Genomic DNA, 69,971 nt, shown 5'->3' with positions numbered 1-69,971 from the left:
GGAATGACTGCTATCTGTGTGATAGAAGGCCTAGTAGGATACCAACTATTATTTTAATTGCTTGTCAAGTACTAAAGGCTGGCCACCTTCTGTACTAACTATGCGAGATAACAAGTGTTCATGATCATAGTGATCTCTCAACAAATTCCTTTACTTCTATATGATTGATCAAACTTTGGGAAATAGAAACAGCTGAAAAAGGAGTAATAAAATTGTGATAGTATTCGGGATGGAAACACATTCGTGATACTAAGGTTGACGTGGTTATTAAAAGGTTATAGAACGCTAACGAGCAAAAGTATAACCAGTATAATATTAGGAACGGAAGGTAGTAGCGATTACGAACTGGAAAAGAATGGGTATTGAGAAGCAAAAGTTCTAATGCTAAAAGCTATAATGAGAGTCTGTGCAATAGACTTGAAAGAATTTGGAATGATCATTTAACGCGGATTAAGTTATCTTACGATAACAGATCCTATGTCAGTATTGAGGTATCGCCTTATGAGATCCTTGAGGGAAGACAATGTCGATCTCCCTTATGTTAGGATGGAGTTGTAGAGCGCAAGATGCTCGGACCCGCAGTAGTCCAAAGGACCAAGGATATGATAGATCTAATCAGAGGACGGCTGGTAGTAGCCCAAGATGGACATGATAAGTATGTTGATTTGACACGAAAGGATAAAGGGTATGAAATAGGGGACCTAGTAATGTTATAGGTATCCCTTGGAAAGGATTGATGAGATTCGGAAAGAAAGGAAAGCTAAGTCTACAATTTGTTGGACCCTTGGATATATTGAGACGTTTGGGAAGTTAGCATATGAGCTAGCCCTAACCCCGAACATGTAGCAGGCCGTAACGTGTTCCACGTATTAATGTTAAGGAAGTGTAATTCAGATGCCAGACAAATAGGGGCATATGAGCGCATAGACATGCAACCAGACGTAACCTATATGGAGCAACCAGGAAGGGTTATAGAGTGAAAAGGAACGAGTTCTTAGGAGAAGGGTTATCAAACTAGTAAGAGTTTGATGGTAGAACCACAATGTGGGAAAATTGACTTGAGAGTTAGAAAGTGCAATACTAAGAAAGTATCCCTATTTATTTCTATCTGATTCCGGGACGGAATCCTTTTAAGGAGGGGAGACTGTAATAACCCCAATTTTTGGAAATTTCTGAAACCCTTATGAATAGTGTTTTTGCTGAATGAGAAAACTGTTCATGCCAAGCTATGTAGGGGTTCTGTTATTGATCTTATGGGATATTATTATTACTCTATGTAGTATATAAGTGTATGTAAAGATCGTCAGAATCCAATTCCGAACACTTTGATTTTTCCCGGAAATCCAATAGATACGGAAAGAATTGAGTATAAGGTAACAGGATAAAAGGATTTAAATTAAAGGATTATAATAGAGGATCATAAAAAGGAATATAGTGTATTGAGAAAGGTTAAGGGAACCTAAGTAATAAGATCCCGGGTATGATCCCTCAAACGATAAACGAAAACGAAAGTTAAGCGAACAGTATAACAGATCAGCGGTCATTAGGCAAACAATTAGGAAGTTAATCAAAGGGATTAGAGAGGATGATGTCACCCAACCAATGAGAAGAGGACAAGGAGGGGAGGATGACATCATGAGGATGACACAAGCATGGCATGGGAAGGAAGGAGATGTGGTGGCTTTTTAACCACACAAAATCAAGGGCAACTAGGTAATTTACTAAAACAAACACAAAAATCAAACCAACCAAGCCAAGCAAATCATTTTTCATCAAAATCAAAAAGAAACCAAGGCATTGTTCTTCATGCTCTCGGCCAAAACAGAACCAGCACACTAAAACTGCTGTATCTCCTTCATTTCTCACTCAAATATTGTGTTCTATAGCTCATTAGAAAGGTATTGAGATGACCTACAACTCTTGTTCACAAGTCTCGTCCAAATAATCATGGTAAGACCCTCATTTTTACAGTTCTTTAAATCGGACTTTTAGAAACTTAAAAAGCCTAACTTTGTGTTCTTGATTTCTTTGGAAAGATCAAGCTTGTAGGAGGCTCCCTAAGGCTTCCTAGCAACTTAACACCTCCCAAGGAAGGTATAAACTTCAAACCCTAGCCTTTACTTTATTTGTTAGTAAGTTTAATGGTTGGTTTTGTGAAATGAGAAGCATGGATTGTGATTATTAGTAGTTTGGTTTGATTTGAAAGTGTTTTGGTAATTGAAGCTTGATTATAGTTCATAGGTCTTGATTGTGGTTGTTTGAGTTGAAAACCTTGGAGATTATGGACTGATGTGGTATGGTTTCGGTGAAGTTTTGTTGTATTGATGGTTATGAGTTGGTTGGTGGTTAATTGGAGTAGTTTAAACATTGGTAATCGCGTAAACATAGCCGTCGTAATGTCCGATTTACTTTCGACTGCTTTTGTTCATAACATTTGGACCCGAGAACTCCCTGCTAGATTATGACCATTGTCATGTTTAGATAGTTCATGTTACGAGCTTCTTTTTGATATGTAGTTCGTTTGATTCCGATGTACGGTTTAGGAGAAACGACCGTTTCAAGTAACGGTGTTTCGCAAACGAATCATTTCCCCTCGCCTTACTTTGAAACATAGGTTAAAGACCAAAAAGGGTTAATTAATGTATGAAACAATTATGGTAAGAGTGTTAGGCAGTTGGTAAGACACTCGCGAAGGAATCGCTTTAAAACTCGTAATGGTTAATTTATTAAAAATGGTGGAGCCGAGGGTACTCGAGTGACTTAAGAGAATCAATAAGCGCAAAACAAGCGTTAGAGTCTAAGTTAGTTAAAGTATAGATTTACAAGTGACTTTGGTTTAATTCCAACTTACTTATTGTTTATAGGTTACCAGACTCGTCCCGAGCCTTTTATCACCCCAAGTTGCTCAGGCAAGTTTTCTACCCGTTATAACTGTTGTTGTGATGAATATATGTATTTGCATTATCTTGCGATAGATGCATGTTGGTTAATTAGCAAATGATGCAATATATTGAAGCATGCTGCTATGGTATATATATATGCATGCCTGTTTCGCATTCTTTCCATATATATCTGTTGATTCAGTTGATAATACCTATGCTAGAGGATAGCGGTAATTTGCATATACCCTTAGTACAGGGACCCAAAGGTGAAAATATTTTCTAAAACCGGGAGTCGAGGATCCCGAGTAGATTTTGTATATATGGATATAAATATATATATATATATACTTATATATATATATATGGTCATAGTTTTCAAAACTATTAATCGAATAAGGTTTATTCGATAACTTTAACTTTATTTTATTATTGAATATTATTTTGAATATTATTCGAAGGCGTATGACTCCTTTATATTAAATAAATATTATTTTGAATATTCATTCGAGGACTTATGACTCCTTTTATTTTATTAATGAATATTATTTTGAATATTCATTCGGGGACTTATGACTCCTTTTATTTATTTATCTGAATATTATTTGAATATTCATTCGAGGGCTTATGACTCTTTTATATTATTTATTGAATATTATTTTGAATATTCATTCGGGGATTTATGACTCCTTTTATTTATTTATCTGAATATTATTTGAATATTCATTCGAGGGCTTATGACCCTTTTATTTATTTATCTGAATATTATTTGAATATTCATTCGAGGGCTTATGTCTCTTTTATATTATTTATTGAATATTATTTGAATATTCATTCGAGGGCTTATGACTCAGTTTATATTATTTAATAAATATTATTTGAATATTCATTTGAGGATCTATGACTCCGATTATTTGCTGAGATATATTCTTTATTTTATTAAAGAATAAGGTGTCGATAATCAAACTCACTTTTGATTATTCAAATAAAGATAGTACTTTCGTATAGGTATATCTTTGGATATTTAATATTCATTTCAAGTATAAGTTTCAAAACTTCTACTTCAATTATTTTTATAAAGATTATTCTTTATGGAAATATTATTTAAATAATAATATTCATATATTTTCTAATATATTGGGACTGATTTATTTTGTTAAATCAGCATCACTCCAAACATTCTTAAAAATATTTTGCGAGTCTTCAAAATGATTTTTAAAAGTTAGAGCGGATCCCAAAACTCATTTTTATATTTAAGATCCTCCTTTCGAAGGGGATTTAAATACTCGCTCAAAACCTGAGGGATCCGGCTCTATGGTGTGTTTTATATTCGCAACAAGGTTGCTGTTTTGTTAAATGAATCGATTACTTACCCAACACTCGGGAAGTAAAATTCTTGGAACAAGTTAATCCATTAACAGGCATCGCCTGGGAAATATCGGTGAGTTCTCCTTTCCAACTAGATACGACTTCTTGGTGGAGCCGTATCAACAAGTTTCTACTTGGGGAAAGGGGGAAACGAGCTTTACGTTTCAGAGTCATGGATTTCATCTGAACTAGGAGTGGCGTAAGTGGTCGAGTAGCGCCGGCCCAGCCTTATTATATTGGCCCAAATGGCCTGGAAGTTCCGCTAAGGCGGTCCATTCCTTAGGAGTTCAGTGTTCGGTTGACAAGTAAATCCGACAGGTTCTCCTCTACATGTAGAAAATGGTGGGGTTGTACTACTACGACTGATCATCGTAAGTGGTCTTCCTGGCGCGGTAAACTCCCGTAATGAGTTCATCATCCATTTGGATAATTCTGCAACACTACCCGTAGCATTTTGATTGAAAGGCTACTAATGGGTGGTTGCCGAAGCATTGACAGGGTCAAACATTTTTACTGGTGTATCCATTGAATGAAGTATCTCGTAACTTCATCTCTTTTCAAAATATTTCAAAGATCAAATATTTTCAAGTTTTATTTGTGGTCTCATCTATGGGATGACCTCGTGAATCTTATTATACTTTGAACAGTGGTAGTTCAAGTAGCTTTATAAATGATATAAGTATAGTGAAGTATTTGGTAACTTCATCCCTTGTTTCTACTTATATCTAGTAAGTAATTATCTTACTCGTGATAAAAGATTCTAGTAAGTATCCATTTAGATACTTATATTATTGTTATCACTACATATTATCTTGCGAGCTGTAAGGCTCACTCTTGCTTTATTTCTTCATCACACAACAACAGTTAGGAAAGATGGCCAGATTCCAGCAGACCCAGCGCAAGCGCGTGGGAAGCATCCCGCGTCTTCCCGATGATGTTGTGGCTTCTATAGCTGCAGAGGTAGATCTATTGGTAGATCAGGCATTCTATTTTTGAGAATCAAATTATGTATAATTATAACTTGTGGCAGATAATGGCAATTAACTGTAAATTTATCAAGTAATCATTTTGGGTTATAATAACTTTTAAATTGTGGATTCAAAGACTCGTACTTATTTAAATTTCATCTCTGAGACTATAACGGGTTGTGGTGTGTGTTAGTGTGGGGTCACAGCATAAGGTTATTATTATTAATTAAGTGAAGTGATATTGTGGAAAGAAAGACCGTGACGACCCGGATCCCCGACCCCGGATCTGGGGGTGTTACAGTGTTTGGATCTTTAACTGTATGTGTGTTAACAGAGTAGCTCTGATACCAATTGTTAGGTCACACACACACTGTAGAGGGGGTGAATACAGTGTATAGTACACTCAAATCGAACTTTAAGAACTTAAGTAACAGAAAACAAACTTTATTGAAACAATAAACTCTGTTACAGTATGGAACTGTTACCTCTCAGTGATGAACAAATATCACGAGAGCTGCTAGGGTTACAATGAATAATCTTCTCTAATAATGATAACACTTATAGTGTAAACCCTATGTCTGTGTTTATATACTACACAGTTACAAGATAATCGCTAATTGATATAGAATATAATTCTGCTTCCTAAAATATATCAATCAGATATCTTTTCTTCCAAGTATTCCATTCTTCACGGAATTCCTTCTTCATGCATATCTCTTCTTATGTTTATCTCAATCTTCTTTCCTTTAATCAGCTACTGTCCTTATCTGATCATCCTTCAGCACTTAAGCTCTGATATCTATCTTCTGATGATTATCTCCTGATAACATACGTACTGATATCCTTAAGTCCTGACTTCCAGTATAAGTACTGATCAATAATTAAGTACTGATTTATCCTGTTCAGTAAGATCTGAAAGCTAAACATAAAACATATTAGCCATGACATTATCAAATATATCTAACATCATACATGCACAATTAGAAAATAAATTCACTTAATTTATCATGCATAAAATAAAATACATCATATATTCCTGGCTTAATATCTAAAAACACGACATTTAGGACATATCAAGATTTGATCAATATACATCAGGATTTGATCAAAAATAAATTTAAAGAAATTTATTTGTCCCAACTAACCATACCAAGTTCATTTACAAGCTTTGTAAATATTGCTTCAGGTAATGGCTTTGTGAAGATATCGGCCAGCTGCTGATCAGTAGGAACAAAATAAAGTTCTATGGTTCATTCCATGACATGCTCTCTTATGAAGTGATATCTGATACTGATGTGTTTTGTAAGAGAGTGTTGCACCGGATTTTCTGTCATAGCAATAGCACTTTGATTTCCATAGTCCATGAGCTGATTTCTCATCCATAACAACTGAGCACAGCAACTTCCAGCTGCAATATATTCAGCCTCGGCGGTTGAAGTAGAAATAGATTTCTGCTTCTTGCTGAACCATGAGACTAATCTGCCTCCCAAAAACTGATAGCTTCCTGATGTACTCTTCCGGTCTATTTTGCATCCAGCAAAATTAGCATCTGAATAATCACATAGTGCAAAATCAGCTTCCCTTGCATACCAAAGTCCAAGTGAAATGGTACCCTTGAGGTATCTGAAAATTCTCTTTACTGCAATTAGATGTGGCTCCCTTGGATTTTCCTGAAATCTTGCACAGAAACAAGTGGCAAACATAATGTCTGGCCTACTAGCAATTAGGTATAAAAAAGAACCAATTATACCTCTGTAGCTTGTGACATCAACTGTTGTACCTTCATGAGGATCAATTTTGTAGCAGTTGCCATAGGAGTACTTGCAGTTGCATTTTCTTGCATATTAAACCTCTTCAGTAGACTCCTTGTGTACTTGGACTGATTAATATAGATGACATTATCAGTCTGTTTAATTTGCAAGCCTAAGAAATAGCTCATCTCTCCCATCATACTCATTTGATATCTTGATTGCATCAACTTTGAAAACTTATCATACGGTGTTTGATTAGTTGATCCAAAAATGATATAATTCACATAAATTTAAACTAAAAGAAAATATTTACCTTTATTCAGATAAAATAAGGTTTTATCTATTGTACCTCTTTTGAATCCACTTTCAAGTAGAAACTGAGCAAGGGTTTCATACCATGCTCTAGGTGCTTGCTTCAGTCCATAGAGTGCTTTATCAAGTCTGTAAACATAGTCAGGATGTTTAGGATCCACAAATACTGGTGGTTGTTCAACATAGACTTCCTCTTCAAGTTCTCCATTGAGAAATGCACTCTTGACATCCATCTGGAAGACCTTGAACTTCTTGTGAGCAGCATATGCCAAGAAGATTATGATTGCTTCCAGCCTAGCAACAGGAGAAAATGTCTCATCATAGTCAATAAATTCCTGTTGGGAATAACCTTTAGCCACCAATCTTGCCTTGTTCCTGATGATTGTTCCATCAGAATCAGTCTTATTTCTAAAGACCCACTTTGTCCCTACAATTGACCTGTAGGTCTAGGCACCAGCTTCCATACTTCATTTCTTTCAAACTCATTCAATTTTTCTTGCATAGCCATGACCCAATCTGCATCCTTAAATGTATCTTCTACTTTCTTTGGCTCTTCTTTTGAAAGTAGATTATGATATAAACATTCATTCTGAGTTGCACTTCTTTTCTTTACACCATCATCAAGATTTCCAATGATCAGATCAAGAGTATGGTCTTTAGTCCATTTTTTGGCAATGGGAAGTGTCTTTCTGGAGCTGGATGTTCCCCCTAAATTGTATGCCTCATCAAATGCATTTGAGGCTCCCCCTGAATCTGTTGTGTTATCTCCTGATGAGATATTGGGATTTGATTCATGTTCATCTGATGTTGAATCAGCATTGGATTCTGGGAGATTAGATTGAGAAGAACCTTGAGATGATTCTTCAGTGTTAGTACCATCAGCTGACCCTTGCAGTTGCTCCCCCTCAACATGTGCAGGATTATTAGTATAATGATTATCTTTAGAATCTGAAGGAGTGTCAGGATTTGGATCATCAGGATTTGTCAGTTCATTAGAGTTTGATCCAGATTCCAACAATGCATTTTCACTTTCAAAGATTAGACTTTCATGAGTGTCTTCTACAAAGCCAGAAATCTTCTTATCATCAAAAGATACATTGATGGAGACAACTACAGTGTTTGTCCTCAGATTGAAAACTCTATATGCTCTTGATGGTGAGTATCCAACAAAGACTCATTCATCAGCTTTTGATTCAAACTTTCCAAGCTGATCTGTATGAGTTCTCAAAATAAAGCACTTACATCCAAATACATGAAGATGTTTGAGACTGGGATTCTTTTCCTTCAGCATCTGATAAGGAGTAACACCATGTCTATTTATCAGAGTGATATTCTGAGTATAACATGATGTGTTTACTGCATCAGCCCAAAAGCGGGTAGTTTTGCTTCTTCTAGCAGAGTTCTGCCAGCTTCAATCAAGGTTCTGTTCTTCCTCTCAACAACACCATTTTGTTGAGGTGTACCAGGAGCTGAGAATTATTGTTCTATGCCCTTGTACTTGCAGAATTCCTCCATTTTTGAATTCTTGAATTCAGTGCCATTATCACTTCTCAGAATTTTCACTTTATGAGTAGATCTATTTTCAATTTTCCTTATGTGGTCCAAAAGAATTTTTGGAGTTTCATCCTTCCTGTGTAGAAAATAAACCCTAGTATATCTAATGAAGTCATCAACAATTACGAGTGTGTACCTTTTCTTGTTGATGGACATTATGTTCACCGGTCCAAAAAGGTCCAGGTGTAGCATGTGATATGGCTCAGAAATAGAAAATTCTGTTTTACTTTTGAAAGATACTCTTCTTTGTTTAGACTTTTGGCAAAAATCACAAAGACCATCACTTGAGTATAGCATATTTGGTAATCCTCTTACAAGCTCCTTCTTGGCAAGTTCATTGATTGAAATGAAGTTGAGATGTGAGAGCTTCTTATGCCAGTTACAGCTCTCATCTACTGAAGCCTTAGAGATAAGGCAAGTAGCTTCCTTTTCAAGACTTTCATGTAGCCTTGCTTTATATATGTTACCATGTCTGTATCCTATAAAGACAATTTTCTTTGACTTGTTATGAACAACTTTACAGTGCGATTCATAGAATACCACATGATAACCTATGTTAGTGATTTGACTGATGCTCAAAAGATTGTGCTTCAGTCCATCCACCAGAGCTACATTCTCTATTGCTACCTTTCCAATTATCAAGTTGCCATATCCCAGAGTGTGTCCTACATTTCCATCTCCATAAGATATATTTGGGCCAGCCTTCTTCACAAATTCTGACAGCAGGTATTTATTTCCAGTCATGTGTCCTGAACATTCACTATCCAAGACAAGTGTATTTTTCTTGTTACCCTACGATCAGAAGAATAATTAATTAAAAGGATTTTTAAGGACCCACACTTGTTGGGCCCTCTGTTTGGACAACTTAAGCCTTTGTGTGTCAGGAGTACTTTTGACAGTTTTTCCTTTGTCATAATTTGTCTTGTCAGAAGCAGATTTAGTAAAACCAATAGAATTAAGCACACAAGTAACTTTATTAAATTTAGGCAAAGGTTCATAATAATTATGATACAACTTGTGATAAGAACTACAAGTATAAATCGAATGCCAACTACTACCACAATGAAAACAAAGATTTTGTGGTTTATAAAATACTGATCTACCCCTAACATCAGACTCAGGATAGCATTTTTCATTTTCTTACTCCTCCTGCAATCAATAGCAAGATGATTAGTATTTCCACAGTTAAAACAAGTTTTTCTAGGAGCATTAGGAACAACCTTGTAATTTGAATCCTTAGAAATACCTTGCTTACCATTCCTATTTCTTTTAGGACTTTTTATTTGAGGTTTGTCAGTAACCTCAGATATTTTCTTTTTCAATTGTCTTGCTGACAAAGTCCTATGTTATTTTCTCTCTTAACAGTTTTAATGGTTTCCTTGCTTTCCTTTCTTTGAGATTTATTACTTATCAATTTTTCTTGTAATACTGATGTTGAGCCCTTTTAAAAGGTGGATTTGGGTTCATCAGCTTCTGAAGGAATAAACTTAACAAGAGTTTTAAGGGAAATTTTATTTTCAATGTCCACATCCTGAACTCCATCTTTATAGCCAAGGCATTCTTTCCAGTTTTTCTTTGAGATCATTTCATGAACCTTTTTGCCTGAATCAGTCTAGGCCTTAATGGTTTTTCTTTCATTTTCTAAATCTATCTCTAACATATTGTATCTAGCCTCAATAATCTTTACTATATGTTTAGCTATCTCATATTCTTTCTTCAAATCTATCTGATTTATTAAGTCAGACTCTAACTGTTCATTCCTAGATTTCAAGATCTCAATTTTAGTTACAAGTCTATCATATTCTAGAGTCTTATTCTTAAAATTACCATGCAGAGATTTAAGAATAGATTTCAACTCAGATATATCTTCAGTATTAAAAGAGAAAAAGGAAGTTAGTACCTTAGACTCGGAAGAAGCAGGATCATCAAGACTAGCCATCAGTGCATAGCATGTGTCTTCATTATCAGAATTAAAGGAGTCCATCCAATTCTTGCTTGATGTGATCAGGGCTTTGTTATTCCCTTTATCATGCTTTGATTTCTTGCACTCTGTGGAAAACTGACCAGGTTCATCACAGTTGTAGCACTTGATCTTTGTCTTGTCTACCTTTCCAGCTTTAGAGTCCTTTCCATCTTTTCTCCCAATAGATTTCCTTTCACTTCCAGTAAACTTCTTCCTCAAGCTTCTGTTGTTCTTAGACTTCCTGAATTTCATCCTCCTGAAGCCCTTAACCAGCAATGCGGCCATTTACATGACATCAGAATCTGTCATGTTCTCATCAACTTCAGAATTAGTATCATCATCGGGATTTGATGATGAATCATCAGTATCTGATTCTGGAAAATTGTTCTTCTTTCTTATAACTCCAACAAACTTTTCTTCTGAAGCTTTATCATTTACTTTCAAAGCAACAGATTTCCCTTTGCTGCTTTTCCTCTCCTTCCTTTGCTGGACTTCCAAATCATGAGTTCTCAACATGCCATAGACTTTATCCAGAGTAATTATTTCCAAATCATATTGATGTCGTATGATTGAAGTCCCATTCTTCACTTAAGGCTCTCAGAAACTTGGTGTATGAATCCTCTCGATCATACACCTTTCCCACCAAAGACAGTTTGTTAAGAAGGGTCAGAAATCTGTCATATATATCAGTGAGACTTTCATCAGGCTTGGCCTCAAAGTGTTCATATTCTTGAATCAGAACAGCCCTTTTGTTCTTCTTGATGGCCATGGTTCCTTGACATTGAGTTTCAAGAGCATCCCAGATCTCTTTGGCAGTCTTGTAGGCTATCACCCTGTTTGACATCACAGAATCAAGACTATTATGCAAAATGTTTCTTACCTTTGCATCTTTCAGCACAGCTACTTTCTCTTCTGGTGTCCACTCACTCTTCTCCTTTAGCTGATAGTGTTCAGCAACAGAAGGAGTTGCAGGCACCAGTTTTGTTGGCATGTATGGTCCATCATTAATCACGTCGAGATAATATGGATATGTAGCTTCGAGGTGCATGAGCATCTTTACCTTCCATGTAGGATATTCAGTCTTTTTCAGAATGGGAATTTTAATACTTTCATACTTGTTCAGAGACATGTTTAGATCGTTTCTGATTGTAAGTTTATCAGTGAGCTCTGATACCAATTGTTGCCCAGTGAAGATACAATTGTTTAAGGGGGGTTGGATACAATTGTATAAATATTTCGAACAAGTAATAAAATATAACAACTTTTTATATATCTGATAAAAATTGTTACAAAACTCTCTCAAGAAATACTGATGTTCTTGAGAGCTGCTAGGTCAAATGATACTCGAGATCGATACACTACGTGATGACCTAAACTGTATTTATATACTACACAGCTACAACAAATCAATCTAAGATATGCATTATCAAAAGCTAACTGAAACTGATACATATCTTCAACTGAATAGATAAAGTCCTATAACTCAGACGTAAAAGATATCTGCTCCACAATACAAGGAACTGAACAAATCTTCTAGGCTGACTGTCTTCAAATACTGATGACATCCAAATGCTGATGATATGTCAAATCCTGACGACACATCAGATACTGATGACACCCGAACAGCCAGATCCTGAGCTTCTTCTGATCATTGAGAATTCAATATGTAACAAAATGTTATAAGTTATTTTGAGTTTAGCTTTTATTCTATTTATAACCTTGCGATTGCTTTGATGAGTAGTGAGTCATGATTATTGATCTAGTTGTGATAGTATATCTGTAAGCATTTGTACACACGCACGTCTCTGGCTTGTAAGTTGATTTGTGGGGCTAGATTGATCCTTATGTGAATAACTGTATTGGTTGAGATGTTGCTTGTTGGTTGGTTTAGTTATTCTATGGGGATCGTTGCATTCATATAGTATCATTCATGTATTTTTATTTCTTGTTCTTTGAGTCTGTTTATGCTTGAGGACAAGCATCGGTTCAAGTTTGGGGTTATGTTGAGTGACATTTATGACACTTTATAACGCTCCATAAAACTTTGAATTGGTGTTTTGTACTCGAGTTGTTAGTGTTTTTAACATATTTTTGTAGTGTTTTTGCATTTTAAGCATTTATCAGGAATACAGGTGAATTAGCATTATTTTGATGCTAATATGGTGTTAGGATGATGTCCAGAATAAAAGCTCGTGAAAAGACCAACTCAAATCAGCAAGAAAAGAAGAATTCAGTGATTTTTCCAGAGAGTCAGCACGCCAGCGCTGTAGAAGCGTGTGCCCGCGCCCAAAGAACAGAAGCTCAGCGCGCCCGCGCTAGTCAATCGCACGGTCGTGCCAGGTCGAGATAAAAGAATTTTGTTTCTACTCTAATTTTGATCCAAAAGACTTCTAATCTGCATGGGTTGCTATATATACATAACTTATGCTCATTTTTCATAACAAGACGTATCAGAGCTTAAGGAGAAGGCGTAAGAAGACCGTAGAGCACAATTCAACCAAAACGAGGAGGATCTAGTTTATTCTTGTGATTCTTTGTTTTAAGTTGTAACTTTGGATGCTTTCATCGGAACCCACATTGATGATGAGTCCGATTATGGGCTAATCGTTATCGTGGGGTTCTAATGGATTTATTTATGGATTTCTTTAGTTAATTCGTTTTGATGCCTTAGTGTGTGGTGATTTTATGATAACCTAGTATTGGTTGTGCTTATTCGTCTTATGAGCATCGTGAACTTATAAGATAGTGTGTTAATCTTTAATAAAGTGAAAGTGAATTTAAGGGTTTAGAACTTGCCATGCTAGCATAGGTTCATGTATTTGTTATGCATGATTCGTAGGTAATTTTAAGCATCTTACTTGCCCTATGTAACCACGATAGATAACTTGTGCATTAAACCGTTATGTTGTCAAATTCTATAGATATATAGGGTCTCAATATAATTGATGTCTATTCAACTTCTATCTCTTTTGTGGATGTCTGATAGTATGATATTTGTATAAAAAAAGTTGGCGTTTATCAGTTTCGTGTTATCTGATTAGTGTCATCATCATTACATTCTAAGGGTAAAAATGAAAAGGCTATTGAATGAAGTATTTAATGAAGTTAGAATCTCATATTTGTGTTATATAGTATTCAACTCTCTTTAATCTCGTAGTTTATGTTCTTAGTATAATCTCTTAGTTAATTGTAGTATAAACAACCTTAATTTGTTATTCGTCTTAGCATTGGATAATAACCATACCATTGTTACATAGATACTTTGATTAAAATTAACCTAAACCAATCCCTGTGGGAACGAACTAGAATTTATTCTATATTACTTGCTATCGCGTATACTTGCATAAATATTAGCGCGTGTTTTAGCCCTAACAGTTACACTTTTAAAATATAAAAAAATAGGCAAACCTACCTTGGTGTCTGACTGTGCCTTCAATTAAGAAGTTAAAGAAATGACTTTATATTGAGAATGCTTAAAGATCTTTATATACTACCATATATATGGATTACCAAGTGATTTTTTAATTACTTCTTAAAATTATAGTCAGCTAGAGTAAATTCATCTTCAAGTTGTCTGTCTGACAAAAAGTGCGTGTGAAAAAATACCCACATTTTTCAAATTTTACTTCCGATACTATTAACAGTTTTTTACTTCTATATTTATCGTCATTTTAGTAAGGGTTTTCAAAGATAAGATTCGAGAGAAGGAATGATTACCCTTGACCAACAAAGGCTAATCTTTGGTGGCAAATAGTTTCCAGAATGGCTGTAAGTTGGCTGAATATATAATTTATAAGGAATAAATTTTTCTACCATAAAAGTGATCATCTTTCTGGTAATAGTTTTCACATAAAATTAGATTTGTCATTAGAAAAAACATAAAAATAAAATCAAGTTATTTTACAAAAAAATAATCATTCTACAACTATAGTAAGTACCATGTAGACCATAAGGGGTTGAATGCATGATATCGATCAATAGCATAGTAACCAACATAAAGTGTTGAAAATTTGCAACACCTGTGCGGTTCATTGAACTGCAAACAAGATAATTATATTAGTCATTAAAATTTTATGTAAACAAATGGAATATGGTGTGCAGTGCATACATTCAGCACCAAAAACTGTAACATAAAATTACAATGACACATATAATCATGTACATAGGTCACAATGGCCACTCCTTATTTTTATAATGTAAAAACTAAAAAATGAAATGCCAAAGACAAACAGTTCATGTTGATCCTCACACACTATGTAGTATAAGATTTTTTTTTAACTTAGTGATAGGTTGCAAGAAGCTCAATTAACATAAGAATTAAGATATTTTAAGGTTTTTAGGACACTTGCTTGTTATATTTTGAAATCAGGCATATTGCAGGAATTTAAAAAGACATACCGGTTAGTGTACTTTACTTGATAAAGACTCGAAAATGGATGTTTACAGGGCTTGGCGAAATATGTTTTTTACTCAGAAGATCTAACATCATAGTTCCAAAAAAACTATACTTTTTGGCATCACCCTTTTTGAAAAACACAAGCATCAATATACTCTTAATAGGTTTGGGCGTCTAGCTTAGTAAAATAATTGAGGGAAAAAAACTCTATCTCTTTGACCAATAGAAAATCACATAACACATCAAATCCATCATAACATTGCTTTGAACTTCTGGCTTAATTTTAACAGGATATATGCAGTTATTTTACCTGTTCTTATATATTCTAGATATTTTGGAGGGGTGAAGGCTAAATTTGTACTATAACTTTTGGCATCTTTGCTATTCGTCATCAAGCCTAAGCAAGAAAGCCTTAGATTGCTATCCTATGAACAGGTGATGTGGAATTAAGTCGCCACTTAAACATATAAATGGACTTGTAACATAGTTTTTTTACCTGACTGAACAAAACTCTATAAACATTTGGATCATAAAAAAGTGAGCGACATTTACAGTTGTAGTACTCTAAATCTTGAGCTATGTAAAGAGCGACTCTCAATCTCATTGCCCAGTTCATTGGTTGGCTCTCCCCTAAGGCAAATCAATGTAATCGTTATCAGGAAGTATTGAAAAAACACAAGCGCAAAGTAGCAAGCTCGTATGATTAGTTTAATAGATAACATACTGAGTACCTAAAATAGACATAGACCAAGTACTTGTATGTTCAATAATAAGCTATGGTAGAAAACTTACTTTATCTTGGAGATTTACTTGCCCTTGTAGTCTGGATGCACAAGATGGTTGTCTTACACAAGATTCCTCGATACAATATACAAAGTTCTTAGGCTCTGATTCAAAATTGAGGACCTGACAACACTCGGCTTATAGCACATCCAAGCGATAAATCAAATTCTAAAAGTAGAATGTGTTTTTTTTCCGTAACAGTACATTTTATGTTTTAAGGTCTGTGTATGGATTAGTTTATCTATACCTCAAAACACGAAATGATCCAGATATGAAAGATAAACACCTAGTATTATTTAGGACATCCAACTTATCAGCCAAACACAGTCTACGGTTCAATCAACCACAAATGCTAGCACCAAGAAGCTTCTGCAAGCACATCTTGCTTCTCTCCAACTACAGGAAATCTCAAGCTACCAACAAAGTCAAAATGTCTCCCTCATCAAAAATGAAGTTAATCAACTTAAGAAAGACATCTCTGACAAGTTGGAAGCTAGACTTCCAGAGACAACAATGACAGACATCAAAAGACAGCTCAGGAAAAACTCTAATCTTGCAACCAAGGTGGATTCCTTGGACAAAAGAATGGTTGTTATGGAAGTTTCTCTTACAGCAATCCATCTACACCAAGCTCAACAAACAGACTTGCTTCAGAAACTGGTGGCTGCACAGACCTCCTCCTCTACTCAACTTGTTGATAACAAAAAGGGGGAGAAAAAGAGTTCTAGGAGTGAGGGGGAGCAAAAAGTGCTTAACATTCAAGTGAGTAAAGCAATTGTACCGACAATTGCTTTCACAAAGCCACCAGCTAAAGATAGCATTGATCTGATAAATGAAGCAGTAACCACTTTGAGAGCAGCTGAGAAGAAGCAGTTGAGTCCAATCAACTGGGAGAAAATTGATAAGGATATTCAAAAGAAATTTGGTCTAGCAAAGAAGTCAGAAAAATCAGGTATTCATCACTCTTGAGTCAGGCAAATTTCTGTGAATGATATGAGCATGAACTATCTGGAGAGAGGCCAGGCGTCCTGCATCAAATCCCCAAAGGCAGATCTAATCATGAAGCCAAAGGTGAACTACCCAAAGTCTTCACTCAAGAACCTTTTGGACACAGTGTATGAAACACTAAAGCCTGATGAGAAGAAGCTATTGGCCACGTCTATAGCATTCTACAAAGATCCTGCAGATTCAACTCTAAAAAGGAGAATTGCCAAGGTTTTTAGAAATGGTAAGGAAATTTGTGTGGTGGCTGGACACCCTCAATTTGTTGAAGCAAAAAGGGAAGAAAAGGCAAGATTGAAGCAAGAAAAGAAGCAAGTTTCTCTAGATGCTAAAAAGCTCAAACAAAAGAAGGAGCAAGCTGCTATCTTGGCCAAGTTGCAAGCTGTGAAACCCACACAACAAATTCCTGAACAACCATCTGAAACCACTGAATCTAAAGATCAGAAAATGCAAGAAGCACCTCAAAAGAAAAGAAAATTCAGATTCAAGCTTCCTTCTAAGAGAAAATTGGATTTCAGTGATGAGGAGATAGAAAACTACTTTCCCAAAGAGTCTACTTCTACAACAACTCAAACATCCATGCCCTATGTGGCACATGAAGAATTCAAGATAGACCCATCCAAGAATTTTCATGGTGAATCTATCATTTCAAAGGATGAGCCAATAGACTGGGAGAGTCTACCAATTCCTGAACTCAATTTACCTCATTTCATGAAGCCAAAGAAAATAAAGACCAGAGCAGTCAAGAAAGTGAAGCCCTCAACTCTCAGATCCAAGTCCCTAACCAAAGCTTAAACCAAGGTCAACAAGGGAGATATCATGTACATCTGTGACATCAAGGAATTCTCTAATCTAAACCTCTATCTAGATGAACTGGAAGAAGTTAGAGGGATTGATACTTACAGGAATCTACCTGAAAGGCTAGTATTCAAGTACAAGGGAGGAAAAGAAATGACATGGCCACTTCACAGGATTCTTCAAGAGAGCCAATCTATACTGATAAAAGTATATTCAACTTTCAAGAAGAACTTTGGATTCAATGTGACAGCTAGAAGACTAGTTCTAAAGAAGATTGAAGAACTGAGGAGTATTAGAGCCAAAGATGCACTCCCAAAGACTTTAACTATTTCTTACACAGGAAGTAGAGTGCATCTAAGGCCCTACTAGCTGATGGAATTCATGGATGATAAGGGAGTTAGAAGATTATTCAGACTAGAGGACCAGCTGAGCATCTCTAGCAATGAGACTCTACTGGAAATGCAAGAAATGTTAGATCTGTCAGAAGCTGATGAACTTGAATTCCACAAACAGCTCCAAAATCAGATAGAAGAAAACAACAGGAAGCTTGGAAAGAAATTCAGACCATCAAGGAAATAGATCAATCTGCTCAGACTAGAGGAGCGCCTTGAAAATGACTGTGAGCAAATCTTTGTACACTTTGCCTTGTGAATTCTTCAGTAAATATTCCAGTACTTTTTAGTTTTATCTACTACCTTTTAAATTTATATTTTTAGGGTATTTTGTTATCATCAAGTTTCTCTTAATTTATGGCTACAATTCTAGTAGACATAAATTGGGGAGATTGTTGGGAATATGTTGTGAACTTGATGATTACATTAACAAAACACCTTAGTAGATTTAACTTAGTGAAAAATATAGCACTCGACGGATGATCAAATATAGTCCCGACGGATGACCCAATTATAGTCCCGACGGATGATGATTTGTCATCCATCGAGTGAGTAGCTTATGTAATAATAAGTATTGTAACTCATTTCTGCAAATAACTTTATATAGATTCTGTAGTAGCATATGAGTCATGTTGACTTTTATTAGATATGCAGAATAGGTTGATTAATTCTAAATATAAGATGTCTTGTAATTCTGCATAAGTGAAATGAAGTCAAGTGTCAAATAGCTACCCGACAGATGATCAACAAAGTTACCCGACGGATGACAAGCATGTACCCGACGGATCATCAATTCAAATGTTTGTTGACACTGACAACACAGTCACATGCGTTGGGTGTTTGCAAAAGGAATGTGGCGGCCTGTTTAATCAGAAATGAAGAACAAATGAGCATTACCATTTCCATGCTAGTTAAGAAGATTTTCAAAGATGCTGGAATAGAGTAGTGAAGCAGCATGGAGTTTGACTTGATAGTTTTGTTTTATTATCCTGTCTTATTACCATGTAAACTTGGTGGTATATAAACCAAGTGTAGCTAGTAGAACAAACAACTAAGCAAACACTTTTAGAAGAGAAATAGAAAAAGCTGTAACTGTTAAGAATTTCTCTGTAGTTTATTTGTTCACTTGTAAAGCAGCTGTGAGACAATTTGTTTTTCACAGAGTTCTTAATTCGATATATATATTTATATATATATATATATATATATATATATATATATATCTGGTGGATACTTTCAAATCCACCAGAAAGTTTTAAATACTTGTGTTTTTATTACTTTGTGTTTTTGATTTATTTAACTTGTGATTCCGCACTTTGCAAATCGAAACACTTATATATATAGTTTGAGTTAGAACATTTTATAGTTCAAGAAAAAGTTTACTAGAATTACATTCAACCCCCGTTCTATAATTCTTGCTGCATTGTTAGGGACTAACAAAAACAGATATTAATATTTATTAAATATTATAAATATCTAGATCTATATAGTCAAACTATATTTATTGGCTCGAGATAAAACAAAATAATTAGTATTTTTCGTTCGGGTTAAAATAAAATTATATTGTTAATCCAGAATATAATATAAATTTAGACCAAACTAAATATAATTAGTTGTATTTGATTACTATTAATATGTATCGGGGTAAGACAATATAATATATACTACTGATTCAGCTAAAAAATATAGTGAACAGAGTTTAAACAAAATAACATAAACTAGTCATCTAGGCTAAAAAAGTATTATACAATTGATCAAAACTTAAAAAATCAAAATCAAAATATATTCAAACCAACTAAACAACATCATATATACTATTTATCGGGTTAAAATAAAATTATCCTATTAATTAAAGATTAAAAAATATAATCAAACTAAAAATAATTAGTTGAATTTGGTCGGTGTTGGGTTAAAACTCAAAACACAATAATATAAATTATTGATTAGGGACTTTCGTTAAAACACATTGATGTGAACTTAGAACACATTAATGTAAACTATTGATCCGGGATAAAACACGATAATGTAAATTTTTGATTTGAGGTAAAACAAAATTAATATAAGACTAACCATAATTTGTATACTATTGATCTAAATCAAACTTAACTTTCAATTAAAATTGATCATTCAGTTATATTATCTTTTTAAAATATTTTCAATTAAAAAAATCATGAATATATACATATGTTAATATATTTATCATGATATTATATTATTTGAAAATTTTAAGCGAACAAATTTAAGTATTCCATTCAAATTAACTTTTTACAAAAAAATATCTAATAAAATTATATAAATGCACGGGTTTTAAGTTTGTTAAATATTCCCGGGCTATCATACTAATTTTAAGACTTTAAAATATAGTTCCGTAAATAGTTTTAAAAAAAAAATTATTCTGAATAAAAGTTTGTTGTTTAAAGTTTAATATAAAAAAAGGAAAAATTTCAAAATTAAGTTAGATAAATGTACTTTATATTTAACTTTAAATACGTGTGGGAAAAAATTGTATACAACTATCGAGTATAAAATAGATAGATATATTTTATATGACACGCATAACAAAACGGGGTTCGCCAAAGGAGATGCACTGCTCTCCTGCGTGGGCTCTGTTTGGCGTCATCTATCAAGTCTTGACATTGCATCCTCGACTAATTGAGCTGGAGGATAAGTTGATGGGCCGACTCAAAAGTCCAAACATTTCTCAAAACCCAATCTTCCAAATCCAAAACTTCATTTTCTTCCATCATCCACAATCCTCTATCTATCTGTATCTATCTCCTCCATTTTTTCATTGTTCTTAAAATGGAAACATTAGTTTCTCTAAACCAAGTCATCTTTCCAGTTACAACTCGACCTTTAAGTAGCAAATTTGTTAATGGGTCAACGTCAGCTCTTGTTTTATGTATGCCCAGAAGCTTCAAAGCTTCCTCAAACAATAATAATAAAGTCATAACAAGAGCTTTTTCAGTAGCTGTTGAACAAAACCCACAAACTAAAGTTGCTCTTATTAGAATTGGCACTAGAGGGAGGTACTCAATTTTACTTACTTTTGTTATTCTTGATTTGTTGTGCTCTAGCTTTTAATTGTGGATATTTATACTGATTACTGAGTTTTCGGGTTCTTGTTTTGCATTGTGATGATGGGTTTTTTGTCTTTTATTTGGAGCATTAGAGATGTAATTTTTGTGACAGAGATATCTAAATTTTTTGAATTAAAGTTAAAAACTTTGAATTGTAGGAAAGTTGCTTTTTTTATCTATTTTGCTTAGCAGAAAGTCGCAGTTTTTAGTAGTGTTAAAGGCGTATTCCCCGTATCATGTGATGTATGTTTTACTTGAGGGTTAGAATGGAGGTGAATTTCATAAAGCAGGAAAGTTTGGATTTCGAAACTATTTAAAGTAATTTCGATTTATTGTGCACATTGCTATATTGAGGCATTTTATAGTTTATATCACAATTGAAAGTTCAGAACTTTGTTAACATGCTAGGATTGAAAGGAAAAGTATCTCTAATCTTGGAGCTAAGATATACTTGATATGGAGTTGTCTACTAGGAAGTCTAAAGGTTTATAAAGTTGATCTAGATCTCTCTGGAACTGATTTAAATTTTCACACGGTCGCACCACTAAGCTCTGACAAACTCGTGATTGCAAACCCATGAGTGTAGTGCAGTTGATGTATTAGTGATGATCTTACATTGTTACTGCCAATGAATCTTTTTGTATATATGGAATTGCATGATAAAAATGCTGTTGCTCTATCTTAATATCTCCATTAACTTCAATTTTATAACAATGATTTGTAGGCATGTTAAGCTAAAAGCAAATGTTTCGCAAATAAACAGATGACGTTAGGATTTTATGATAAGTCGACAATTTTTCTTCTCCTTATGTGATGAACCTCAAGTCCGAGCTGTAACATTTGGTTAGAGATGCAGCTTTCCTTTGTGTGGAAACATTACAAGATTTCCTAAAATAAGCAGTTGTAGTTACAACTGCTTATATTGTATGACACTAACCATAAAAGTACTCTATATATATGTATACATTACAAATTTTTTCCCAGAGACGAATTAGAATATTGGAGTAATTTAAGGGTCGATTCATATTATAGAACAGTTTTTGTTATCAAATTACCGGAGTAACCTGCCGGGCACTCATTTTTGTTCATGTAATGAGCTTTTTGAAGCAATATGTTTGTGAGTCATATCCTTAAGATGTTTACTTACATTTATATTAATTTTTAACAGTCCACTAGCCCTTGCACAAGCTTATGAAACACGAGAAAAACTTATGGCAAAGCATGCGGAGTTGGCTGAAGATGGAGCAATCCAAATTGTTGTAATAAAGACAACAGGCGATAAAATTTTGAGTCAGCCTCTTGCAGATATTGGTGGAAAAGGACTATTTACCAAGGAGATCGATGAGGCTCTATTAAATTCGGAGATTGACATTGCCGTACATTCCATGAAAGACGTACCAACTTATTTGCCGGAGAAGACGATATTGCCTTGCAATATGCAACGCGAGGACGTCAGAGATGCATTTATCTCTGTATCCGCTGCTTCTTTAGCAGATCTTCCAGCTGGAAGTACTATCGGTACTGCTTCACTAAGAAGAAAATCCCAAATTCTACATAGATATCCATCACTGAACGTGAGTATTTTGTTAGTGTAAATCATAATATATATTTTTTTGAATCGTTGTATTTGGATATATGATGTTTGACATGAAGGGAAGGAACTAATAATACGTTATCAATTTTGTTCTTGTAAACAGTGAAAAAAAATGAAAAAATTAAGCAACATTTGTATCATATGCCTTGTTATATTTAACATCAATACCTGTACAATATTTGCCTTTAAAGCTTTCTTTAAATTATATTTACCTATTTCCTACAATTACTAGGTGAAAGTACTTGCCTTGCTGATATGATAAAAGCGCGATGTGCTGACTTTTGAGTGAAATAAAATTTTGAGATTTCTACAAACGGAGGCTGAGATGAGGAACTTGACATAGGAATGGGTGATTAAAATTTCTATGCAATTTTATCTAGTGCTGTAGGTTCTCTATATGGTGATACATTTTAAAAATCTGTGACCTATTTGTGTTAAAACTTTGGTGATAATTTACATTGAGCTTGTTGAGCTGCCACATGTTCATAGATGCTGTAAATCGATTGTTCCACCTCGCAAGACACATGTTTAACTCTGTTATGTCATGTCTTCACTATTTAAGTGCAAGATCTGTACATAGTAAGTTCGTACCGGTGTTGATTGACTTAAATAACATCTATGTTATCTTGAAAATTTTTGAAGGTCCTGGAGAACTTTCGGGGAAATGTCCAGACAAGGTTAAAAAAGCTAAATGAAGGCGTTGTCCAAGCAACATTACTGGCATTAGCAGGACTCAAACGCCTGAACATGACTGAAAATGTGGCCGCCATTCTCTCTATTGATGAAATGCTTCCAGCTGTAGCCCAGGGGGCAATTGGAATTGCATGCCGAAGTAATGATGATACAATGGTATGCCTCGTGTTAATGCAGTTCATTTTTTGTGCTTTGAAAAGTTCGTTGTGGTCTGTCATCTTGATGATAGTCCTGTTGTGTTAACTTAGGCTAGTTACTTGGCCTCGTTAAACCATGAGGAGACTAGATTAGCAGTAGCTTGTGAGCGATCTTTCCTGCTTACTTTGGATGGGTCTTGCCGGACTCCCATTGCTGGGTATGCCTCCAGAGACGAAGATGGGAACTGCATATTTAAAGGTCTGGTGGCCTCTCCAGATGGAACTCGTGGTATGATACTTGCTGTTTCCTGCCTTTATAACTTTGAATTTATAATATCCTTCCTAAAGTCAATCGAAATCTTTTCTTTAATCCTCTTTCTCTTTCTATTTTTAGTACTCGAAACTTCTAGAAAAGGCCCATATTCCTATGATGATATGATTGCAATGGGGAAGGATGCTGGTCAAGAACTTCTCTCAATGGGTGGTGCGAATTTTTTTGATAGTTAGGTTAATTGCACCGGAGGTTAGGGAGTACGTTCCATCTAAGTTTTTCTACGTATGTTTAATTCCAAGGTTCCAGATAGTTATTCTTCTTATTTCGTTGTTGTAATCGAGTAGTCCATATAGGCTGTTACTGTTAGCTTGTAACCTAGAAAGTATTTTTTTACAATTCCCCAAGGCACGCTGTTGTTGTATCTATCTTGTAAAAATATCCAAATTATTTGCCTCCCCCCCCCCCCCGACTGGCATGCCTGTCCTTGCACCTTGTGGATCTTGTGAAACAGAGCACTCCGGTTAGGGGAGGGGATCCCTTTCTTGTCTTTTTGTTTGGGTGGCAATGACATTTCTGATATCATAACAGCCAAGGCTTTCACAAGATAATAACAGTTTCTCTTTCTGTTTGCAATTATGGGTGGTTAAGAAAAGACGGTTTAATTCTTTGGTGTGTTATTATAAGCAGCACAATAACTGTCCAAGTGTCCATTGCTACGATATCCTATAATCTTTTGCAGTGGCTGCTTCAATTTATAACGGTTAATATCCCTGTCTGATCATTTTTACACATGAAACCCTTAAACAAACAGAAAATTTTGTTACCGACTTTTGATTCTTCGTTATTTTATTTACAACCAATTTACTTAATTAGCTTAACATGCTAGTTATCTCTGTGTATATCCCAGTATTATTCTCTTCACACTGCAGGCGGCATATCCTCTTTCTGTCAATCGACGAGAATCCTCATCTTCAAACGACGAAATCGTCACTATCACCTGCATATCTCATAAAAGACTATCAAGACTAAGGTAAATTACAATTCCTCATACCAGTGACGCTTTAAGCAGAAGCTACACTCCTGGAACATATGTTAAAAGCCTTGCCGCATGTCACAATGTGTTTGTTTCCATGTTTTTATCTTCCATGACACTATTTTCCCCTTTTCTGCAGTGTGCCTGCTGTTTTGCTATAATTTCTGCTCCTGATGAGAATAAGTACATGATAAGGGTCTAAATAAACTGTAAACAATTAAGCTAATTCCAGTAAGCAAACCACAAAGAAAAGTTGCTTCGAAGAGATCAATTTCATTTAAAATATGACTCAGAGTTAAAAGGTTGAGAGAAATAGTTCATACAACCAACCACATCCATTGTCTACACCCTTACATATTATATTTACACAAGAAATGCAAATGTTTTCTAAATTGAAATGAAATGAAATGATAACAGCAAGTTAGTACTACTGATGCTTGTTAGTATGACAGCCACTATGTGGTCCCCTCTTGCTAACAACCTCATTTCCCATGTTGATCCTCCAGCTAATCATTGTTTGTCAGCTTCATCCCAATCATCGTCTTGTCAACATTCTCTTTGTCTACTTTGTCCACCTCATTGCTACTTGGATACAGCTTTTGTCCACCTATGCTTTGTAGTGTATCAATACTCCTTTTATCAACTGATCCTTGACCCCAAGGATAAAATGTTGGATACCGCTTGATCATTTATGTTGTATTTTCTCATGTCACGTCTTCTGGAGACTGCTGAGCCCATTGCACGAGCCATTGTACAACTGCTGCATTCTTACGTTTGATGCTTCTGATCTCCAGAATAGCTTGGGGGCTTTCTCTATCTGAGGTTCAGTTGGTGGTGAGTGAGAAATGGAATTGTCCATCTCCGTAGGAGGGATATCATGCTGCTTCTTCAAAAGTGAGACATGAAACGTGGCATGAATCTTAGCATGTGCAGGCAACTTCAGCTTGTAAGCTACATTTCCCACCTTCTGCAAAACCTGATATGGTCCAAAGAACTTGGCAGCCAACTTAGGAGATGATCTGCTAGCTACAGTTGATTGTCTGTATTGCTTCAACTTGAGGTATACCCAATCTTCAGTCTCAAAAGATCTGTCAGTTCGCCTCTGATCAGCCATTTGCTTCATTCTGTTCTGAGCTTTACACAAATTGTGTTTGAGATTCCCAACATCTCGTCCCTCTGTTGCAGACTATGATCTAGTATCTCCATTTTAGTTGAGTTAGGAATGTAGGGTCTGTGAATGGGTGGTGGAACTCCATACATTACCTCAAATGACGTCTTCTAAGTAGCCGAATGATAATTCGAGTTATACCAGAACTCAGCCAAATATAGCCATTTAGCCCAATCCTTGGGATTCTCATGACACATACACCTCAAGTAACCTTCCAAACACATGTTAAGCACTTATGATTGTCCATCCGTTTGTGGATGATAAGCTGTAGATAGCTTATGTTGAATTCCTTGCAACTTCATTAGCTCTGACCAAAATTGACTGATAAATTTTTTATCTCTATCTGAGATAATGGACCTAGGAAACCCATGTAACTTGAAAACATAATCCATGTAGGCCTGAGCCACAATCACAGCAAAAAAAGGATGTGATAACGCCATGAAATGGGCATAAACCAAAATGTCAAATGTTCTTGCCCGGATTTGCTATAAACCAAAATGTCGTCAAAAAACACCAATACCCTTTTTCTGAGTAAGGGCTAAAAGACATGATTCATCAAGGATTGGAACGTAGAGGGTGCGTTTGTGAGCCCAAAGGGCATGACCAAATATTCAAAGTGCCCAAAGTGTGTTTTGAATGCAGTCTTATGAACATCAAGAGGGTGCATTCTGACCTGATGATAGCGCCTGACTTTAAGTCTATTTTTGAAAAAAACTTTGTGCCTTGTAGCTCGTCCAGAAGTTCTTCAATGATGGGTATAGGGAATTTATCTTTGATGGTCGCTTTATTCAAATATCTGTAATCTACACACATCCTCCAGTCACCGTCCTTCTTCTTTACCAGCACTATTGGAGCAGCAAAGGGACTGTTGCTAGGTTTTTATGATGCCCTGATTCAGCAGCTCTTGTACCATCTCTTCAATTACATTCTTCTGTAGTATGGGGTATCTGTATGGCCTCATGTTGACTGCATCTGTTCCTTCTTTTAATGGTATCTTATGATCAAAATTTTCTCTACTAGGGGGTAACCCCTGTGGTTCCTGAAAAACATCACTGAACTCCAGTAACAGATTCTGTAACTCTGGGGTATAAGCTTGGGTTTCTGCAATTATAATATGCACTTGAGGGTTGTATCCCACTTCATATGAAATAATTTGCAGCATAGATAATTTCCCTGAAGTGTTTATCAACTTATCAAGTTTTGTAGCTTGAATATTCTTCATCTTCTTCCCCTTGGCTCCTCTCAACTTCACTTTACTGCCTTTATATGTGAACTGCATATCAAGATTGGAAAAATCCTATAACACAGGCCCAAAGGTTGAAAACCATTGTATTCCCAACACCAAGTCACTTCCGCTCAGAGGTAGCAGCAACACATCTGCTGAGAATTCCACCCCTTGCATTTTCCACTGAAATCTTCTAATGATTTTATCACATTTCAATTGTCCACCATCAGCCACTTTAATCCACATTGGTGCAATTGATTCTATCTTGCAGTCAAGTCTCATGGCCTTGTTAGTGTCTATGAAATTGTGTGTGCTTCCGCTATCTAGCAGCAACTACAATTCTTTCTTTCCATGGTGTTCAGTGACCCTCATGGTCTGGAAGGCAGCCACACCATCCATTGCCTGTAAAGAGATCTGGGCACATTGCTTCTCACAATCATCCTTTGTTGGGTCACATTCTACTGTCTCCACTTCACAATCATCATCCTCCATCTCAATATGATACAACTGAGGTTTCTTCCCCTTGCATTTATGGCCAAGAACATACTTCTCATCACACCAAAAATATAAGTTTTTGGCTCTCTTTTCATTGAATTTCGTTGGAGTGAGAGTCCTCCTATTAGTGTTTGCAGTTACCATGACAGTAGGTTTAGCAACTGGTGCTGGTAGTGCCTCGACATTTGGTGTAGGAATGAGGGGAGGCCTGTTTCCATTTTACTCTGCATAACCTTCTGTGAAACTTCATGGATTTTGGCCAAACATAATGCTTGTTGGACGGACTTAGGACTGAACATTCCCACCGCCAACTGAGTTCCATCTTTTAAGCCCCCCAAATAACAACTCAGCATATATTCCTCCGACAGATTTAACCTACTGGTCAGTGCATCAAACAAGTCATGATATTCCTGCACTGTACCCCTCTATTTTAGGGCCTTCAATTCAGCCATAGGATCATCATATAATTCCCCAAACCTCAAATTAATCTCATATGTATACTTATTCCAACTAGGTAAAATATTTTGGCATTTCTTCATCAAATTTTGGTGCCATAAAAGAGCATTTCCCTCTAAGTGAATAGCAGCTAAACGCACTCTCTGAGTATCTTCTATATCATCTAGTTGGAAGAATTGATTACATTTATACAGCCAAGATCTCAATTCAGTGCCATCAAATTTAGGGAACTCCACTTTAGTTATCCTTGAGGTGAAATTACTGTTTCTATGTAGTGAATCTGTATATTTACGCCCTGTTTCTTGGTCGCCATTATGGTTGTTGTTAGTTCTAGAAGAATCAGAAGATCTACCCTCATTTGATATCAGTTTACTTACTTGCATAGACAAACCCACAATAAGTTCATTTAAGGCAGCAATAGATTTAGCATTTTGAGTAATAATTTGAGTATTAGTATTACATGCCTATAACATCCTTTGATTTTATTCCTCCAACAATGCTTTGACAGACGCCTCCAATCGGTGAAGCTCGGACTGTCCTCCATCACCTGTTACATCCGCGGTTCTATTTCTGCCTTGTGCCATTTTCAAGGAAAGTAAAGTTTTGATACCAGTGATAAGTGTCTAAATAAACTGTAAACAATTAAGCTAATTTCAGGAAGCAAACCACAAAGAAAAATTGCTTGGAAGAGATCAACTTCATTTAATATGATTGAGAGTTAAAAGGTTGAGAGAAATAGTTCATACAACCAACCACATCCCGCGTCTACACCCCTCTCCCTTACATATCAGTTTTACACATGAAATGCAAATATTTTCTACGTTGAAATAATATGAAATGATAACATCAAGATAGTACTACTGATGCTTGTTAGTATGACAGCCACTACGTGGTCCCCTCTTGCTAACAACCTCATTTTCCATGTTGATCCTCCAGCTAATCATTGTTTGTCAGCTTCATCCCAATCATCATCAATTTGTGATGGTGAAATACACAGCACATTGTGCAAGTTGTTCACAATTTGTACTAAAGAGAACTGGTGCTTAGACTGTTGGATGTAGCGGATGTAGATAAATAGAATTAGACTGTTGGATTTAGCATCTATCTAATATAATATATATTCATTTTGAAGAATGTTGTTGAAATCAGGTAGAGAAGCAATCTCCATCGGCGACCAAACTAAAAATGGAAGTCGTGATAAGAATGTTGTACTTTTGGTGTGTTTCTTACCAAAATTACCAATTTTACTTGACATTTTTATCACTCGGCAAGAGCAAGAGTACATATACAATCCCCACCATATCAAATTTCACTACGACACTATTTTCAGTTGTTCCAAGAAAAGGCCATACTAATTCATTTCATAAATTTAATACAAACTCCTACAACTGCATTTCTTATATATTTTTTTATTGTTAAAGTGCATTTTTCATCTTTAAAAATTCACGCACATTAGATCTATAAAATGCTCGTTCTTAATAATTTATTGAAATGTATCAATTAAATATCTCTAAATTTTATCATTGCAATTCCGGATTAATTGTTGAATAATTTATAATAGTATTAATATTACATAAAATTTTATGATCTAGCGGTACAACAATTAAATAAATTATGCTGAAATTTTTATTCAAATATAATCATAAACAAGAATTATCAAAACTAAAAATTGCAATGTGGTTAAAAGTATGCTAAAAAGACAAGACATATATAAAATGTTACAATATTCCGAATCTTACTATAAAAGTAAGCTATTCTAATTTCAGTGCGAAATACCAAGGTCCAAGGCATCTACATACTATATTAAACAACTTATATTACTTGATCTCATTTTTCATTAAATAATTGATTAAAAAGAAAAGAATATCTAATTCACGAAAATTTATCTATATTATTTTTCTCATCTTTTTTTTTTGAAAAGTTAGTATTTTCATCTAACCTAGAACATTTATTACTTCGTATATTATTTTACTAGATTTAGTTACCCATATTTTTATATAGAGAATTTATCAAAAATACTAAATTTTCTAAGTTTTTTGCGATTTTACAATATTCTTATTTTTTTTGCAAAAATACAGAATCAACCAAAATCAACCAAATATGCAACTAGTTGAATAAAGTTTTTTTGGTTGATTTGAAGTTGCATACATTTGCAAACTCGTCAAATGTTGCATGCAGTTGATTTCAGTTGATAAATAACCGTATTTTTGTAATTTTTTTTTAAAAATAGTAATTTTGCAAATAAAAAGGTGTTTTTACAAATTTTTTATAAAAATTACAGTATTTTTGTAAAAATATTTTTAGACTTGGGTTTTTTTTCAAAAACCCCCTTTCGTATATTGAGTAGATTTTTTAAATAAAGGTTAATTCATTTTATTTTTTAAAAGAAACTAGAGGTTAAATGCAATCAATATATAGGGGCTATTCCAATAGAAACCCATTTAGGATAGAAAGTAGAAACCAAATAATTTTTTTTAAAATTAATTCAAAATATAACACATATGGTATGCAAATCGATCGTTGAGAGATGTAGAAAAATACAGTGAAATCGAATTTTAAAAAAAACTTACGGTTTTATGAGAAAAATCAAATTAAAAACGGAGGGGAAAAACTAGAATTTGGTGTGGGAGGGTGCAGAATAGTTGTGTGGGGTGATTTAGGAGGGACCATTAGATTAAGTAGATCTAATGGCTTAAAATTGGTTCCTAGTTTCTATTTTAATTTTAGTTTCTATTTGATCATTCCCCTATATATATACTATATATATATAGGGGAATGATCAAATACAAACTAAAATTAAAATAGAAACTTAGAAGTAGGTCTGAGCATTCGGTCGGTTCGGTCAGAATTAACCGAAAATCGAAGTGATAATTTTTTCCTAACCGAACTGAACCTAACTTATGCACAAACCAAACCGAAAACCGAACCGAATTATTTCGGTTAATTCGGTTCGGTTTCTAAAAATTGAAATATTTAAAATTTTGTCAAAATAATTTAAAATGAAAACAAAAAATAATCTGAAATATTAAAAGAATACATATTATATTATATCATATATGTAAAAAATTTAAGATACATACATTCACCAATTGAAAATACATATAGTCTATTTTTTTGTTTATATTTACTATATTATATTTTATATATATAAATAAAATATAATTCAAAAATATATATATTTAGATTCGGTTATTTCGGGTAAATCGAATTAATTTTTAGATTAACCGAACTGAACCAATATTATTTCGGTTAAAACCAAATTAACCGAAATTTTTGAAAAAATTCAAACCAAACTGAACCGAAATTATACGGTTCGATTCGATTTTTCGGCTTCGGTTCGATTTTGCTCACCCCTACTTAGAATTATTCTAAACCATTAGATCTACCTAATCTAATGGTCCCCCTAAATCACCCCACCCAACTACCCTGCACTCTCCCACACTCAATTTCAGCTTTTACCCTCCGTTTTTAATTTAATTTTTTCCGTAAAATCGTAAGTTTTTTTTAAAATTCGATTTCACTGTATTTTTCTACATCTCACAACGATCGATTTGCATACCATATTTGTTATATTTCGAGTTAATTTTTTAAAAAAAATTATTTGGTTTCTAGTTTCTAGTTAATTCATTTTATTTTTTAAAAGAAACTAAATGCAATCAATTTGTATTATATATATATATATATATATATATATATATATATATATATATATATATATATTGAGTCCCTATCCACAGTCATAGTTGGATAGAGACCACTTATAACCAACAAATCAGGACCATTGAAGTAAAAAATGAATGGCTAGGATCCGCTATTCCCGCTATGTTTCATTGCGAGGCCGTAATGAAACATTGCGGGAGTGGCCCACATACTCCATTCCCTTTTTTACCCTTTTCCTATGTTAATTCATTTATCAATGCTTTTTTAACTACATAAATATTAATTTAATAAGATATTATTCTTAATATTTCTGATTAAAAATTGTATATTTAAAAAATATTATCAATGCTTTTTTCAAAAATTTGTTTGGAGTCAGTTCTTTTTTTAGGATTATTAATAATGGCAACAAGTACTAACATTAACAACATTGAAAATATTTAATTAAAATTCATTAATATTTCAAAGTACATGATAAGAAATTACAATCAATTTTTTCCTTTTTTTCCTAATAATCTCGAGGGACAATTTCTTCTATCATGGCCTTCTTCCCTCGCCCCACAAAAACTGCACTTTCGAAATTGTTTATTTGAACTTGACGTCTCGATACCTCTTTTGAATCTACCCGCTTTTGGACGTCCTTTTGTTTGTGACCTTGGGGGATCTAATAGCGGATCATCTTCTTCATCACTTTCATAGTCCTCGTTTATTTTTTTCTCTCTCTCTTCTCCCGGAAAAGACTTAATCACATACTCATTTTCTCTCTTGATCACGCTCATCAAGTAATTGTACCGCGGAACGGAGCAACTACCAATAACGGACAAACCTTGGAAAGCTTTACACAATCCACTATATCTTGCTGTTTGAGATTCTACAACATTACCAAGCATCCGAGGGGTACACGGTAGAGGTCCCGCAACTTTGTTTCCGTTTATTGTCCACCTCATTGTTACAAGATCTGGCGGTATCATCGTCTTTTGTTTCTTGTTAAGGTAACGGATCATGTGTCTACAAATCATCCCGGAATGTTCAAATTTTTTACATGTACAAGAATAACTCCCGTCGATGGAAACCTTCAAGAAAAAATTCCTTCGATTAATCTCCGGCAAGGTGGACTTTTCTACCAAATACATCTTTGAAAGATAATCTCCACAACCTTTCATGCTTTTCACAACAAAAGATTGACTTTTTTGAAACTCTTTTTGAAATCGCTTAAACATCTCTTTTGTGTATATCTTGGAGGCATGTATCTCCATTGACGAGTTAGAGAATAGTCTCATTTCCTTGTACTCGGTGTCAAAATCGGCTTGAACCTCCCGTAAATATTGTGAGTCCAAAGCTTTTTGTGAATTCTCAATGAATTCTTTCAAACCGGTCGACGCTTTCACATACTCATCAAAAAATAAATTCATAGACTCGCTCCTTGAGGTGGTAGTCATACCGGCGGTAAAATATTGTTTCGTGAAAGCAAAAACCCATTGCCGTATTTATATATAGTTTGTTACCAAGAAATGTTTAACATTTTGGGGGCTAAATTATTTTATATTTTTTTATAGATAACGAAAATTCGATAAATTTTCATTTTTTTAGTTTTTCACATTTTCAAATTTTAGTATTATATCTATTTATTAAAATTTAAAATTGATAAAATAAATTGGACAAGTACAAGAAAAATAAAACATTAAATAATTTATTTCATTCAAATATAAATGGAGTACATTCAAATATTTTTTCAAAACAAATACATAATAACATTTTATGTCGACGAGAATGATCAAACTTTAACGGTGTTGCAAGAACCGCCTTTATCACCTTTATCGTCATCTTTCTTTTTCTTCGACTTTTTCGCCTTCGCTTTAGCTTCATTTTCTTTTTTTTTCTTGCGCTCAAGCGCCATTTGAATACGGCGGAGAGCTATTTCCATGTTTTCTTCTCCTTCGGGCCCGTCGTAAGCCACACCATCTATAATGACCTTATTATTGTCAAAATCGTAGTAGAAAATCATTTTTCGGATATTAGAGAAAAAATGTTGAAGAGAAAATGTAGAATGAAAATAGAGAAGAGAATGTTGAAAAAAAATGAGATGAGGCAGGACTATTTATAGGTGAAAATCTGAATTTTAAAATTCACAAAATTAAATTTGGCACAAAAAAAATTTTGCTGAAAAAATTTCATTTGACTGTTGAAACTGCCGCAATGAAACATTGCGGTGTGTCGGTCAAGCTTCTACTCTATTGACCAGTCAATTCAACTGCCGCAATGTTTCATTGCGGCAATTTCAACAGTCAAATGAAATGTTTTCAGCAAAAATTTTTTTGTGCCAAATTTAATTTTGTGAATTTTAAAATTCTTATTAATATTGGCACAAAAATAAGTTTTGCACAAAAAATAAGTTTGACTGTTGATAAATTTTTTAAACTAAAATAACTCAATTCACTAAAAAGTATAAAATTAATAATATTATTTTTTAAACTAAAATTATTCATACGATAATTTAAAGAAAAAGTACAGAAAAAATTAAATTGATAAATTTATTATTAAAATTGATAATATTTTAATATATTACTACTACTTATATTTAATGTTAACATATTTTAAAAAATTAATTACTGTTGAACATTAATATTATTTTTATACTTATATAAATAAGTTAAATATTAGAATAAATTAAAGATAAGGGTAGTTTGGATATTAAAAACTGAGAGCCTAACCAACAATGAAACATTGCGGAAGGCGCAATATTTCCTGTGCATGGCGACATCCCGCAATATTCATTGTGGAAGTCGCGGAATTCAAGACCCGCATTGAAACACTGCCTTCCCCGCAATGTTTAATTAATGTGGGTTGGCTCCCCGACCACGTTGGCTCGTGATTATTTGCCATATATATTTTACCCTCTTTATTGAGCTATACATCAGCTAATTGTGGACGTCTAATATTTGTACTGAAACATGGAAGTTATTTGCACGGCATCTTATCCAGTAGCCCACTTGGCCGGAAATGCAAATCCGGCGGAGTTTAATCGTGGAAAAGCTAGAATCTTTCATAGCCCCATTGGGCTTTCTTGCTCGGCCCATTCAAAAATGGTTCAAAAATCTGTTTCTTTCAGCTCTTTCAGAAGCTTTTCCTCTATTTCCGCCATGGCTATTGGCTCGGTGAACCCACCAACACTTTTATGTAATTGTATATATATGTGTATAATTGTAATTTTATGATGCCTTATCATGTTTATCTAATTTGGATAATGAGAGTGCACCAAATTTGGTTAGGTAGGAGTATTAATTTTTGTTATGATTATGTTAGTAATGTAAGTAGTTTTTCAAGAGTTGTGATTCGAATAAAATTTACGATTGTATTTATGTTTGATTTGTGGTGAAGTTTTGTTTTTGTGTTTCGGGGTCAGGGGAGAAGCTAGGATAAGTTATTAGATAAGGTAAGACAGTCTTATTAACCGGTTAAGAAATGGCTTATAGGTTAATCTGTATTGTGTGCCCTTATCGTCATTGTATCTACAAGTTGTGGAAGAAAACGGAATAGTCTGAAAAATGTGATTGCTATGCTTTGTTATGAGAACTAATGTAAAGAAAGTATTGTGATGCTATTTATCTGCCTGTTTGTTTGTGATTTAGAAAGTGTAAGGTGTGGTGGAAGTAGCGGTATCTGTATAAATAAGTGGACTTATCCTCTGTAGAAAAAGCAATTACAAGCCTAAAGTATAGGGAGAAATCACTAGTTATAGTTTTAATACAACAAACATCAATGTATCCTCATTGGGTTACAGAAAGCAGTAATGTATAGGTATAATACAAGAAGAACAGTATCAAAAAGTTTGTGTATATATGTACCTTAAGCAGTATAGATGACATCGCATACTCCTAATTAAGTATAGATGTTAAAGAGATAGAAGATGAGCACTCAAGTCTAAGAAGACAATCTTCACTCCATCAAAGCATTAACAAGGTTTCTTTGGAGAGAAGATTGAAGCATTAGGTGATATTTTACAAAGGTACTGCTTATGCCTTGGCCTATCATATTAAGAAGTTTGCCGAGGTATAGAATTTAAATGTTAATCGACAATAGAGTAGTTGAAATCATATTAAGCTGACCTGATGTAGATATGATTATGGACATTTTATCTACTTGTCTGTGAACTGCTAACCTACATCTTATTTTCCATGCATTCGTGCATAATGTTTCTCTATCGCACATAGTTGCCAATTATATATTCATTGATTACATAACTAGATAATGACAATTTTACCCAGTACCTGGCATGCATCTGATTCTTAACCTAGGATGCAATATCTGAGTTAATTCTTTGCTCTTTGGTTCTATGAGTTTTTTGTCAGCGGAAGTGTTTTGTTTTGCAGAATGCAAGTGAAGATACAGATGACATATATGATGACTTAATTGAAAAATATGCAAAAGTTGTATACACGAGAAATGATCAAAAGTCTCCTGTAGCAGAAGTTGATGATGATGCTGAAAGCTTGGCATGTGAGTTCACCTACTACTTAAACAGCCAAACTGTTAAATTTACTTACCTCTTAATATGTTCGTTGACTTGTTGACTTTGAAATGATGTACTGTCTACTACGATGCTGCTACTATTTACTGTTTTTAGCATGATACTAATTTTGCCATCCATCAGTGCCACCCCATAAATGTATCTGAAGGAATACATCCTCAAGGAATAAAACTTGTTATCTCTGACTGTAGAACTCTCCTATCGGAACTACCTAATGTTCATGTTTCTTTTGTTAAACGATCTGAAAAATCTTTTAGCTCATTTTGTTGCCTGAGGTGCTCAATCATAAACTAATCAGTTTGTAAGTGGTGCTTCTGCTCCACCTGAGTTAGTTTCTATTTTGGAAGCTGATTCGATTAATTAATGATTGATGGATAATTCAAAAAAATAAATTTTTTTGAATAAGCCTGAGGATGGAAGGTAAGTGTCTGGTATCAATCACATATGAGAGTGTGAAGGAATAAAAGACTACTTTTTAATTTATAAAACTTAGTACAGAAATATAATATTGAGTTGAAATTATCATCTTGAAGTTGATTCAACTGTAATCAGTTGTACGTCAGCCCTTTTTAGCATATTTAAGCTTTACAATGGATTGGTTTAACTATAAATTTCAAGTCCTTGAAACAACTTTTTATTGTGTATTCTGCTTGCTATATATATCCTATTTAATTTTTATTTATTTATTTTATTTTATTGCTAAATCTATTTAATTTTTATGAATGTTAAAATATTAAAGCATCTAAAAAACTGAGAAGACCTTCATTTTAATTGCGTGATTGTTGTTTCGCTGAATTATTTTGACTATTGTTGCTATAAGCAGTTGCTGTAGCAGCAGCTAAGGTTGCAAGTGATGTAAAGGCTGCAGACATAAAGGTTCTCTTTGTGAAGCCTCTAGTGTACTGGACTCGTTTTTTTATAATTACTACGGCATTCTCTCGCCCTCAGATTAATGCTATTAGGTAATGATTTGTTCCAAGTATATGACGGAAGTCTAAGTGCACAGACCCAAGTGAATCTCAATCCAAGACTGAAAATAATTGCATAGTAATTTATGTTTTTATGCAGTTCCAAAATAAAAGATATGGCCGAGGAAAATTATCAGAGAGTTGCATCTGGAGACACAAAGCCCAACTCATGGACATTACTGGACTTTGGTTAGTGTTCCTCCTTAATAATTCTGCCATCATGTGGGATGAATTAATATGTGAATGTGGTTCTATATGCACCTGCACCACATTTTAGCAATTTCTCAAAAGAAATGTAAAAAGAATGAACCGACAGCTTCTATAACTCTTCTACACTCTCTGCTCTGAGTAGAGGTAGAATTGTGGACATCTTACCTACCCTAGCGTAAAGAATTGGGTCTACCTCTAAAATTGTACACTAACCAAGTTTGTGGTCATCAAACAACCCACGCCACGCCCCATATTCAGTTTTAAATCTATGTGGTGTGGTTGCGGATTGAAATTTTTCAAACCATGTGCTGCAGGTTGTGGTTTGAAATTTTAATAATGCACTTCAAACGGCAAAGCTTCACTTGTATTAAATTTTAAGTATCAATACTTATAGATATTTACTACCAACCTTTTATCTCCAACAAAGGTTGCCAAAATAGTTGCCATCTCTTGCCACATTATCACATATATTCATTTTATTTATATCTCTCTTCTATGTCAACTTTGGAAACATTTACTCAAAAAACACTCGAGTAATTAGCAACCTTTAAAAGTTGCCTATGTAGTCCCATAATTACATTCTAAATAACTCTTACACTAAAGTAAGTATGCAAGATATATATTTTTTGTACTTAATTAAGTGTTTTAACCATTTTGGGAAGTTGCCAAAAATTACTAACCTTGGGGCAACCTACCAACTCCAATAGGTAACCAAGAGTGTCATGCCATGTCAACTTTGGCAACCTTTTGGGCACCCCTATTGGTGATGCATATATTAATTCAATCCAATATCAACAGCAGAAAATAATAACTTAAGTAATTGGTTGTACTTTTTAAGTTTTAACTGCCTTTTACTATGAGGGTCTCACTGATATTAAAATGTAATCAGTAGGTTTGGTCATTTAAGAAAAAGCAGAGTTCATTTGCACTCGTGCTCATTTTAATAGACGGGGTCGAATTATTTATTTAGATAATTGAGTGCGGTATCATCAGATTTTATTATTTCATATTAATAATATATATGTTTTATTTGAATATCATTATACTTTTTACAAAAATTAGTCACTCAAAAATCAGTGTAAACTGCCGGAACCACACTGCACCCGCATTTTTGTGGTGTGTTTTACTGATTTTTGCAGTTTGGGTTTTGTATGATGTGTTTGCAGTTCAAAAAATAGATAATACTGCATATGTTAACCTGCAAACTGCACCACCCACAGGCACCAAAAACACCCTTAAGTTTCAATATCAACTACTTTTCAGGAAAACCTCTTTATTGATACTCTAAATAGTTGCTGGTTTGTTAAGCTACATCTCAAGAACCTGATATGCATTGTTACTAATTTTTTATATATGTTAAGTGTTAACTGCGGTTGGCAGAGTAAATGTCCTGGAGGACTTTACTGGCTTTTGAGTATACTGGAGTTTTATGCATGTCAGCATGTATAAAAACTTTATTATGCATGAATAAACTCTGTGAAATTAATTTACTTTGTTTTGTAAATGTTGTGCATCTCTTATAGTGTGTTTCCTAAATTTTCACTTCTGTGTACACAATTTTCAAATGCACGAGTGTAATGTAATGACCAACATTGGAGACACCATTATGTTGTATTCATCCACTTGCAGTTTTTCAAATGATGAACTATTGCCTATAACCATTGAAGAACTACTATGCCCCTTAAAGACTTAAGGATTGTAAAATTAAGAGGACTTGTCTACAAAAAATAGCACTAGAGCATGCTTTGATATGTTGTCTAACATGCCTTAAATTTGAAATGTTCTTTGTCACTCATGATAGCCAGCTAGAATAATGTCTGTTTTGTAGTCAATTATTCCCGGTTATAAGAACTTATTATGATAGATAATCTGCTGGATTTTTCCGTCCTTGAACACATTAGTAGCAATGACTTTTTCTCGTGACAATTCTACAACGCTTTCACTTGAAGCTTATATAAATAAAATTTGCTGGTTCCAGGTGATGTAGTTATCCACATATTTCTTCCAGAACAGAGAGCTTTCTACAACCTTGAAGAGTTCTATGCTAATGCTACTCAAATTGAGCTTCCATCTGAAAATAAACGACCATTTAACAGTTGAACAGGTTTGAAAATTTTCCAGTTCGTACATGCAGTTATGGATGGTGTGTTCTCTACTTAGAGTTGGAAGTATATCATCTATACCTTGTACTTATGTCTGAGATCGGAGTCATCATAACTGATGTGGAGAGCAGACTATGATCTGTCATAAGTTTCCTGCCGAGCATGCTGTCCGGGATGATAAGTAGCAGAATGGCATTGAAATATGTTTGTAAGATCCCTTGGGTGCTCTGCCATCTATTTTGTAGCTAGATTTGTAGGAAGATTATCTCACTCATCTGCTAAACCATAGAATAAAATGGGCTGACTAATTATTGCTAGACTGCTGTGATAGGGTATTCTGTGTATTTTGATATACGTTATTTTTATATAATTTATTTACGTTATCATGATAAACGAAAGGTTGATTGATCAACTTGCAGTAGTACTAGTAATCCCGGACTATCAAAAGATGGCTGGCTTAAATTTTCTTTTTCCGTGCATAAGATCAGAGACTTTTCTTCACGACCCATTAGGAATATATTATATTAGACAAGCAAAGCCATAAAAGTTACAAAAAAAAAATGATTCAGCGAATTATAGCCTGTAAAAATTTATTTTAAAATATACCATTTGAGTAAAGCCAGCTTGAATCAGTTAATATACATACAGTAACAAACCGGTCCATGTAATTTGCACTGATACTGAACTTAAAAAAACAACAGCAAACTTGGAGTCTCAGTCAACATAATAAAAGATTAATTAAAGACCCCCTCAAAAAATATCCTTAAGCAAGTGAAAGGATCCTTCAGTTTTTTTTCACTATAGCAGCATATCCAACAAAAATAGTAACATCCACAAAATAGTAACTGTCGACCAATATGCTAATCACATGAAATCATCATACTCATCATATGTAGTATCATACTTGTTGATAACAGCATCATCATCTGGTTTATCAATAAGCAACTGTTTCTTCTTTGGACCTAAAGGAGGAAAGAGATAATTAATAAAGAAATGGATGAATACAACAATCACATAACGAACATGAGGCATAGGATGTAGTAAGATTCACAACAGAACCTTAAAGAGCTAAATGTTATTTGTTGCTAATCAAATTGCATAGGATGTCTACATAAAATGAAGAATCTGACACGGGTAAGATTTATACTCAAAATGACCTCTGTGGGGTTAGGTATAAAATAATATTATATGATTCGGACCTCAAAAAAGAACCTAGACAACCAATAATGTACTCTCTTTTTTGTGCACCAAATTTTCACAATAACATTATGAAATGTTTTATACTATCTCACTGAACAGTATTTTTGAACTTAAAGCTTACCTTCAAGGCGAAAAAATCTTAAGATTACAACATGCCATATCCGAAATGAACTTCTAATTTAATACATTAGTGCAACCCCTACCCCCCAACACCCAAACCCACCCCCTATTCATACCATGATCCTATCTACCATGATTCTTTAAATATTAGAGGAATATATTCTTGTGTTGTACCCATGTATTATAAAATTTTACTTTTCCAAACAGGAACGCATTAAAACATACCTGACTTCTTTTTACCAGCATTGGCTTCCTTCTCTGCTTTTATCTTTTCATTTGAAATAGCTGTGACAGAAGATGAAACTTCTTTCGCATCTGCTGCTTTCAGACTGGTCATGGACAGTCTCATCACAGCCTTAAGCAGCCCAATATAGTGATAACTTTTCTGTATTCAGGGTAAAAGACACTAAAAAACAATCATTTAAAAAATATATTAAAAAAACCCTGTAATGTTAACTAACCTCATACGGCCGGAGTTTATGCGAAATGAGCTCTGCATATTGTGAAAAGTCACTTTCAGATTTTGGAATGAAATTTTCAAGTGACTTGGCATCACCCCCTTTCTTACCAAACAGTTCTGCAGTGTTTCTAAAATCAGCTTCTTCAACGAGCCTATAGAGAAAAAGTATATTTGTTGAGAGCTTGTTGCATCCAGATAATTATACAATGAAATGGCAAGCAAAACACTACGTATCTATTCATCCAATTATCCAGATATGTGCGTGTACCTTTTATGCAATAGAGTATTACAAGCTGAAGTCAATTTCAAAGTATGTGCAACACTTAGTTCTTTTCTTTCCTATTATCCTAGCAACAGTACCCACATCTTCAGCTTATATGTGCATTATTTTTGTAAAAGGTCAAATTATGCACTCATTTCTAATAGCCTATTTCTGGTTATTATGTGCCAAATATGAGCAAATGCATGCAATCTTCTTAGATGACCTAGGCACGACAAACTATCAGCTGACAGCTCTTACTTCATCAAATGATAACATGCATATCTATCTCCTTGAATATTTTAATATTTACCTTTGTTGTCTAAGTTTCTCAGCGACAGGATCCAGAGGTTCATTCTTCACAATTTCAACTGCTTTCCCTTTCTTTTCACTGGGTTTGGCGGTTTTCTTTGCAGAAGCAGAGGGTTCTGCAACAGGTTCCTAGTGACATCACATAGAAAACGGAAATATCTTATGATATTGCACAAAAAGTCTGCAATCTCTAGACAGGTGTATAAATTCACATGTTATACCACATTATGTAAATACATTATGCATACATAAGTAACATAACTGCTCAAAAAAATGTGAGCAAGCGAAGGGCTATCATAATCAAGGATAAGCATATTCACGTACCTCCAAGGTTTTTTTTACTTTTGCTAAATTTACCTCTAAGAAATTCTATATTATACTCTTGCAATCATTCATGATCATGGAGGAACAGAAGCACGGGCATAAAAAAAATTCCCTATAGTAACATTCAGTACTGAGAAATACACTAAAATCAGTGTTTACTTAAATTCGGAAATATATCATTGAGGTACCCTAGAATTCAATAGTTTCATCAACACATTTAGACTTCTCTTTTTAAATAATGCTCTCTCTTGAACCTAGTTGCACCTTCTGTTATTTGTGGCTATGTCAAAGAATCCCCCCCCCCGGTCTCCTGCACAAGCTACAAATAATCGACATACAGTAAAAACTGAACATCAATAACGTTCCAACCAGGTGGCCATATTGTGCAGTAAACAAATCTACACTGTTAGTTAATTAGAAATAGCTGACAAATTGAGGGGATTCCTCAAGCATACAGAAGCAATGTATCCAAAATCGAATATTAAGCATTTAAATCTTTGACAACCAAACCCAATATGGCAGCGGAAACAAGAGAGGAAATTTAACAAGCAGAAAAGCACAATTACATACTCTGCAAATTAACATAGCTAATTACATACCACAACAGGTTCATCATCATCATCCTCCCAAGATTCCTTAATATCGTTTTCATCCTTATCTTCCTCTTCCCAGTCCTTTTCCTTTTCAACAGGAGGAACAGGTCCATCCTCTGAAACAACGATACACACTCCTTAAACCACTTCAAAATAAAATCAAACATATGCTAAATAAATATTATAAACACGTGTCTAGCATCGCGATGTGTCAATTTATACTAAAATTCCAATTCCAAAACTCAACTGTAACTTATAGCATTATGAGGTGTCACTCAATATTCCACAATTCTAAACTTAATTGTATCTTTTTATACGTGTTCACGTTTTTCCTATAGCTACAAATTATAAAATTGGAATCATGTAATGTAATATCGCAATTACACAGCAATGCAGTACTCGGAACATAATCAAACAAACAATACATAATACACAAACACGAGTACTCAAAAAAGCATTACCCCACTCGTCCTCCATTATTATCGGTCTGCGATTCTAATAAAGCACTGCACAATCACAAATTCAAAAGATCATATATCAAAATCACAAATTTATATCATCACATATAAGGATCATTAATTTTAAAAATAAAATCATATACATCACAATCACAACTTTACAAAACAAGGTGCATAGAGAAGTAACTGAGCTGTAAGTATAAACAAATTACACAGGCAATTGAAAAGGATTTAAATCGAATCAGTTAATAAACTCACCTCGATTGGTGCGATTGATCGGAAAAAAATAATTTAGCGCGACGCAAAGTCGGCGAAAGAGTCGCCGGCGACAAGGATATTAAAAAGACTGTGGAGAGATGAGAAAAAGGCAACGTGCCCTAATCCCGAGGCTGGTTATATAGAGGGCCTGCCGCAATTTTTTATTTCTTTCACCGTTCTCGAATATATTTATCGTTTCGATTTTGTTTAGGTTTCGGATTAGCACCTTTTGGGAAGAAATTTAAATTAAAAATTTAAGATTTGTTTTTTTTTTGTAATAAATACTAAAATTACGGATTTTATAAAATTTTACTCTCTCTGCTCATTCATTTCTGTACACTTTCCTTTTCTGGATGTCTCATTCAATTCTATACATTTCAAACTTACCAAAAATAGTAAATTACATCCACTACTTTCTCCCACTACACTAACTTTATTCATTAAATATTAAATGGTTTCACCACTTTACCCAACTTTATACTTTTTACACTAAATTATATTTTTTTCTTTCTCTCTCATCCCACTATCTTAACAAAAGTAACATTACTTTATTATGTTTCTTGTCCTCCTGCCAAAACCCAACCATTTGTATATCCTGCCCAAACCATTTGTATACAAATGGCTGGGACGAAGGGAGTATTATATATTTTTTTGTAAAAGAATTATTTTAAATTGAATTCTTAAATTTGTTCACTTTAATTTTTTAAATAATATAAGAGTAAAGTGCATTTCGTGTACTTGCACTATAGCTGTCAGACCGCTTAGGATATTGATATTCAAATACTAGCACTTCTTATACCATGAATTCATATTTTTTACGGTTAGCATGTTTCCGTCAAATCCATCCAACTCTGTTACTCTTTGCGAGGGTATTCTTGGAAATTCCTTATCTCAACAGATTTATCATCAGCTGAGTATACACTACTATTTAACCTTCTTCCTCCTACTCATGGTCAATATACACACACACACACAAATGTATGTATACATAACACTCAATCCACAATCAAAAATATCAACAACCTAATCAACCTAGAATCTTTTTATCAATCTCGATATAACTCTTACTGAAATTCACACTATAACTCACAATCAACACTATAACTCTTACGCTCCTCAATTTGCCTTGCATAATCAACCAAATCCGAGTCCAATATCCTAATAGTTTCTTTCAACTCTCTAATCCCACTGCAACCTTCAACAATCCTCACATTCAACCCTTCTAACCGCTCTTGAGCTTCGAAAAATGAATTAGACCGTAACTCAAAAACATCTAAATACTACGCCAATTTCTCCTACAACACCAAATTCTCATTAGCACTCAAAAATGGACAAGCAACACGAAACATTCCCCCATCTTCCAACTCAAAAACTCCTTAAAATACAATGCAAGCACTTCTCGTAAACACACAACCAACGCCTCACCTTGACCACCACCTAATTATCAAATTCAACACTATTTTCCCTAATTCTATTTTATTGAATGTCATTAAACCGATTAAACTGCTCGAAAATCGACAACAAGTACGCCTCGAACTGCGATTTACTAATCTCCGGGCCAACTTTCAAAACATTAATCGATGCAAATTCGACAGAGGAAGGAGACCACCAGCTTGTCCACGTGGCATCAGAGTTAGATTGAGAATTGATGAGGATCGTCGAGAGGCTTTGCGTATCGGAGAGCGTTTTCGATAGCGAGTTGGATGAACCGAGCTTTTGAGAGAAGGATGAGGATGAATTTCTTGGGGATTTTTTGATTTGGTCGATTGAGAACCTTCCCTTCTCGGTCGATTGAGAACCTTCCCTTCCCGATGATTGGGAAGGTTGTGAATCCATCTCTCTATATGATCTGTGTATCATCAATATGTATGTGAAATGTATGAATATGAGAGACACAGAGAGAGAGACAGAGAGAGAGTGGAGAGAGAAAGATGAGAGAGATTGAGAGAGAGAGATTGAGGGAGAGAGGAGAGAGAGATGAATGTGTGTGTGAGTGTGAGGAATGTTGTTATGGTGTGTGATTTGGATCTAGGTATTGTCTTGGAAATATAAATATAGGTAGCCACCATATGTGTTTTTCTGCTACTACCCCTTACGTGTCTCTCATTCATTTCATTATTTGTTTAGAAAATATAAAGACTAATTTACCCACACGAAAATAGACGGAGTTAAGAAGATTTGACGGAATCACGCATTATGTAAGTAAATAGTAAAATCAGTATAGCAAGTGCTATTTTTTGAATGTTAGTATCTCAAGTAGTTTGACAGCTATAATGCAAGTACACTAAGTGCATTTTACTCATAATATAATTTAATAATAAATATATTAAAACATGTATATGTTTATAATTTTTTAAATAAATGTTGTTGGCTATGGGCCCAATAAGGCCCACTGAACGAAGGCACGTCGGAAGATCAAGCTATTGGGCCGAAGGTCGATCAGGCCCATAAGCCGAAGGCCCACTGAGAGCCTCAGGCCAAGGCCCATCTTCCTTCCCGAACGTTGGACAGCTGAAGGGACATAACGCCCCATTTTCACTCCTTCCTTAATGATGAGTACCGGATGAGCATTCATGACCTGGAATGGGTACAAAACCCCTTGGAAAGTAAGACAAAATAGAGACATTCTCTCTAAAACACTCTGCTTTTCTTGTATTTTCTACCCACTTTACAACCAGATTCTTATTCTCACACCGGAGATGAATCGGGGGCACAAACCCTCGCATTCTCTTCACTTTCAGGTTTAAGCAGAAGCTACCATCATGGAGGCCGAAGCCTGTTCATCCATCCGAAGGAATCTGGGCGTAACATTTGGCGCCGTCTGTGGGAACTACGAGAGTTACAAGCCGAGATAACAAGAGCATGACAGAAATAATTCCTGAGCATTCACCGCCACCTGGTTTTACCGATAAGGGGCAACCATCCACCGTAGTGGACGAAGATGGAGTCATCACATTAACTTCTGAAGAAGAAGCCTTGCTCCTAAAGATCCTGGAAGAAAAGGCCGCGAAGAAGGGCAAGGCCAAAAGTGACCAAGCAGAAAGGGATGCAGAGGCCCGCGCTAAGCGAAGAGAGGCTAATGCACTACGACTGAAGGCCCTGCAGCTTCAAAGAGAAGAAATTGAACTGCAAGAAAAGACCCTGCGCGAAGCATTGCAGGCCGACGAACAAGGAAGAACGAATAAGGATAGGAGATATCGAATGGCGCATGATGAAGAAGATGAGTATGACTTTGATTCGCATCCGCGAAGGAAGAGGACGAAACAGCCTCTCTCATCTGACTCGGACGAGGAGCTCGACGGATTTCGCCTCAAGCTCACTCGCCTTGAAAAGTCCTTGTTCAGTGATAGGAGGGCCGATAGAGAACTGGTCGTGACCCAAGAAATTGAACAGTATCGACCCCCTCTGGGTGAAGAAAGGCAATTCCCTAAGATGAGTGAGTTCAGCGGGAAGGGATACCCTGAGGACCACTGCGAAAAGTACGAGTTGCTAATGATTGGGATGGGTCATAATGATATTATGTTGTGTAAAATGTCCAAGACCTATATGAAGGGGTCAGCTTCGATGTGGTACAAATCCCTTAAGCCTAGGTCCATTGGATCTTACGAGCAGCTAAAGAGGAAGTTTCTAAAGTACTACTCGCACCTGTGCCGAAAAGCGAAGGACACTGAAGCCCTGGTCCACTGCAGATAGAGGGCGAATGAGGAGTTGGGGGATTATCTCGCTCGGTTTAAGGAGGAAGCTGGAATGGTTATTAATCTAGACAAGGTCAAAGCAATGAGCTTCTTGACGGTGGGGCTAGACCCCTATAAAGGTAAAAAGCTTCGCTCATCTCTTTACGATTTCCCCCCGAAATCCCTGAATGATATATATGTGAGGGGCGAGAACATTTGCCGAAAAATGGAAAGTATTGGGGGGTATAAGGACTCCCGAAGAGATGACCGATCGAAGCGAGCTGACAGATACGAAGGCTCAAGATCAGGCTCTGACCGAAGGGATGGTAGGAAAGAAGGAAAAAAAGAGATGGATCGAGGGGCTGAACGGCGACGAGATGGAGATTCGGCCGTATTCACCCCTTTGAATGCGCCAATCTCCAAGATTCTCCATAAAATAAAGGGCAAGCCTGGGTTCATGCGGCCGGCAAAAATGAAGGTCCCAAACCATAAGAAGAACCCCGACAAATACTGCGACTACCACAGGGATAAGGGGCATAATACTGACGAGTGCTATCACCTCAAAAGACTAATTGAGCGTATGATCAAAGACGGCGAACTTAATCAGTTCGTCCGAGATCTGAGAGACAGACCAGGGCCGAAGGAAAACCAGGAGGAAGATATAGAAGCCGAAGATCCGGAACGAAGGGATAGGATTAGGGGCGAAGTAAAAACTATATCTGGGGGCAGCATCCTAGATAAGGATAGCAAGACAGCCAAGAAAAAGTACGCCCGACAGGTATACAATCTCTATCAGTTCGGTCAGGCGAAGCCCCACATGCCCATGACCTTCAGCACTGAGGACTACGAGGACGTCATTCACCCACACGAAGATCCACTCATTATTAACCCTATCATTGGGCAGAATAAAATATGGAAGGTGATGATGGATACCGGAAGTTCAGCCAACATATTATTCCACAAAACCTACTGCAAGATAAATTTGGCTGGAGAACAGTTGGAGCCCTGCAATGAGGCTCCTCTTTACGCCATTGGAGGAAATCCCATACAGTTTGAGGGAACAATCACACTCCCTGTCCTCATGGGCAAGTTTCCATATACTGTTAAAAAGCCGGTGAAATTCTATGTGGTACAGATTGAGAGCCCATATAATACCATATTCGGAAGACCCTTCTTATCGACTTTTGAAGCGGTGGAATATATACCCCATCTTAAACTCAAGTTTTCAACCAAGAAAGGGATAGGAGAAATAAGAGGCGATAAAAAAAATGCCCGAATCATAATGTTGGAGGACCTAGAAAAGGATCAAGAATATGAAGGGCCGGACGAAACCGGGAATAAAAAGAGGGCCGAAGCCGAGCATAGTGGAAATCGTGAAATACTGAATATTGAGTTGGAAAAGTTTGGAGCGGATCTCTCAAGCCCGATCGTCGAACCCGCGGCGGAAATCGAAGAGGTAGAGCTGTATGCAGGCCATTCAGGGAAAATGGTTCGGATAGGGAAAAATATGGGGCAGATCTGAAGGAAAAGGTAACAGTTGTAATTCGGAAATACCATGATGTGTTCACCTGGGGGCCGGAAGACATGCCCGGTTTGTATCCCAATACGGCTAAGCACTGCTTGAATGTACAGCCTGAGGCCAAACCGATGAAGCAGAAGAAGAGGACATTCGCAGTCGAACGACAGAAGGTCATAGAAGCCGAAGTTAAAAAATTGTTGGAAGCCAAGTTCATTGAGGAAATTGAATACCCCGAATGGCTAGCCAATGTGGTGGTTGTCAAGAAATCAATGGGAAGTGGAGGATGTGCGTGGATTATACGGACCTCAATAAAGCATGTTTGAAGGACCACTACCCCTTGCCTAGCATCGACCAGCTGATAGACGCAACGGCAGGATACCAGGTACTTAGTTTTTTGGATGCTTTTTCTGGCTATCATCAAATTGCTATGAACGACAAGGATGTGCCCAAGACAGCATTCATAACTCCGAAGGGGACTTATGCTTATATTAAAATGCCCTTCGGACTAAAGAACGCTGGAGCCACATTCCAACGAATGGTAAACAAGGTCTTTAAAGAGCAGATCGGTCGGAATATGGAAGCATATGTGGATGACATGATTATAAAATCATTGTTCCAAGATCATGTTGAAGACTTGAAAGAGTGCTTCGAGACGCTCCGGAGAAATAACATTAGGATCAATCCGAACAAATGCACCTTCGGAGTCTCCAATGGCAAGTTCCTGGGCTACATGGTCAGCGCCCGGGGAATAGAGGCGAACCCTGAAAAGATCGAAGCAGTCATTAATATGGAAGCTTCTAAATACATCAGAGGCATCCAGAAGTTGATCGGCCGACTCGCCGCCCTTCGGCGTTTCATCTCCAGACTAGCCGAAAGGGCACTCCCTTTCTTCGTCGTGCTTAAGGGGTCAAAGAATTTTGAGTAGAGGCCCGAATGCCAGAGGGCATTCGAGGAAGTGAAAGAATACCTTACCAAGGCACCACTCCTAATGAGGCCTGATCCGAAGAAAACTCTCCAGCTTTACCTGGCTGTGTCTGACAGAACCCTAGGGGCGGTGCTTGTGAAAAACCATGAAGGCAATCAACACCCTATGTTTTATGTGTCCCATATCCTCAAGGATGTAGAGACGAGGTACCCCAATGCCGAAAAATTCGCATATGGGTTAGTTATGGCCTCCCGAAAATTGCGACATTACTTCCAAAGCCGAACGATTCAAGTTGTCACCAGTCAACCTCTGAAAAAGATTTTAACGAGGCCCGAAGCCTCGGGAAGAATAGTAGCATGGTCCATCAAACTCGAGGAGTTTGATCTCGAGTATGTCCCCAGAATGACGATCAAGGCCCAAGATCTGGCTGACTTTCTGGTCGATTGCACATTCTCGGGGTCGCAAGATCTTACCCCAGGCGAACAGCTCATTCGGACTCCTGGGAAATGGAGACTCTTTGTAGATGGGTCGGTAGCTGGGAAATAGTGTGGGGCCGGCTTAATACTTTCCAGCCCCGAAGGGTTCGAGATATGCCAGGCTATAAGATTCAACTTTCCTCTAATGAACAATGAAGCAGAGTACGAAGCACTCCTCGCTGGGATGGAGTTGGCCCGAAGCCTTGAAGCGAAGCACCTAAGGGCCTTTAGCAATTCTATGCTGGTTGTAAAGCACTTTTATGGAGAATATGAGCAAAGAGACCCCGGGATGAAGGCTTATGCCACCAAGGTAAAAGACGTTTCCCTGTCATTTGAAACTTTTGAGCTAAGTCAAATAGGCAGGGAGAGCAATAGACGGGCAGACGCCCTTTCCAGGCTAGCTTCGGCTGAGACGCAGAGCCTAACTGGTTCTATCTACCTCATCAAAGCCAAGACGCCTTCGATCAAAAAGAGAGATTATCTGGAAATACACCAAAGGAATAATTGCATGGCTCCCCTGAGGAAATTTCTGGAGAAAGGTATTCTACCTCTGGACCGAAGGGAGGCGCTAAAAATAAAGTACAGAACATCGAGCTACACTATCATTAATGGAAGAATATATCATCGATCAGTCAGTCAGCCCCTCCTTAGATGCCTAAACACCGAAGAACAACATCAGGCTCTTAAGACAGTGCACGAAGGAATTTGCGGTGAGCATCTGGCTGGTCGGTCCCTCGCCTTCAAAATCCTTCGCGAGGGATTCTTCTGGCCAACCTTGAAGGCCGATGCCAGCGAGTATGCCAAGAAGTGTGTACAATGCCAGTTGTTCGCCACTGTTCCGAGGCAACCCCTAGAAGAAATGACTTTCGTTCTAAGTCCCATTTCGTTCGCCGTGTGGGCCGTGGACATAGTTGGAGTTCTCCCAACTAGCACGAAGCAAACAAGATACTGCATAATTTCCATCAACTACATAACCAAGTGGGTCGAAGCCCGACCATTGTCGGTGATAACCGAAAAAGCAGCAAAGAAGTTCTTCCTAGAGTAGATTATCCTCCGATTCGGGATTCCAAAGATTTGCATCTCTGATAATGGGACTCGGTTTATTGGAAACAAGTTTCGTAAGTTCCTGCACCACTTCGGAATCGAACAAATATTTAGCTCAGTCGCCCATCCGCAAGGAAATGGGGCAATTGAAGCGGCAAACAAAGTGATCTTTTGAGGTATCAAGAAGAGGCTGGGCAAGGCTAAAGGAAGATGGTCAGAAGAACTCCCTTGGATCTTGTGGGCCTACCGAACGACCCCTAGGACTTGAACAAGGAAAACTCCTTTCAGAATGGCCTATGGGACTGAAGCCCTAGTTCCAGTCAAAATGGGATTGGAATCATACCGAACTGAGGTCTACAACATGGAAACTAACATCTTTGGACTAAGGGCGAACGTGAACTTATTGGAGGAAGAAAGAGAAGCTGCCACCAAAGGAACATGAAATACTTGCTATAGGCAGCCCAACATTATGACTCCAACATTAAGAAGAGGTCGTTCGGAGTAGGGGACCTAGTCCTAAGGGAGATGGCTGCTTTTATTCCCACCAAACAAGGAAAGCTTCAGCCTAACTGGGAAGGGCCTTATAAGGTGATTGAAGTCGTTCGCCCAGGAACATACAAGCTTGAAATATTAACAGGCGAAGCAATTAAAAACACCTGGCACACCAGTCGCCTTCGGAAGTTTTATCAGTACGAAATTTCCTTTTAAAGTCAATTTGTACTTTGAGTTCTATATATGAAAAGTGTAAGAAGTTTAATCATAAATGAAACTGCACTTTGTCAAAATTATCTTTATTAAATACCAAATATTTGGCCGACGAAGTATTATCTAGGGGCGATCCAAAAGAAGATAAACCCTTCGGCCAACAAATTCGTTTGATTTATGAATGAAGAATGAATGGATAAGAATCTAGGGGCAATCCCACTAAAATAAAACATTCTTCGCTCCACCATTATTATTTAATTTACAATAAATCCACGGTCAGGACGAAGAAAGAGTCTTTAGGGGCGATCCTGAGATAAGACCTTCTCCTTCGTACTTCCCTTATTGTTTAAAAATAATAAAGAAGGGCAACGAAGATCTGGTCTAGGGGCAATCCAAAAGAAGACCAGCCCTTCCTTCTCCCAATATATACTTTTAAAAGTCTTAACAGCCCGAAGCCACCTTCGGCCTTTAACACTCGGGGCCGTAAGAGGTAGTAAGGTATTAAAATCGCTAGGCGAATGATAAAGCCGAAGATGCGATTAATATTCATTTTATTACGATTGTTAAGGCAAACGATAAAGCCGAAGATACAATTCATTTTATTAAAATTGTTAAGGCGAATGAATAAAGCCGAAGATGCGATTCATTTTATTACGATTGTTAAGGCAAACGATAAAGCCAAAGATACAATTCGTTTTATTAAAATTGCTACGGCGAATAAATAAAGTCAAATATGCGATTCATTTTATTACGATTGTTAAGGCAAACGATAAAGCCGAAGATATAATCCGTTTTATTAAAATTGCTAAGGCGAATGAATAAAGCCGAAGATGCGATTTATTATTACAATTGTTAAGGCAAACGATAAAGCCGAAGATATAATTCATTTTATTAAAATCTCTAAGGCAAATGACAGCTGAATACGCGGCTAAAATAAAAGACAGAAACAATGCTAACAAAAGATTAAAGATGCATTAAAATATAAAAGCCCGAAGGCTAGTTAAATTACAAAAGTTCGAAGGCAGGAGTATCAATTACAAAAAATGAAATTATAAGTAAAGAAGATGAACGAAGGAAGCCGCTGCAAGAGTTGGGTATGACCATGAAAACATCAACGGTAAACTTCGCAACAAGATCATCTTAAGTCATGTCAAGCACCTCAGTGCTGGAGGCTTAGACCTGAGGGTCTTCGTCCGAGAGCTTTTCGTCTTCACCGGAGGAGACAAAAGGGGCTTCAACTGCTGGCCAGCCGATAGGATCCTCCAGGCTATCATCCAGCACCTGCTTATAATCCTAGTTAAGGCTGTGAGCCTTCTCCAAGACATAGTCAGCGCTTAACTGGAAGCAGCGCTCTTCCGTCAGGTTCAACTGTTTTTTCGTCTTCCGAAGCTCCTTGCGGGACTTCTTCAGCTGGATATTCCGGTGGGCAATCCTCCGATTCGCCTTCCCAAGGGCCTCCTCCAGCCTGGCTCTGTCTCCCTTCAGCGTGGTGGCTTGACCGTCCAGCACCTCGTTTTGGGTTTTCACCCTCCCGAGTTCCTCCTCGGCCGTCGTGGCCCTCCTTTCCAGCTCCTTCACCTCGACCATCCGAGTCTCCATGTCCCGAACTTTATCCTCCACGTCCGCATCCCAAGGAGCAGCCTGCAAGAAATACACAAGGCAAAATGTCAAACGAAAGAACAATATACCGAAGGGAAAAAGGTGAACTAAAACAAATACGTACCAGGGACAAAAAGGACAGAAGCTCAGTACAAGCCTCGGTCGGAGAAGCCGAAGTAAAGGTCGGAAAATCGGCAGGGACTTGGAGGCCGTGGCACAAATTCGAAGCCATCTCCTTTGTAGACTGCCTCGCCGGGTAAATATTGTGGTCGGACGTCAGCACACCCCATCCGAGAGGATTGGACTGAACGACCCCCTCCCGGCTACAGGTCCTCTTAGAGGGGTTCCCCTCCCTCACAACCTCCAGCTCATCCTTCTCGTCCCCTCCGGAAGCAGCTGGGACTTGGCGAAGCGGCGAGACCCTCTCAGCCTCGGGCCTCTCCTCCGTCTCCTCGGAGGGATTCAGCGCGGTTCTTCCTTCAGCAGCCTTCTTCTTCGCCGCCGCCTCCGCGGCCCTCTTCTCGGCCGCCCTGGCCTTCTTTCTCTCAATCAGGGCCTCTTTGGAAGACACTGAAAAAACAAGGCAAAATACGTCAGACCCATAAAGAAGACAGATTGAAGGAAAATATGAATGAACGAAAGAAAGCTACTACACAAATAATAAAATCAAAACTACGATAGATTAAGGAGAAGTTTGTTACCCCCACCCCCACAAACTTAGCAGCTAGTCTCTATCCCAAAATTCTTCGGGACCCAGCTTGCTCACGCGGACATCTACCAGGGCCGCATAGTCCTCTTTCTCCCTCTTTGTTAAACTCGGCGCGAGGAGCAGCGAAGGATTCACATCCCGCCAGACGGACATTGGGGCCAGCCTCCGCCCACTCATGAAGCACCAGTGAGTGTGGGTATTCTTATTGCTGGAGTTAGTGGTCGTCCAATCCGCCCGATCAGCCCGACGGGCGATGGTATAAAACCCCGGGCTCTTCGGCTTCCTTCGGAAGTCGTAGTGCCACTAGAATAGCCTCGGAGTAGGAGTGATTCCGGCGTGGAGGCACCTATTCTCGAAGCAGTTAATATGGATGAACCCGTCAGGGTCCATCTGCCCCAGGGCGATCCCCATTTATTTGAAGAGGTGTTTCACTATCTTCAGCGTCGGCACTTGGAAGCCGCACTTGAACGCCGCCTCCGAAATCCCGAGGGCACAGTACTCCGGGAGTATCGTAAATCCGTTCATTCTTCTTGGGGGCGTAGAGCCAGAAGAAGTTTTGAGGGTCGAAGAAATCAGAATACATCTAAATTATCCTCTCTTTCGACAGCTCCGACCGGTTGTTCGCCGCCGGATAATTCGCCGCAGAGCCGAAGAGATCCCGACCCGTTCTCTTCGGGCGAATGGAAGATGTTCCCGACAAACTGCTTGACCTTGGGTCCCAAGTCTCTGGAGGGTGATTCGCTCGGTCCATGTCCCTGTATTCGGAAAGAGAGAGACATTAGTCCATGTACTCAGGACAAGACAAAAGAAAAATAAAAAGGATAAATAGTCGAGTACATATCCTAGAACCGAGCGAACAAAAAAAGAATATGGAGTCGGCTCCCGAAGGATGTTCCAAAAGGCAAGTTTCCCGAAGGAAGTTCTTGCCCCCAGAAACCCTTCGCCTGCCATCTTTAAACTCCAAACCGCATATCTACACCCTGGGTCGACTCCTGAAGGACGTTCTTAAGCCAAGAACCCCTCGAAAAGAGTTCTTGGCTAAAAAACACCTCGCATGCCATCTTTAAACCCATGGGGCGCTCCTGCAACTAACAAAACCCAGAAAACTCCTATTACCTACCCAGGAATGCCCCATAAACCAAAATACCCCAAAACACAACAACAAAACACACTTAAAAGCCCAGGAAAAAGACCACTAGACTTGCATGCATAAACCGTAAAACTCAAAAACTTGCATGAAAATATAAGGAACACTGAAAAAAGAAAGGGGACTTATTGATTTGAAGATGCTCTTGGATTGAGATGGGGTAATCTGGAAAAGTTGAGTTATTGTTGCCCGTGATTAGAGAACTCGACGACGTTTGTTGAGAAACTGGAAGTGTTAAAAAGAAGAAGAAATGCACAAATGGATCTTATATAGGCGCCCAAAATGAATTCAGAATGACGACGTTTGGGGTTTTTTAAAATAGACGTCCCAGATTGAAACGATTGAGATTCAATGTCTGAGATTGAGCCATGAAATGACGTGCCAACAGCTGTCACTTTAATGCACTACAAGTTCTCACAAGCTTGCCACATGTACGAACGAAGATCGAGTCGAAACAGAAGCAGTCACCCTAGGATTTCTTCGCCCCAATAAGGGCCAGACCTAGTGTCCATCGGCCCGACTAAGGCCCACCTGAAGGACATGGACATGTTGGTTATGGGCCCAATAAGACCCACTGAACGAAGGCCCTTCGGAAGATCAAGCTATTGGGCCGAAGGTCGATCGGGCCCATAAGCCAAAGGCCCACTGAAAGCCTCAGGCCAAGGCCCATCTTTCTTCCCGAACGTTGGACGGCTGAAGGGACATAACGCCCCCTGTTTACTCCCTCCTTAATGATGAGTAACGGATGAGCATTCATGACCTGGAATGGGTATAAAACCCCTTGGAAAGTAAGACAAAATAGAGACATTCTCTCTAAAACACTCTGCTTTTCTTGTATTTTCTACCCACTTTACAACCAGATTCTTATTCTCACACTGGAGGTGAATCGGGGGCACAAACCCTCACATTCCCTTCACTTTCAGGTCTAATCAGAAGCTACCATCACGGAGGCCGAAGCCAGTTCATCCATCCGAAGGAATCTGGGCGTAACAAATGTATTTAAAAAAGATAATATAACTGAATAAATGATATAGTTTTATTCATTTTTTATGTGTTGTTGTGGAATAAAAACTAGAGTGCGTTAGTAATTAATGTTAGGGTTTGTGAGCTTTGAGTTTTAATGGTTGCTCTCGCATTCAGGACTATTGATCATTACAAGATGCATATGTATTTTCTATGTGGGAGAGAATCAATCCAAAAACGTATTTCTAGGTTGAGGGGTAGAGCTCCTTATATAGCGGTGAGTCTAGGGTTAGACTTATGTTGGGAGACTTGGTGGACAAGTCTCCAACTTAGATGGTAATTAGGAATCCTATAAGGGAAGGAACTCCAGAACCTTCTGCGTCGGATTTTGAGGCCATTTTGGACTAATGTCTCTGCTCTTCCAACCGTATTGGGCCTAGTACGTGAACAATTTATGTTCGTGGATCTTGATGACCTCTACTGGTGGGCCTTGTCTACATGGGTCGTCCTAAATCTGCTACGAGCTCGGACCAGACGCAGACATGTATGTAGTGAACTTCAGACAAGAAGTCCAAGTGTAATTAATGTCTTTATGATGTATTTTATATCAATATCATTTGCCCCCAACTTCCGTGAACACTGCTCGAGTTTTCATGAAAGTTATAATGGTCTTTTCGCGACTTGGGGTTCTTTTGTCCCTTCTCGGGTATCGGTCCTTCATGGATGTAGGTCCTTCATGGGTATCGACCTTTCATGGGTATCATCCCTAATGGGTATCGCCATTTTATCGTAAAGTGTGGAGCGACTGACACATTTACAATAACTTATTAGTGTGAGTATTCACACCTAAGGCATTTGCACATGCTATGTGGATAGTGTTTAACACTAAACTGTTCTAATCGGGACTAAAAAGCGAGCATTTATCACCCATTAACCTTTGACAAGTTTAATTATAGGATGAAAGATGCTAACAGGCCCTATTCAGGGCTAATCGGGGCTAATTTCCATGTACAAGCTTCTACTAGGCTTAAAAGAGCCTAATTTTAAGCTAGACTGCACTAATTGACCTTAATCAAGGCTAATTTGTTTTAATCAGGACTAATCAGCATGTATAAGACACTAATTATCCCTAATTCACACCAATCACGTGAGTGAATAGGTTTAACTGCCCTAATCGGGACTAATTTCATCACACGAGTCACTAATTTCCCCTGATTCGGGTTAATTACGCGTAATATACACTAATCGGCCCTAAAATTCACTAATTGGGCCTAAACAGGGCTTAATCTTAAAATCCTGAAAATTTTAAAAAAAAACAATTTTTTTTCTATTTTTCCTTGTTTTTGTAAAAAAATTCAAAAAAATTCGCAGGGGGGTCGTCAGGGCTATGCAGGACCTACTGCAGGAAGTCCTGCTTAGCCACATGGCCTCTTTTGTGGCTTGCTTGACCACATGAGGTCGGTCACCTCCTTATCGGCTAGGGGCAGGTCCTCCTCCGTTCCTAGTTGGGAACTTCAGTACTATGTGGTAGGTTAAAGGCACAGCCTTAAACGCATGAATCCTTGTTCTACCCATGATGACATTGTAAGTAGAGGCTGCTTTAACAACCAAAAAGTTCAACATCTGTGTGGCCTCCCTGGGCTCTTCCCCGATAGTTACATGAAGTTGTATTGCTCCTTCGACTTTGCATTCCACGTGGTTAAACTCGTAAATGGGTGTGTCAGATGGAGTTAGTTGAAAATCATTATAGCCGATCCTTGTGAATGTGTCGTGGAAAAGAATATTCACGGAAGCTCCATTATCCACTAGGACCCTCATAACATGATATTTTCCAATTACCGGAGTGACAACCAGAGGACCCTCATAACCGAAGCTCCATTGAAGACCCGAAAATCATATATGTTCTACAACTAAATATTATGGACTTAAATTGTGAATTTTTAAAATATAATTAATAAAAAAAATATATTTTACAGTATTTTCATGCAATATTTTACTTGCATAATATATAGGGTCTCCCAGTTACTAATGAAATGATACTTTCCATAAAATTTAACTCTATAGTTTAGTTATTAATATTCAAATGCTTTATATTCATTTATTTATATGATTTAAGGGTTAAAAATTAATTTTGATTTGGTAATTACTGAAAATAAAATTGTTATGGATTAACAACAGGGTATATTAATTGTTCTACTTACTACGAGGGTTCGTGAGTTTCGAGACTCGATTTGACTGCTCTTATGTCTCGTGACTCGATCTGCCTTAACAAGATGCCTACGTGCCAAATATCAAGTCAAAAACGTAGTTCTGATTGGTAGGGGTGAGACCCCTTATATAGGTGTTGGTAGTCCTTGAATTGGACTAGAGTTGGGAGACTTGGTGGACAAGTATCTGAATTAGAACGGACTTTGGAGTCTTAGGAAGTAGGAAACTAATTTTTTATCCTATTAGGTCCCTTGGAGGCTAATCTACAAGAATTTATATCCTCATTAGGACTCATCTTAACAGCTGATTTATCCCTTATTTAATTAATTACGAAATTAATTAATATTCAGGGTTTTGGGCCTCTTCTAATGGGCTTAACAGCCAACCCAATTCTAATACAATTAATGCGAAATTAATTACGCAATCAGGGTTTATTTTATTCCCAATTAAAAATATTGATTGTCAAATACTTCATCCTAAATTATCTGTTTTGTTTAACTTTTGTAATCAAATTAACTCAACTTTAACTTCAAATTCCATATAATATATAACTGAAAAGATTATAAAAATTATATCATTAGAAAATGTATCTATTCTACTCTATTACGGTTTTCAATTTCTAAAAATGACATACTAATGATTTTAAGTTGACTCTCAAAGTTGAATCAATTAAAAAATTAAAAATTAAAACAATGGATAAATTGAGATGAATGAAGTGTTCTAAAATTCGGGAGTACTTGGACGAGTACTCATAACTCGTTTTTTTTACTTGACTCGGGTCAAACTTGGATTACTCGGAAAAAACTCGGTTTTGAAGATTTTTTTTGGAAAAAAGAGTAATGTTCACTAAAAATAACTCGTAAATTGGTATTAATTTGTAACAAATAAATATAACTTTTAAGTATTTTCAGTGTTAAAATGATTGTAAAATGCTAGTCAAAATAAAAAGAAATAGTTATATTCATATCATTTATAAAATATTACGAGTTAAATTCATACTAAATTAAAATTATGGTCATTTAAAATTTTCGATTTTTGTATCGAGTACTCTTTAAAGATACTCGAAAAGATAATTAAGTATATTATATATAATTTATTTATAAAATGTTTTAAGCTAAATAAATACTAAATTAAAATTAGTATTTTATTTCATCCAAATTTTTAATCGAGTACTTTTTTCGAGTGCTCCCCGCGAGTACTCATTACTAGATAATTTCGCCAAGTCGAATAGAATACCTACTTTTAGAACACTCTTTAAGGGATTATACATTACTATTAGATTTCAAAAACACTGTAGAAGAAAACGAAAAGTAGAAGCAAATTTAAGGATTTTGTTCACTACAGAACCAGAATTTTAGTTTGGAAAAATACTACTGTTTTTTAATTTTATTTTAGACAAATTATCGAAAATACTAATTTCTATAGTATAAAAAATATTATTTTTTTTAATTTATTTGCAATTTTTTTATATTTTGAAAACATTTACAAAAAATGAAAATAAGTTAACAATCCTAAAACAACCAAATATACAATTTCTTTTATATTTTCTAAAATATAACATAATTTTTTTTTGGTTGCATTCGAAAGTGGACATGATTACATTCGAGTTCTAATTACATTTGGTTGTGCACCGAGAAGCAATTGAAAAATCGTAAGTTTACAAATTAAACTTTAAAAATGTATTTTTACAAAATTAATTTTAAAAAATCGTATTTTTAAACAAAACCTCTTATTTTGTGAAATCTAAGAGATTCTATTTAAGAGGTTGGGCTTTCTTAAATTTCTGTCTAAGAGGAGGTTTTCCATCGTATTATTTATCTAAGAACTCAAACATATATACCTGCAGCGAAAAAAGGAAAATTAGGAAAGAAACAAGGTGAAGTGAAAATACATTACAGGGTCTCATACCATTACATTAACTTTTCAGGGTCTTGGCAAATTTGAGCAAAGATCACAATACACTATGAACCAGGTTGCTAAAGTGTCCTGCTCCTACATGCTCATAGAGCTGCCGACTTATGTAAAGCTCAGACAACAAATTTAAGCTTAATAGCAAAGATATCATGCTTTGCACAAAGCTTTCTATGGTTGAGGCTTCCGAGGCGGGGGTGGTGAACTGCTGCTACTGCTGTTGCTACTACTTCTCCCTCTCCTAAACAGGAAAAATCATGTCAATGCCATAATTTAGAGCAATAAAAACAGCATCAAGAGGAATTGTTTAAGCTCAGCTGCTAATGCATAAAAAAGGGATTAGTGGATGAACTATGCATGTATCATAACACCCCCTAGGACTCTATGGCCTAGCACCATGCAGAATCTATAACTACATAAGCCAGGATTACACAATGCAGTCTTGGATATATGCACAGCCTATGATATAGGACAGCAAAATAAAAGAATTTCACAACTATAGCCAGAGTAACCAGGTCAATCAATCCATACACATTTGACTAGACATGTACAATAAACATTTCACAACATAGACATCACTTGATGGCAATACTGTGACTTCTAAAAAACTATCCATAATTTATTAAATTTATCCCAAGTAAAGAATGACAAAAGGAACGTTGTGTGTTCATTCCTATACATATATTCATGCAAAACTCTCAATGATACACACAAAGTTGGCAATTGTAAAAGTCTCATATTACAAACTATGTGCAAAAACGTTTTTAATAACATAATCTTAGAGACATCAGAAGAGCAAGGGAAAAAACCTTCACTTCTGAGAAAGAGAGCAAAAGAGGGACGATGATTAAAAAAGTCTTATGTTGGTGAGTACAAAAGGAAATACCTTCTAGGACTACGGCTCCTTGATATCTTCCGAACAACCTGTAACAAATAAAAGCTGCCATCAAATACTGAAATGGAACATTCACAACTGAATCACATGAGTAAACTAAAATAGACCTTGCGTGGGACAGGTGATCCAGAAGAGGATGATGACCTTCCCCGTCTGCCAGGTGGAGCTCGACCTCTGTCAACAGACAGTCAAGTACATAAATAGGAGAAACAGGTCAGCAGGTCAGGAATGATGATGCATCTAACAATCTAAGCGACCTTAAGTTTACTGTAAGTTAAAGCATAGTAAAGTATCTATTTTGTAAATTTTAGAACAGAAAATGGGCCAATACTTGATGGAAAAGATATAAACATGATAGGATTCAAAAAAAGCACAAGAATTCAATATATAACAACTGCTTTCGTATGTAAGTTACCTCCGTGGGGAGATTGATCTAGAACGTGAGCGCACAGGTCTACGGATAGGTGAACGGGTTCGTCTACGAGGAATTGGAGATCTTCTGGGTGGACTGCGAGCACGTCTGGGGGAACTGCGTAAGAAGATTTTGTTAAAAGAAGAAGTAAAAGAATAATCGAGAATAATATTGATCAAAAAGCCAATGTCCATGACCCGAATAATGATTAAAGGTATAATGATTATTTTCTGAGTCTCTCGAAGGGTCAATGTCAAACAACTAGAGGTACAAAAATTGTTTCCAAATTCTATGGAAATTCCAATTTGTTTAACTGAAATGCGTGAAAGGCGCCCCAATACATTAATTATGGACGGAATCAATATTAATTGCCACCTAAACGTTTGGGGTACCATATTGGGATTGGTTTAGGAGCTACTACTACAAAAGGATGTCCCGCAAGAGCAACTTGATAACTTGCACACAAATTAAAGATGCTTTAGAAGCAATTTCAATGACTGCTACTGCCACCTACAGAAGGAAGTTCCGTAGTAGCAACTTGCCAACTTGCATGCAAATTGAAGATACTTTAAAAGCAAATTATATTGTATTTCAATACACCCATTTGTAGAGATAGATATATTACTTGGACAAATTTATATCAAGTGACACAGTCAAAGAACTGGCATACACTTTGCATGTAATATTATTTTGTACAGAAATAAAACTTGCCAACGCCTAGTGCTAAAAATATTACACTCCTATCAGCAGAACAGGCTAACTGATTACACAACTAATAACTGGAATTATAACCACTCAATGGTTCTTACCGTCGCCTTGGTGGGGGCGAACGTCTTCGAACAGGACCGCGAATTCTTGAAGGAGAGGGCCTGTCAAGAAATCAATTGGCCAATACATTCAAATATTTTGTTTAGTAGCCTACTGGTGATGTCAATAAAAGCCAGAGAGGTCAAGGGTGTTTATAAAAAGCATGGGAGGTGATCTACTATACCTTCTTGGCGGAGATGAAGGTGAACGACCTCTAAATGGAGATGCTGGTCTTCTCCTGGGTGGTGGTGAATCGCCACGGCGATAAGGGGAGTTCATGCGACGGCGTATGGGAGAATCACGTCGCCTTGGAGATGAATCCATCTCTCTTCTAGGTGATCTCCTTCGAGGCACAGGTGATCTCCTCCGGGGAGGTGAAAGTGCTGCAAATATGCCATTAGTAACAACACTAATCGTAAGAGAAAAGTCCATTCAATTTGTAAAATCATGTTTAACTACGATCAACTTACGCTCTCTCGGCCTCTTTGGTCCATCTTTGTCAGCATCAGCCTCTCGCTTTGTTGCAGCAAGTACCTTCGGAAGCGTGGTCCGTGCAGGTATTGTGAACTTTGCTTGAACATAATTACCATCAATTTGAGCCTGTGGCGAACCAATAGAAATCATCAATATAGCAGATATATTTCACCACTGATGCATTGCCTGCCATTACAAATTTTATCAAACATACCCCATCCATGTATGCCTGGGCTTTTTCAGCGTCAGCTCTTGTCTTGAATTCCACATAACCAAGTCCTTTTGAAAGGTTAGCCTGATATAAGCAGCAACATTCACTTCGTAACAAATAAACTATTATAGATAAGGTTTATATCTTAGCAAAGAAATATGGGCAATTATCAACTTACTCTATGATCTATTTCCAATCTGACACTCACAACTTCACCAAAATTACCTGCAAAGTAGACATACACACAAACATTATTAGGTATTAGGGGTATAAATTACACATACATTAACACATACAGATTACTAACTACCAGGTCCTAAAACAATGACACTTTGAAATTGTATCTTAAGACTTGAGATATAACACTCGGACGCAATTCAAAATGTTGAACACGAGTTTGTCAATAGTCAACGCTATGATACTAACCTTCAATAAATATACTGCATACATGTCTTAAAATTTTCAACGAGATTAAATAGTACAGACTGTACGCTAATTTTCATGTAAGATCTTATTAATGAATCGATTCAGTACTTCAAATTATAAAGCATTTTTATTTAAGGCTGAAAATATTCTAATGTGTGAAGAAATCTACAATTGTAAAGACACAAGGTACAAAAATTTAAACTTAGATGTATAGTCTTGCAAATTAAAAATGCAAATACAAGGTGTACTTGTGATCTTCAGTTGTTGAACCATCTTTGTTATATGTTTCTTTCTTTCTTTTATCCTTTTCTCTTCATTTTCAGCGAAATATAATCTATGTGAATACCATGGTTTTTCTATTTGTGGATAACAAATATAAAACATACCAAATATTTCTCTCAAGTGATTTTCATTCACATTCCTAGTGAGCTGGCGAACGCAAAGCTTAAGTGACTCGGGAATAGGAGAAGCTTTCCTATATTACAAAAACAAAAAACATAGTTATCAGTTACAAGATAAAGAAAAGCTGTTAAAAACTTGTGCAAACAATGGTGTCTACTTAGAATAACAGCATAAACATGTTAATGTTAAACCTTTCGCAAACGCTCTTTATAGAAAATACAATCAAGGAACCAAGAAATCACAAATAAAGAATATATTATACAATAAATATAATATAAAATTTATTTAATCACAAAGCTACACCAAAAGTCAAATCAGTATATCTTGCTGTCCATTCTGTATCCAATACAAAAGTTTTTGTATATGCACACAAGCATCTAAGTTCAACACCTACAATTTTACCGCCTCTTCCTCAAACTAACAACAGCTACTCCAAACAAAAAGAATTTTTAATTTCCAAAGAGATCGTCTGGGTCTGGGCTATGAGCCTGGAACTCCCACATATATTGTTCATTTTATGAAAATTATACACACCTATAACAGTTTTCGCAACTCACAAAGATTCGGGAAAATAACAAATCTTCTCGATTTTTTATTAAAAGAAAGGCCTGTTTGCTTGTAAAAAAAATCCATATGACTTCGTATATATTGAAAAAAACACTTGATGGGTGTCTGTCATACATTCGGATGAAACAGGAACACTAAAGACATATGCGAGAACTAAGAAGTGGGGCAAGAAAGGAAATTCAAGTGACGTCAACAAATAAATTAGTCAAAGGGGTAAAAGGGTCTTTTGCAACGGAAAGGGGGCGTATGTAAGGGAGAGGGGAAAACATTATGGATCTATCTGATTATTACGTGTCTCAATTAGGGTTTGGAGAGTTGGGCCTCTCGAATGTCCCTTTAGCATAATTCGTAGTATTTCAGCAGTATTTGGTCTTGTAAAGTGTAAACAGAGTGCTTTATCAATATAATTGTCTGTCTTTGTTTTCCATTCAACTTTCATAGTTAATACATTACAGTGTCTTAATTCATTTCAGGTATGCATATTTCACAATAATTCTTTAAAAACATACTGGCAGAGAATAAAAACAAATGTCAAATGAAACAGGTAAAAAAATAAGTAATAAGATAAAAGCTTCAATACAGGACTCAAAAATCTCAAATTTTCTGGGAAAACAAATACCGTGGAGGTGGTGGTGGAAGTGCAGTTTCGTTCTTGGATTGAGGTGGTGGTGAACGACCTCTTTTAGCTCCTCCTACAGGACTGTCAAGAAAAAATTTATGTCAGAGGCAAATTTAAGGTGAAGCACTTGCTCCTTTGACTTGTGACAAATTATGATTTACATCAAAATTATCTAAAGTATAGGTGCCTAGTTCACTTCTGAAGGTTATACATAAACCCCGAGGAAAAGATATACCAATTTGACTTTATGAGCTGAGAAAATCGATCACAACCGGACCCTAAAATTTTATCAACTAGAGCTTAAAGTTCAACAATAACAAAATATATCAATCTGCAATGAATGATGGTAGTACATCACAAAACCCTATCATTAAAACACTACAACGCGCATAGAAAAATCAGAGACATTTTGATTATGTTCAACTACAAGTAAAGAAACCAGAAATGAGTTCAGAGAAGAATGAAGAATCACTAGAATAATAGGATAATGCAGCATCGAAATTAGACATTTGGATCGTACGTTCAATTGTCTAATTGAATTATGTTCATTCAAAAGGAATACATGGAAATATAATAGATTAACTATGTACAGCCTTTTTAATACAATGCTTCTACCGAGCACAAAAAAGTGGATCTTTAGTGACGCTGCAATGTCAGTGTTTATACTACAAGCCTACATGAGTGTATAAAAACAAATATAATATATAGCAAAGAAGGATGCAATACAAGTACTTCCTAGCAAGTCATTTCACTCGTAGCAAAAAACTGTTGTCCAAACAGGCTTGACTTAATATAGTTATAATTCAGCAACATATCCTTTTATGAGAAAATTAATCTCTTGCTCCTTCCAAAATTCATATTAATTAAACACAATTTAATAAGAGAGAGAGGGGGAGAGAGAGACCTTTTACGGGGAGAGGGACTGCGGGAGCTGAGACTGCGCGAACGACTGGAAGAAGAAGTGAAGGATCTAGAGCGAGAACGAGACCTAGAGCGGGAGGTAGAGCGAGAGTCAGAGGCAGAGAGTGAGCGTGACCGGGACGATGAGGCTGAACCCGAGGGTGATCGAACTCTCCCTGCTTTCGCCATTCAAATTAGCCCCCCAAACAAACCCTAAACACACCCAAAACAAAAGAGGGGACACGCTGCCTAACTTATTACTATTATCTTGTAAATTTTGTAAAAATGAAATATAAAAAAATTGGATTACATATGAGCTGCTATTGGGCTACCTACGTCTTCTGGGGCCGATGGTTATGCTCTCACGGCCCATTGTTCATTTTCCCGTTTATACTCCTCTTTTATCACTCATAAATATCGAAACCAATACCATAATAACTCGTGCGATACATGGGTCACTATTTAGAATATTTTTATATAATATATAATTATATTTTTCTTGATTATTTATTTACTACTCCCTCTGTCCCTTTAAACATTTTCTAAATGATATGTCGGTAGAGCCGGCCAAACGTGCGGGTTCTAACTGCACATTCGGGACCGGTTCGTACGAAAACCGTAAAATATTCGGCCCGAATAGTGCCGGTTCAAACCCGCCCAACCCGTCAAAAAAAGTGAACCGAATACGAATTTAATTTTAAAAAACCGGGACCGGCACTAACCTGCACGAGCCGCACGCACTATGCAGCCCGCACAGGCCCGTTACAATTACAAATTGTAACGCACAGACAACCCAACCTATACTTACATATATACTTGCATACATTTACATCTCCTATTCACACCTTCGCCGATTAAACTCTTTTCAGGTCATGTAATCAATTTCAATCGGAATTCATTTTCGGCGATTACATCACCTCCCGGTAATCATCTCATGCTCTTAACCTCTATTTCTATCATATTGTTCCTATATATATGTGTGGGGGGATTGAATTGATGGATTGATGGAGTATGGAGTATGATGGCATGCAAAGATTGGGATTAAATTGACTTTATTTCGTTTTAAAGGGATACTTTTGACTTTCGTTGGTGATGGATTGTAAGTCGAAGAAGAAGTAGTGTTGTTCTTCAAGAATGATTAAGGACAACTCCTTAAAGAATGAATTGGAGAAAGGAGGGGGTAGTGGACCCGTGATCCTTCAGCCCGTGAACCGAGTAACCCGCCAACCCGCAGCAACCCCTGAACCGCTCGGCACGCACACGAATTAAGTGCCGAATCCGAGTTACCTTCTTTATGTTCAAGCCCAGCCCGGCCCGATTCGCTCACTTCAAGTGCCGGTTCAGTGTTCAATTTTTCCGGTTCCAACCCGCTTCCAACCCGGCCCGGACCGCACGACCCGCACGGTTGGCCACCTCTATATGTCGGTATCGTTCATAACATGAGACAAATTATTAATTTACGCCTAATTTGTAAGCCTAAATATAGTCATGAGTGATTTTGTTTAATTCGTATTTATGAGTACTTTAATACGGTGAAACTTTTATATTTAGTATTCATACAAAATTAAAGATATTAACGATCAAAAGTGTGCATTGACAAACGTGTCCAGCACAAAGAGGAAACGTTTTTAGGGACGGAGGGAGTATTAAAATTCTATAATATTTCAAGTATAGTTAATATAAATTTATTATCTATCAATGCATTTATTTATATGTATAACGTTACCATTCTGTATAACGTTGCCTATAACGTTGCTAATTTAACTGAATGAATGTTATATTTTCTTTTATGTAAGTGTAGTTGAATAAGTATAAGTAGCGTCATTTGGTTTGTGTTTATATATAAAAAGCTATCTTAATATTACATATAAAGTAAAACTAATACAACCATTAGTTAAGTTGACTTTAATATTCAACTGTTAGTTTTTAAGATATGTCTATTGAGATAGATGTCATATCATTCTTGATATTATTATTTAATAAATAAATTGATCTCATCCCCTCATTCTTAGTTTCGTAATATAATTTTTTTTCTTATCACACAACACCAATACACCGTGGGCACTATGGGGCATTCAACTGCAACCATCACATATTGATGTAATGTATGATATCTTTTTCATTTTCTCATTCCCTATGAACGATATATCAACAAAAGTATACATTATTTTAAATATCTTAATAATTACATCCATTATCTAAAATGATAGTGAAAAAAATGGACTTTGACTCTTACCCACTAATAATATGTCTTATATCATTCAAATACAAATTTTAAATTATGCTCACATATATCCGTGATGTTATTATGTCTTATAGATTTTTAAATAGCTTCTTCTTTTTTTGTCTAAAATTATATATATAACTTCCCAAGAAATAATATTATGTTATTTATTTAGGACTATGAACAAATGTGGAAGTCTTCACTACATTCTTTATATTTCTACATGAGATAAGTACAAAAAATTATCCTGTCTGTCAACATTCGGGGTATGAAATTAAATTGATGTCATACGACTCCACATTTAATACTTTTTCAAAATTTAATAAAAGGGCTTCGTAGTTTTGTAACGCGATATCAACTTCTTAAACACTTTAAGATATATACTAATTTTTAAACAAAACTTTATATATTCAATAAATATATAACAAATAATTAAATGAGCATTATATATTATGTATGGCCTTTTATTTTGAATTAATTTTTTAAAATTAGCTTAATAAATAATAATAATAATAATAATAATAATAACAACAACACCACCAACAACAACAACAACTATGTAACATATTACATATAGTTCTTTTAAAAAAAATTATACCTAAAGTTTAATTAATTTTTATATAAACAATCTAAGATAATAAATTCATAATTTGTGAGTATTGATCTAATTATTTATAAGACCATAACTCGACTAATCAATTATTATATACAAATACAATCTAATATCATATTTATACCAATTATTTTATAGTAATATTCATAATCAATTTTATAATATTATAAAATATAATATAAACTAAAAATGAATAACCAAATGTAAAAATAAAAAACATTAACATAAAAATATTAATTTATTAATCCTAATGATAAAAATATTAAATTTTACTCACTTCGCGCGACAAAAATACACACCCATATTAATTGATTGACTTAAAACGTATACAGTAAATTGCATGGTGTTATTAAAGTGTGCATATTGATTGCTACATCCAGATTCAATTCCACATATATCATATTATATTACCTGTGTTACGCACCGAATTACAACCAAACCATTGTTATCAATTGTCTTTGTAATAAAATGATATTAAAAGAGAATTGTCTTTGATCAAAGGTGTTATACCCGAAAATTGGTATAAACACTATTCAGATTAAGATTGATAAAATAGTCAAAATTGAGGTACAAACGCCTGAAATTAAGGAACCGATAAGACGACCCTCCTTTATAGAAGGAAAGTAGGCGCACACTATGAGTAGTGAAGGACGCGCCCTGGTTTATGAATGATTAATGAAAATGAGCCCCTGTAGATATGGAGGGCGCGCCCTCACCAGATGAGGGAGGCGCGCCTTGCTGGTTGGAAGGAAAATACTTGGAAATTCATTA

General features: G+C 36.2%; 7 protein-coding genes across 8 annotated transcripts; 3 read left to right on the top strand and 4 right to left on the bottom strand.

Moving 5' to 3' along the window:
• Positions 1-20,839: 20,839 nt before the first annotated feature.
• On the top strand, positions 20,840-24,577 carry LOC141707680 (porphobilinogen deaminase, chloroplastic-like). The gene is made up of 5 exons (XM_074510984.1): positions 20,840-21,195; positions 22,415-22,820; positions 23,483-23,689; positions 23,782-23,959; positions 24,065-24,577. Exons 1-5 carry the CDS (start codon positions 20,969-20,971, stop codon positions 24,175-24,177), a joined length of 1,131 nt encoding a protein of 376 aa, XP_074367085.1. The 5' UTR covers positions 20,840-20,968; the 3' UTR covers positions 24,178-24,577.
• Positions 24,578-32,466: 7,889 nt separating this feature from the next.
• Positions 32,467-33,417, bottom strand: LOC141691614 (protein FAR1-RELATED SEQUENCE 5-like). The gene has a single exon (XM_074496387.1). It carries the CDS (start codon positions 33,415-33,417, stop codon positions 32,467-32,469), a length of 951 nt encoding a protein of 316 aa, XP_074352488.1.
• Positions 33,418-34,876: 1,459 nt separating this feature from the next.
• LOC141707678 (protein Iojap, chloroplastic) lies at positions 34,877-40,184 on the top strand. The gene is made up of 5 exons (XM_074510981.1): positions 34,877-35,133; positions 36,349-36,475; positions 37,330-37,468; positions 37,575-37,663; positions 39,663-40,184. Exons 1-5 carry the CDS (start codon positions 34,930-34,932, stop codon positions 39,782-39,784), a joined length of 681 nt encoding a protein of 226 aa, XP_074367082.1. The 5' UTR covers positions 34,877-34,929; the 3' UTR covers positions 39,785-40,184.
• Positions 40,185-40,347: 163 nt separating this feature from the next.
• Positions 40,348-43,929, bottom strand: LOC141707679 (uncharacterized). 2 transcript variants are annotated; one of them, XM_074510983.1, is made up of 8 exons: positions 43,771-43,929; positions 43,516-43,560; positions 43,061-43,170; positions 42,139-42,266; positions 41,675-41,718; positions 41,568-41,599; positions 41,332-41,491; positions 40,348-40,748 (listed from the first exon to the last, which is right to left on the bottom strand). In XM_074510983.1, exons 2-8 carry the CDS (start codon positions 43,529-43,531, stop codon positions 40,651-40,653), a joined length of 588 nt encoding a protein of 195 aa, XP_074367084.1. In that variant the 5' UTR covers positions 43,532-43,560; positions 43,771-43,929; the 3' UTR covers positions 40,348-40,650. The 2 variants fall into 2 exon arrangements, with proteins under 2 accessions (XP_074367084.1, XP_074367083.1); XM_074510982.1 differs by having other exon boundaries at positions 41,568-41,718; positions 43,771-43,928.
• A 6,580-nt stretch (positions 43,930-50,509) lies between these two features.
• Positions 50,510-51,409, top strand: LOC141691594 (uncharacterized). Its single transcript, XM_074496366.1, has one exon. It carries the CDS (start codon positions 50,510-50,512, stop codon positions 51,407-51,409), a length of 900 nt encoding a protein of 299 aa, XP_074352467.1.
• Positions 51,410-58,001: 6,592 nt separating this feature from the next.
• LOC141691587 (uncharacterized) lies at positions 58,002-58,349 on the bottom strand. Its single transcript, XM_074496358.1, has one exon. It carries the CDS (start codon positions 58,347-58,349, stop codon positions 58,002-58,004), a length of 348 nt encoding a protein of 115 aa, XP_074352459.1.
• Positions 58,350-60,616: 2,267 nt separating this feature from the next.
• Positions 60,617-66,617, bottom strand: LOC141707677 (uncharacterized). Its single transcript, XM_074510980.1, has 12 exons — positions 66,368-66,617; positions 65,464-65,544; positions 64,262-64,350; positions 63,628-63,674; positions 63,453-63,533; positions 63,235-63,364; positions 62,949-63,147; positions 62,767-62,826; positions 61,961-62,074; positions 61,653-61,719; positions 61,537-61,574; positions 60,617-60,891 (listed from the first exon to the last, which is right to left on the bottom strand). The coding sequence occupies exons 1-12, from the start codon at positions 66,550-66,552 to the stop codon at positions 60,822-60,824; spliced, it is 1,161 nt and encodes a 386-aa protein (XP_074367081.1). The 5' UTR covers positions 66,553-66,617; the 3' UTR covers positions 60,617-60,821.
• Positions 66,618-69,971: the final 3,354 nt, after the last annotated feature.

This window comes from Apium graveolens, chromosome 2 (assembly GCF_009905375.1).
Source record: "Apium graveolens cultivar Ventura chromosome 2, ASM990537v1, whole genome shotgun sequence".
NCBI lineage: Eukaryota > Viridiplantae > Streptophyta > Magnoliopsida > Apiales > Apiaceae > Apium > Apium graveolens.
Note: the sequence above shows the minus strand (reverse complement) of the source record. Positions and strands in the feature narration are given on the sequence as shown.

Coding starts and splice junctions, on each gene's coding strand:
- LOC141707680 (XM_074510984.1), top strand. CDS start 20,969: ATGGAAACATTAGTTTCTCTAAACCAAGTCATCTTTCCAGTTACAACT. Junction 22,821..23,482: donor ATAGATATCCATCACTGAAC/GTGAGTATTTTG, acceptor AAATTTTTGAAG/GTCCTGGAGAACTTTCGGGG. Junction 23,690..23,781: donor GAAGTAATGATGATACAATG/GTATGCCTCGTG, acceptor GTGTTAACTTAG/GCTAGTTACTTGGCCTCGTT.
- LOC141691614 (XM_074496387.1), bottom strand. CDS start 33,417: ATGACTACCACCTCAAGGAGCGAGTCTATGAATTTATTTTTTGATGAG.
- LOC141707678 (XM_074510981.1), top strand. CDS start 34,930: ATGGAAGTTATTTGCACGGCATCTTATCCAGTAGCCCACTTGGCCGGA. Junction 35,134..36,348: donor CCGCCATGGCTATTGGCTCG/GTGAACCCACCA, acceptor TTTGTTTTGCAG/AATGCAAGTGAAGATACAGA. Junction 37,664..39,662: donor ATGGACATTACTGGACTTTG/GTTAGTGTTCCT, acceptor TGCTGGTTCCAG/GTGATGTAGTTATCCACATA.
- LOC141707679 (XM_074510982.1), bottom strand. Junction 42,267..43,060: donor ATGATGATGAACCTGTTGTG/GTATGTAATTAG, acceptor TGATGTCACTAG/GAACCTGTTGCAGAACCCTC. Junction 40,749..41,331: donor TGCTGGTAAAAAGAAGTCAG/GTATGTTTTAAT, acceptor TTCCTCCTTTAG/GTCCAAAGAAGAAACAGTTG.
- LOC141691594 (XM_074496366.1), top strand. CDS start 50,510: ATGAACAATGAAGCAGAGTACGAAGCACTCCTCGCTGGGATGGAGTTG.
- LOC141691587 (XM_074496358.1), bottom strand. CDS start 58,349: ATGAGGGTCCTAGTGGATAATGGAGCTTCCGTGAATATTCTTTTCCAC.
- LOC141707677 (XM_074510980.1), bottom strand. CDS start 66,552: ATGGCGAAAGCAGGGAGAGTTCGATCACCCTCGGGTTCAGCCTCATCG. Junction 63,148..63,234: donor ACCAAAGAGGCCGAGAGAGC/GTAAGTTGATCG, acceptor GCATATTTGCAG/CACTTTCACCTCCCCGGAGG. Junction 62,827..62,948: donor CCTTCATCTCCGCCAAGAAG/GTATAGTAGATC, acceptor ATTTCTTGACAG/GCCCTCTCCTTCAAGAATTC.